This window comes from Schistosoma mansoni, chromosome 1 (assembly GCF_000237925.1).
Source record: "Schistosoma mansoni strain Puerto Rico chromosome 1, complete genome".
Taxonomy (NCBI): domain Eukaryota; kingdom Metazoa; phylum Platyhelminthes; class Trematoda; order Strigeidida; family Schistosomatidae; genus Schistosoma; species Schistosoma mansoni.
Window position 1 is genome coordinate 27,369,278 of NC_031495.1, and position 72,089 is coordinate 27,441,366.

At 35.4% G+C, this 72,089-nt stretch overlaps 2 protein-coding genes across 2 annotated transcripts; one reads left to right on the plus strand and one right to left on the minus strand.

Annotated features, from left to right (window-relative positions):
- The first annotated feature begins 4,959 nt into the window (after positions 1 to 4,959).
- Smp_052640 (hypothetical protein) lies at positions 4,960 to 16,493 on the plus strand. Its single transcript, XM_018793899.1, has 7 exons — positions 4,960 to 4,989; positions 8,378 to 8,581; positions 8,617 to 8,712; positions 8,746 to 8,886; positions 8,921 to 9,361; positions 11,018 to 11,121; positions 16,435 to 16,493. Exons 2-7 carry the CDS (start codon positions 8,446 to 8,448, stop codon positions 16,468 to 16,470), a joined length of 954 nt encoding a protein of 317 aa, XP_018648365.1. The 5' UTR covers positions 4,960 to 4,989; positions 8,378 to 8,445; the 3' UTR covers positions 16,471 to 16,493.
- Positions 16,494 to 17,615: 1,122 nt separating this feature from the next.
- Smp_150360 (putative ubiquitin--protein ligase edd) lies at positions 17,616 to 50,843 on the minus strand (the record flags this gene model as incomplete). Its single annotated transcript, XM_018793900.1, has 37 exons — positions 17,616 to 17,828; positions 18,149 to 18,412; positions 19,417 to 19,577; positions 19,789 to 19,988; positions 20,071 to 20,376; positions 20,592 to 20,928; positions 22,167 to 22,742; positions 22,847 to 23,044; positions 23,279 to 23,345; positions 23,941 to 24,164; positions 24,296 to 24,477; positions 24,583 to 24,886; positions 26,476 to 26,821; positions 27,312 to 27,346; positions 27,484 to 28,075; positions 28,189 to 28,614; positions 32,057 to 32,221; positions 32,367 to 32,699; positions 32,903 to 33,064; positions 33,137 to 33,505; positions 33,847 to 33,953; positions 35,597 to 36,033; positions 37,141 to 37,424; positions 38,738 to 39,043; positions 39,557 to 39,937; positions 40,512 to 40,667; positions 40,884 to 41,239; positions 41,963 to 42,347; positions 43,460 to 43,775; positions 44,030 to 44,373; positions 44,870 to 45,115; positions 45,807 to 45,970; positions 46,766 to 47,078; positions 47,366 to 47,621; positions 47,653 to 47,720; positions 47,756 to 47,882; positions 50,761 to 50,843. 37 exons carry the CDS (start codon positions 50,841 to 50,843, stop codon positions 17,616 to 17,618), a joined length of 9,789 nt encoding a protein of 3,262 aa, XP_018648366.1.
- Positions 50,844 to 72,089: the final 21,246 nt, after the last annotated feature.

Below are 72,089 nucleotides of genomic sequence, written 5' to 3' on the forward strand. Positions count from 1 at the left end.
ATTACCTTTGAAGTAGACTCTTTTTTACTTTTTACTTGAGGGCGGCTCAAGAGGCAGGTGAGTAAACACCTGATAGCCGGTCTGAGCATGGAAAAATCGTACCTCACCAACATGGTGTTGGGTAGCCCGCTCGCGGCACTTCCTCAGATATTCTTATTCCACATTCTCACACTTTCTCTTGAAAGCACGCAGCAAACCGTCAGCGATAGTTGTAGAAAAGATCACATGCTACAAAGATGACAAGCTGGTAAATGAAGAGACATCCATGGACTATCATTGAAAGCGTTAGTCGTAACTGATTGTAAGTCAAATAGTGAGCGAGTTGATAATTTCGCCTTGGGATGAGAAATAGAACGAAGGTGTTATCGATAGATAGGTTAATCGAACCGACGTTCCTACGGAAGTCGATTCTAAGGGGAAGCTAATGTAACAGCTCAGGTTGGTTGGTTAAGAGTTGACCCCAAACAACCAAGCATATGCTAAAACAGTATTGTTCAAGTATTCATTCACTTCCTTACTTTTTGTAAGCGTTATATTCCCTACTATCTTATATGGAATGCTGAGAGCCTTTGTTTGTCTGAACAGATAATCCCACGCTCCACTGTGACTGCGCGAAGATCGAAATAAAGACCTATTCACTACTTCTCTGGTTTCTATCAATAGCACGAGGGTTACCTATAGGCACGAAAAGTACATAAGTATAGTCGCAAAAAAAGAAGTCTTGATTTCGTCGAACGAAGCTAATTATCACTTTGTAGTCAGAGTTTGAAAAACTGATGAATGTTGTTACAATCAATAAGAGTCGTAGACTACAAATCGAGAGTGAAGTTGGCACGAAGTTGTCTCTATAGGATAACAAATGGCGTGTTGTATATAAGTACCATAACCGAACGGAAAAATATAGAAGAAAACGTAAGAAACAAAGAGTGTTACTTCGAACTCTTGTCAATGATGATGGTACAAAACCCTGTCAGTGTTGGGATAGAGGCGATATTGTTGTTTCCAGTTTTCAGGATATTCGTTCAACTATGTAAGTTGATTATTCGCACAAATGACTGTGTCGTGATACCATCAATTGAACTGGACATGTTGTAAGTTCTTGAGTATTTGAACAGCTTATTTACCCGTCCAAAGCATCTAGTATATAAAAACCACGAGGAAACAATACTTCATAAAATACGGAAAGTGAGACGTAGAAGTTGAATAACTACCATGTCTGGATGTTTCATAACATCACAGCGAAATATCATCTCTCCTACGTATACTGACAGTTGCGCTGAACATTTGCTATGACATTAACAGTGTAACAGTTGCATACGTAACTACAAATACATAAGAGGACGATGGGGGGGGGGTTGTGGGCAATTCTAAGGGTCATTCAGAAATTTTTCAAGCCCGTCATGCATGCAAATAAACCGTTAACTGGGTTTGACGACTCTGAGGATACCACGGATGTTCTAGTTTTACAACCAGCTACCAGTAGCACCTTCTATATTCGATCGTTCCCAGTCAGATAGAAATCAGAAGTCAGACGAGAAGAGGCAGGAAAGATATATTTGATTCGTTACCAATATATCGAGGACTTTTTCTATAAGCTGGCTAATGAAACGTAGGAGCTGTGTCCCACGCCGTGTTGCAACGTGATCTGGTACGGATGCATGACCGAAAGCCTTCAGTTAAACAAGTCCACTTAAACAACATGGTCAGCATCCAATGTCGAACACTTAATGAGCTATTGATTTTGGGGAATGATTTACAGCTACAGATCACTCCCCCCCTAGTGAGGTAGTGATGCCCCTAAGACGTGACCAGCCAGAAGTTTAAACCCAACGAGTTTGTCGTTGGTAAACACTCTTCTGATAGCTTGCTATGTGTAGCAGCGTCTGGTCGTCTTTCCTTAAACTATGGGACCAAAATGTACAACATAGCAATAAAGAAATATAGTACAATGAATATTTCGGTTCCTTGCGAAACTTCGTCATTCCTTTCCAGCCGTCCTGGAAAAGAGGAAAAATAAAACGTGTGAGTGCATGTCGAAAATACACTCGTACTTGCGTAAGGACACAAGATGAGCGGGAAAAGATGAATAAACTAATACACTTGCAAACAGCGTAAAAGCGATCGGGAAAAAATGGTTTTCTTTTGGTTTTTTTTATATAAAAAAAATATATATACGCTCAAAAAAATGTTTTGTTTTTTTTTGTTTTTTTTATAAATAAAAAAATGAGCATATTGAAAAAATTTATAATAAACAATGAAAGGGTAATTCAAGATAAAGCTTATGTCCTACGTGCAATATTCGTTGAGATGTTCTGGAAATCTCACTCGTCTTCCAAAACGCGTTGTTTTAGGTTTATCTATCGACGTTGACGAAGTATCAAGTTGTGTGTCGGCTGTCGTGTAGGGTACTACGAGTGTAGTAGCTGTGTCGTTTGCTTGTACCGAAGGAAAATCGACGTAGCTAGGGTTTCCTTCTAAGTACGCTGCTTTGAGTCGGTCGATACTGATGCTATCGTTCGTACCGTTCTTATCGACTACATAGTACTTAGGTTCGCGTTGAAGAACTTTGAAGGGTCCTTCGTATGCTGATCCGAGGGGTCGTCGATGTGAGTCTCGACGAACGAAGACGTGTGTACTATGTCGTAATTCAGGTTGAACGAAAACATCAGTTGATTGAGGTCGAGTGTGAGCAGGTTTAACTGAACGCATAGCGTTTGAAAGCCTACTCGTGTAAGAGTTTAGATCCATGTTCAATGAAGAAGCTGAAGGATCCACGAATTCTTCTGGGAGTCGGAGTGTCGTTCCGTAAACGAGTTGAGGTGCCGTGTATCCAATGTCAGCTTTCACTGCATTGCGGATACCTAGCAAGACGAGTGGAAGAGCGTCTGTCCACTGTGAAACGTTTGAAGCTGATAATGAAGCTTTTAGTTGTCGATGAAAACGTTCTACCAACCCGTTTGCTTGTGGGTGGTAGGCGGTCGTTCGGAAGCGCGTGATTCCTAATAGTGTGGTCAGACAACGGAAAAGTCCAGATTCGAACTGGCGTCCGCGGTCTGTAGTGATGGTTGAAGGGCAGCCGAAATTTGCTACCCATCGTTCGACGAAAGCGCGGGCCACGGCTTCAGCAGTAATGTCCTTAATCGGTACTGCTTCTGGCCATCAAGTAAAACGGTCTACGCATGTTAGGAGATATGAGAAACCGTTTGAATCGGGTAAGGGTCCTACTAAATCTAGATGGACGTGGTCGAAACGAGCGTCAGGGGTCTTGAAAGAGCCTAAGGGATATTTGTTGTGTCTTACGACCTTAGATTTCTGACAGCTTACACAGGAGCGTGCCCACTCCCACACGTCTTTATTCATACCAGGCCAACAAAAGCGTTCGGCTATAAGTTTGACAGTTGCACGAGCACCTGGATGAGAAAGATTGTGCAACGTATTGAAGACGTTGCGTCGATAATGTTTTGGTACAATTGGACGATCCCTACCTGTAGATGTGTCACAGAGTAAGGTTTCCTTACCCGTTCCCATCTGCCTAATACTTAGTTTAAGAGTTGTCGAGGATAACTCATGCTGAAGATCAATGTCTTCTTTTTGAAGCTGAGCGAGTTTAAGAAGGTCGATTCCTTGGAAACTGTTCAAGGAGCTAATTCGAGACAAGGCGTCTGCGACTAAATTGTTTGCTCCAGAAATATGTTGTACGTCTGAAGTAAACTGCGAAATGTAGTCGAGTTGTCGAGACTCTCGCGGTGAGTACTTGTCTGAAGATGAACTTAAAGAGAAGGTAAGAGGTTTGTGATCGGTAAAAAGCGTGAATTCTCTTCCTTCGATGGAATGTTGAAAATGCCGTACAGCACAATACATAGCTAGGAGTTCCCTACCGAACGTGCTATACCTAGATTCCGCGTCTAACAACCGTCTCGAGAAAAATCCTAAAGGTTGCCACGAGTTGTTAACCCATTGTTGTAAGACTCCTCCGATTGCTGAGTCGGATGCGTCTACGGCGACACTAATGGGCGCTTGAGTGTCCTGGTGAGCAAGCAGGGTTGCTTTAGCGATGTGTTCCCTAACTGTGGAGAATGCTTTTCGAGCGGTGTCGTCTAAACTAATTGATTTTGCATTTCCACGGAGCTGATCGGTTAACGGTTTCATAAGGGATGCGCATTTGGGTATGAACCGTCTATAGAAACTTACGAGTCCGTTAAAAGTTCGTAAGTACTTGATCGTGGTCGCTTCTGGGTAATCCAGAATGGCCGCCACTTTGCTCCTAAGGGGTCGGATGCCTTGGGCATCAATAGTGTGTCCTAAGAAGTCTAAGGAGTTAGTCCCGATTTGGCATTTCTGAATGTTGACAGTAATGCCATGCCTTTGGAGTCGATCAAAAACAATGTCCAGATGCTTGAGATGCGATTCTCTGTCCGGACTTGCTATTAGACAGTCGTCAACATACGCATGTACGAAGTTGAGACCTCGGAAGACGTCGTCTATAAACCTTTGGAAGGTTTGAGCCGCATTTCTTAAACCAAAAGGCATTCGTAGAAATTCGTAAAGACCGAAGGGAGTGGTGATGGCGGTTTTAGGAATGTCGAAGGAACCAGTAACACCTTAATATTCGGTATATGCCAACTCAGTCAAATCAAAAGTCAGGAATGGAGAGGTTTGAAGAAATTTTTGGAAGGCTATCAATATATCTAGAAGTGATTAGTGTAGGCTGGTTAACGGTTTCAACAGATTTTCAGCACGACATTTGCACTCGTGATATGGTGCGGATGCGTGACCGAATACCTTCTATTAGAGTGTGTTCAGTAAAACTAATGAGGTCAGCGCCAAATGTCGAAGACTCACAGAACTATTTATCTCGCGGATTCATTTACCACTATAGGTTTCCTGTGTACCGCCTACAGAAAAGAAACATGTTCCAAGAATCTATACAGATTGTTTGTTGAAACTGCGCGTAAGTGCGCAAGATATAAAGTGAAGGTTGAGTTGGAGGTTAGGTTGACAGAAGTGTCATGATGGATGTACTCTATATCAGTGTAGCAGTTATTTTTGTCGGGCAGTATCACCTTTAAAATCTCTGTGTATTCTTAGTCTACAGTCTCTTCTTAAAAACATTTATGTGGGACCAGTGTTTCTCAGTGAGATTTGTGAATACTGTCATATGAGTTTAATTATTCATTGTTTTCCACAGGAAGGTCAAGGAAATAAGGTGTATTTTAAATCAAACCTTCATCTTTCCTATTCGTTAGTTTCTTGTAAGTCATTCAAGGTTGGTCCAAATATTACATAAAACTTGGAGCCTTCTGCTTGAGAAATTTCGTGCGTGTGTAATATTTAGCTCCATTTACTTCATTGGTTATTTGTGTTTCCTTCAACAAATAGCCTTAAAAATAACCTGAGCTTAGTGAAAGGGTTTTTGCTACAGAACGCAAACGGTCGCAATTATTAGTGTCCCGTACGTTCCATTCTTAATAACTGTCACATGGGATGTCAAGTAGACTTATGTAAAGTAGGTGATTTATTAACGTTATAGTCATGTGATCGCGACCTAGTCTTCTTTATGGTACAGGTCCATGACTTATGGTGTTCTGCTTTTCCGTTGACCGGCTACTAGACAGCTGTAATTTTTATAGGCACAAAAGTGTATGTTGTCTACGATAAAACGTTGGAAACAATAATATGCTTCATTCAGTTTCCGTTCTACCTATGCAGTTTACGTGTAGGACTTATATAAGTCCCTTATTTTTGATTTCGAGTCCATAGTACGTGATACATTCTGTTGTAAATTCTTTTACACGGTTTATTTCCCGTATTTACAATAATTCTACTACTAAATAAAATGCGGCGAGACTATTATACATGGACAACCTTTGAACGAATCTGAGGTGACCTTGAAAAATATCAGTCAATCAGGAAACAGTTAGTATGCAATAAAAATATATTATAAAAAACCAAAGAATTAAAGTGGATACACCTTTTACATAATCCAAAAAATTGTCAAGGTTAGAAAGAGGTTTAAAGGCTTTAAAATCGCAATGCTTAAGGGAGAGGAACTCTTCCATATGGCTCCGTAATACTCGGTCTCTGGGGAAATGATAAGGTCTCAAAAACTCAGCCTCGACTACATAGATTCAATATTGTTCGTGTATACTCCGGTTATGTAAGTTTGTCATTTTTATTACCTTTATATCCCCACAACAGTAATACCACTGAACAGCTGGAGCTTCAGTATCATCTGCGAATATTGCAGCCAATGTTACTGGTGCTTTTACCGTACCGTTCGCAGCAATTATTATAATTTGCCTTAGTCTCAATCTCGATCGAGCGAAAATAGTTCCTGTTCTAGCGGACATCTTCCTCCAACATATATTACATCGAAGGACAACATCACGGTAGTGTGCACAAAGTCTACGAGTCACTTGATTACCACAATTACAAATGAAGTAAATTCTTAGTAGTCCCATTTACTGTAGCGCCTTATTTGTCACGTCTCTAAAATCCCCTGTGAACCGGTTGTACATTAGCATCAGGTACTGAAATTGGCGCCGCGACCTTTAAATCCCTTGAACGTGTCTGATTGGCTCGTCCATAAATTGTAGTCTCGCCGATCACGAAACACCAGCGAAGTAGTCCAGTTTTTTACCACTGATAATATTCACTCCTTAAACTGGTTTGTGCTTATCCCTGGAATCTTACTAGACTGAAGTAGTGAATGCATATTATCGCCTTGACTTTATGTGTGTAGGTTTACCGTAACAGTAACCATTATGAACAAAATTACTTCTGATACTAGTATATTATTGGCCTTTTCAAAGTTTTTCGGTAGAATTTAGATTTGTATTTATAGTCATTCTCGTTGAACCAAGTTAATATAAGGTTGTGACTTTTGCTAGTTATTTAGCTCTACAAAACCTGTTTGCGGATGCAACCATCATGAAGATAGACTTCAATAAGTAAAAAGATCCAATCAGTCAGATAGGTTTGACCGTCCTGGAATACCTTACTTGCTATTGCCAAGTCGTACTCATATTTACTGACCTAAAGTCTCCATATAAATTTATAACTCAACGGGTCTTATCACGATCTTTCATTGGAAGGTGTATCAGTGTTCCAAAGGTCTCCAAATTATACATTATTTGTCCCTCCAAAGTTCAATTTAATTTGTCATTTAAACTGGTTACATCAGATATTCTTCTGGGTTCAGCTTTAATACAGACATTTTGAAGATTAGCCTCCTGCCTAGAAACGTATGAGTTTAAAGTGAGAATATTTCTTACACTGACAAAATATAGGGTTACCTAAATAACAGTACATGAATGTTTGGGATGTTTTCTTTTCTTCATGAATCCAAGACATCGCCTCAGAGCCGGTCTGCATTAGTAGCGAGTCAGAATACAAGAGGGTATTTGATCATCCTGACCACTTCACTTACTTCTGAAGTGCCATAGGTTTTGATGGGTCACTGGCGAGATAACGACATGGATACAAGAGTATTGTTAAGTGAAGGGAGGATGTATGTCTGCTAACCACAAAACAGATACATTGTGCATCATTTTGATTGTGAAGCGGCCTTCGGAGATGATTGTCACGGATATGTTCCAGGTATTAATCGTATATCCCTTCCAAGTGTTGCCCATCTGTAGTTGAACCACGAGATAAATAGTTTTCAGGTTCAGTATGGGGTTCAAGGTAGTTTGTTTTACTTAAAGAACAGATTCGTGTACTTAACTTTGAGTCACACTGTGTATGAAGAGTAGTGGTAGTAAAAGGCTGTTGATGACAAAGTAACGGGCGGGGTTTGAACCGGCGATCTATTGGTTGAGGGCCGAGTAACACTACTGCATCATGAATTCCAAGTAAGGGCATCAAATTGACTGATAGTTGTAAAGTTTAATATATATCCCTAGTAGTTGGCATGCTGACTAGCGTGATAGTTCAAAAAAGAAACTGTGGATGACGGAATTCAGACTACACACCAGTCGATGAAGTTAATGACTGCCTATCCTAGCCACTTCAAAGGTGTAGGCTTTCTAGTTGGGGCCCGTCCAATCCCTTTAGTTGGTAGACCTTAAATGCTCTTTATCATTTCTTTATATATTTCAGTCATCTAGTATCATAGATGTTTTGTTACATGAGCTTACTTATTTAAACTTGGGATATCATTGCTCTTCATCTAGTTTCCTAAATCAACTACATTTGCGATAAACAAGTTATTTTAGTGAGCATGATATAATAACGAAGTACTTTTTGTGTCTGAAATATCGTTCTATCGTTGGGGCTCTTGTTTTAAAGCAGTGTAAAAATGTTCAAATTTTAAAATATAAATAATATCAGTTAGTCATAAACTTCATCACATCTGTCGATTTATTTTACCTTATAGTTGTTGTTAATATATTTTATGTTGGATGATAAAAGAGCATATGTAGATGTCTTTTCCCTGCACGTCATATGGCTAATCCATTTGACGAAACAATATTAGAAGGATTTATATGTCCAAAATGTATGGTTACGTTCGGAACTCCTGATTTACTGAGCCAACATTTCAAAGTAGAACATCGAAGTATCAATATCCCAGAAAATGGAGGTTTGATTTATTCTAACCTTGATAGCTGTTGGTAGAATGTTTATCTGTAACTAATCCTGTACTCAAGACACAAGCAGATCTAATTACCTCATCTGCATTTTATGATCGAAAGAATGAAATTCAATCAATTGGTAAGCTTTTTAAATATTCATTTTAGGATACAGGCGTTTATCAGTCTCTGACGCCAAAATTTATGCAGTTGCGAAAAAACCATATTAATCGCAGTTCATTAGAAACAAACCGTTTGTTAATACGTTTGGAAAAATTAATTGACGTAGCGGAAACACACGAAAGCGATCGAAAAGGTAAACACTTCACGATGAATTTGTTTATTTTCAGTATTTGAACAAACCATTGTACCGTGGATTGATGCTAAGGTAGACCTTTGTCCATGCTGTGGTAAGGGATTTGGTTTAGGCGCTGAAATGGCTTTCCCAGATGAAGATGACATGTACTTGAATTCATCGGAAAACAATGCGAGCATTTCTAGGTTTTGGCCTAACAAAACTAATGTCACTCGTTTGACAAATGCTATTCTAGACTATAATCCTGTATACCGCAGGCGACATCATTGCCGTTTATGTGGTTATGTTTTGTGCGCCGACTGCAGTTATTTTATTTCTATACATAATGCTCGTGGTCTTCTACATGCTCTTAACGGACAAGATTTAGATCTTTTTCCGGTTCCTTCGAATGCATCCGATGCTAATGATCATCCAAGTTATTTATTTGAATCAGAAGTTATTTTTCGGAAAGGAAATATTTCTGCTTCCCAAAACGGTAAGTGATTTCGATTTGACTTTAGTTATCAGTTAACTAGTTTTCTCCATAGCAAGTTCTTAGTTCTTGTTAGATAGGAATCATTTCCAGGAAGATATTGTTTTGATCGCTTCCCAGTTCTTCAGGTCCAAAATATAACCAAGCATGTATATAATAAATTCAACGTTTGGAATAAGTGACTGAAAGCTTCAGTACGAGTGTATTTTAGTGAGATACTTTCACTTAAAACAAGTGAGATACAATTGTGTTGTAAATATTTTCTAAATCTAAATATTTAGTGGATATTTTATTCTGATACTTTGTTGAACATATTTATAGGACCATAAACGTTAACTTGGGATAAAGATTAAACTTCACTGGAGTCGTTTGTGTGGTCTTCGTGAAAATTGCCAAGGTCATTTCTATTGATTCTTTCAAGACTATTGACCATGAATTTGTGAATTTGAAGGCTCAGAATCCTGTTAGTTTTACTTGCTCAGCCAGATGTTGCGTGTATACATTGGCTTGGTTTCCGTAATCATCCCCAGAATTAAACTCATTTATTTCAACAAAAAATGTGGATTAAGATGTGCTGTTTTTGAAGTTATTTCATATTTGATGATTGTGTAGATAATCAGGGAAATAAGTATGCATACGTCAAAAGCAAGTTTTCAACTTATAGGATTCTATGATTCTGTGAAAGAGTTTTCTATTATTAAAATAAATCCAAAGAATGCTGATCGATAGACAAAAATTCTATTATACGATGCGGCAAAGTGATGGTTACTCACGAGATTGAATTATTGACGTAAACCATCGAACGATCAATAATGGGATCAAAAAATGAGACTACTTGTGTTGTGTATGCTACTTATGTTAGCAGATGTAAGTAGTATGTAGCACCAGTAGAAAGTGGAATGTCTGCGAGCAGAAGGTTGAGGAGATTGAAATGAAGAGAAGAGAGAACGGAACCGAAGGCAATCAATACAACATCAGGAATGAAGGAACAATAAAGCTTCTAAGAGATAATTCGAAGAAGATGTGCAAATGACGTATTTGATGGATGATTTTCACATTTTTCTAAACTACTGTGTGATTGTTCATTAGTCATAAACTGGGCTTCCGCACTTGAGTCCATCGTTCAATACACTGGCCAGAAATATGGATTCCCATCTAACAAAATATCATACTTGTATACAAACTGTTGACACAAAATAAATATGACAAGACATCCTAAACATTTGTAGGATATCAGTTTTAAAGATCCTTCGCTCTTTAATAAATTGAAACGTACTTTTTATCAGCGTCAGTTTTTAGTCTGAAAGATAAGGTTTTCAGTCAAATTTTTTGTATATTGCAGAGTGAAAAATCAAAATGGATCTATTAGAATATTTTTAATTATAATCTCTGTCCCAAAACACCACCTGTAATGCCTCCTGAGAATATAAAGTCAGGTAACGTAATATGTCGATCGTTTTCGTCGTATCATGTAAAATCGGTAACGATTAGAGTAAATTGTCAAGTTTTTCCATCATCTAGGATAAATGTTCTGAATTTGTTTCTTACTAGTTGCGGATTGCTCATCGATTATTGACAGCTCTTATAAATAACTTCTTAATTTCCTTTTTATTCTGGAATCACAAGTAATTATCATCTCTTTACCATTCTATTGTTTAGGTTATGAGTTGCGTATATGTCCTATTTGTGTAAACATTTTGAAGAGGAAAGTTAGTAGTTTGAAAACGTTACCGACCAATACCCCAATTATCCAAATGCATATAGTGAGTAACTGTTTTATGTTTTTCATCATGCATTGTTTATACCTGGAATAACGGATATGATTAGATAAAGTAATATCCCTATCAAGGTATTCCATTATTTGAATTCAGCCGAAACCATACCTTTTTGTCTCAATTAAAAACAGGCTGTTATTATTATTATTACTAACAAACTCAATGCATTCAAGATAAATCTCAACAACAGGTTCCAAGCCTTACGCGACCTACTGAAAGAAAAAGAAACTTCTACTGAGGGCAACTGGAATGGGATCAAAGAAGCACAGACTTCAGCGCGCTAAGAGGTGCTGGGCCTCAAGCAGCATCATCATAAAGGATGGGTCTCTATGGGAACCATAGACAAGATTCAAGAAAGGAAGAACTAGAAGACAGTAATGAATAACAGCCGTATAAGAACAGAGAAAGTCAAGGCAAAAGCTGAATACACAGAAGCAAATAAGCAAGTGAAGAAAAACATTAGAGCCGACAAGCAGAAATATATGGAAGAGCTTGTGGAAAAAGCTTGAAGAGGATAAAATATGAAACAACTATATGATACGATGAAGAAAGTAGCAGGGAACTATAGCAAACCAGAGAGATAGGTCAAGGATAAACAGGAAAAGTCAATCACAGAAATTCGAGAACGAAGAAACAGATGGGTGGAACACTTCGAGGCACTTTTGAATAGACCAGCTCCACTGAATCCACCGGAAATCGAAGCAGCATACACAGACCTTCCTATTGATGTCACTCGACCAACGATCGAAGAAATCAGGATGACCACCAGACAAATCAAGAGTGGGAAAGCAGTAATCATTTCTTTTTCTCTATGGCATTACTTATATCAGTCTGTATTGGTTGATCGATGCATTCTAGGTTAGGGAAATGCGTTGTTATGGTCTACAGCCAGCTGAGACTGTTTCTGTATATGCCACAAATTCACTCTCTGTACTTACATTGTATAGCATAGATTTATTCAGTTCAGAAAAAAGGTATAACAGTAGATTATGAATCTCTGAATTATATTATAAACCATGAAGTTTAGCAATTATTCAGAGTCTCGTTGTACTGAGAACAAAATGTGTTCACTATCAAGTAAGATTGGTGAATTTTTAAAGCACACCTGAAATTTATGAAGTTTGCTAAGTTGAGAAATTTTGCAGATAAAGTTTCTCTTAAACAGAAATTGTTGAGGCATTGGATCTTAGCCGTTTGCTTTCAAATAAACTAAATTATCAATGCAGTGCTCTGTTTTTATTACTATACTATAAACTTTTATTACTGAATCTCTTCACTGACCATGCTCTAAGAAAGGTCTGGTTCACGGACATTTAATGATGGCATAATATGAGATCAGTATTTCTATGACATTCAATATAATAAAGACTAAATATAGTTTGCTGTGGTGTAGTTTTTTGCTGTCATTCGTTCTGTACCTAGTCTGTCTATTTCATTTAAAGTTTACTAATCGTATTAGTACATTTGACTGTGGACCGTTTCCAGCTAATAAAATGTATCCACCTTATTCTACAAGAGTTTAGTATTTTCTTCTTTTCCTTGTTAGAGATTAGTTAGTTACACATAGTCTCGTGGATATTTTTTGTTGATATTTGTTTGACTCTACATCCAGGAATTCAAAGAATTAATGAAAAAAGTTTGTGAATGGCTACCTTCCTACACCATTATTGCTGCGAGTCTAAAGTGAGATAAAAGTTTTATTTTCGATCTTAAGTGACATTGAAGCGTAATATTTGTTGCTTGACCTGTTACAAAAGTTTGTGTTTCTGTTTTATTTTGGTGGATTTCCCAGAACACTATGACATAATTGCGTAACAAATTGGGGATATTTGTGTTAGGGTGTGGTGTGTGCTACTTATGTCGACAGATATAAGTAGTATGTAACACCAATCGAAAATGAAATGCCTGACAGCAGAAGTTTGAAAAGATCGAATAGAATAAAACGGGAACACAGAGTGATTGGTGTGGAAAGGAAGGGACAATAAAGTCTGAGATACTTGATGGACATTTTGCAAATAAAGTCCTGAACGTATAGTGTTCATATTTTACCAAATAACTGATCCTTCCGGCCTGTGTTCTCGTTCGTAGCAAGAATATCAGTTTAACATTCGATGAGCACCTAATCTTTGCTGCTGAGTTATTGGATACAGTTGAGAAGTTAATTTATGTGGATAAGTGTATGAGCTTGTGATGGAGTAGAATCTGAGACCCATTTATGTATACTAAAAACCAAAGGGGTTTTTACTAACTTGGTGTGCGACGCTTTAGTAGTGTAATGATCGAGAACATAGGTGGGGACAACCGATGTATTTTAATACAAAATTACAGAGTATCTTGGCAAAATATAAGAACTATACACTGAATACCTCACTTGCAAATTTCCATCATTTGTCTTTCACATTCTATACGATCCCTCAACTTCACAATTCCTTTCTATTTTCTCTTTTATCCACTTAAACTCTATCTTCTTAGCCTTCTGCTGTCAGGGTCTCCATTTCCGATCGGTGTTACTTATTACTTATGTTTGTCGACATAAGTAGTGTACACCACAGTGAGTTTTTCTTTATGATTTTGGAACTTAACGTCTGAGCTGGGTAACCTCGGCAACTGTGTTTGATTATCATTATCTCCAAATTATTGCTGGTAGTCTGTGGCAACATACTATCAGTAATGTTCAATCATAGTAAAAATGATGATTAAATGTGTCCTAATATTTTGGACCACGTACTATGATAACTCGGTTACGTTTTACTCTTGTTATAGCGCCCTCCGTACAACGCATTACTTGCCAAAGCTTGTAGTACTTGATTGGAAACGGGAAAGTGGTTAGTTTATGACATAATGCTATGGAATGAATGATATTCACATCGAATTAGCATCCGTTAGTTTGTCACAATTACCTGGATAGGGTCTTAGAACCATACAACTGTGGTTTGTTACTTTGCCAAATATAGATCATAGTAAAAGCTTGTATCAGATTCGCTTTAATTCGTTATTCTTCACAGACAGTATGGGGATTTGTGGAGATTGTAATATTTTCAAAGTTGAATTCACCAGTCGCTCTTAGCTAGACCAGCATTGAAAACATGAAAGCACTGAACGGCCAATGGAGTTCAATCGGTGTCGGGTGTGAGACAGTTATCCACCTCAGACAATGGATGAAGGGTTGTGCAAGATCATGGATCAATTGGAGTTAGACATTAATACCGTTGGGTGCTGGCTCAGTGGTCTAGAGGCTAAGCGTTCGCGCGTGAGATCGTGGATGCGCACTGCTGAGGAGTCCCATACTAAGACGAAACGGCCGTTCAGTGCTTCCAAGTCTTCATAAACAGTTAAACGGCTCTTTCCATTGACTTAAATGTCTTGGTTATACCGTGACATAGATTATATCGTTTAATGTATACTATTCTTGTTTTATTTATTGTATGACTTTTCTAAATGTTTACAGCAGTTATTTCGTTTTGTATTCTGTGTATTTCTTAGCGCCCTATTGTACCAACGTTTTTTGTCATCGTAACAAATTTAATACCTGCACAACTCTCAGACGATTTCTAGAATAGGAAGAATAGTATCTACGATGAAAATGAAGTGTTAAGTCACCAACTGGATAACCAAGCTCAAAGTTTCTATCATTAGTGGTTACTTTTCCTATTATTCAAGTTGCTTTAACGGATCAAGAAACAATCGAGTTAATAATTTTACTTCCTCTATACTTTCACAATTCTTTCTGTCCTGAATCAGGATAGTCGCTTTGAAAAGATATAAATGTAATTAAATGAAAAGGTAGTTTACATAGTGAAGTACGACCAGCTCGAAGGTGGATAACGTTTCTTTTTCTGTCATCGGCATACACTCTGCAAGTAAAATAATGGATTAGCAAAGGCATAATGAAAACTAATTGTGATTGTTAGAGTATGACAAAAATGTAAAATAAAGCACCTCACTGATTTAGCGAGGTCAGATGCTTGGCTGTTTCCTTTTCCGACCTCGTGTATCTCTTCGATTATGAGAAGGCGTTAGATAACATGAATAGGCGAATATTATGGAACCTTCTTCGACACTATGGTGTACCCGAGAAAATTGTCAACATCATCCGGAATTCATATGACGGACTACACTGCAAAGTGGTTCATGGAGGACAGCTGACAGACGCATTCTAAGTGAGGACCGGAGTCAGACAAGACTGCTTAGTTTCACTCTGTCCTTTTCTTCTGTAGTCGACTGGATTATGAAAACTACCTCGACATCTGAAGGGAAGCACAAAATACAATTGATAGCTCGGATGCGACTAGACAGTTTGAACTTCGCAGATGACATGACCCTTCTATCCCATACACATCGACAAATGCAGGTCGAGATAAACAGTGTGACAGAAGCCTCTGGATCAGTAGGCCTCAACATACATAAAGGAAAAAGCAAGATCCTCGAATGCAACACGGAGAACACCAACACAATCACACTTGATAGAGAAGTCCTGGAAGGGGTAGAATCTTTCACGTACCTAGGCAGCATCAAGAAGGATCTGATGCAGATGTAAAGGCGGGATTGGCAAAGCAAGAGCAACATTCCCCACAAGTGAAGATTATATGGAACTCAAAACAACTGTCAACTAATATCAAAGTCAGAATCTTCAATATGAACGTCAAGACAGTTCTACTATACGGACTGAAGCTTGGAAAACTACCACAACCATCATCAGAAAGTATAAGTATCTATAAACAATTATGTACACAAGATACTCAATGTCCGTTGGTCGGATACCATCAGCAACAGCCTACTGTGAGAGAAGACAAACCAGCTTCCAGCCGAGGAGGAAATTAGGAAAATACGTTAGAAGTGGATGGGACATACATTGCAAAAACCATCAATCTACATCATGAGACACGTCATAACTTGGGATCTTAAAAGTAAAAGGTAAAGAGGAATGCCGAATAACAGACTGCACTGAGAATTTGAATCAGACATGAAAAGGATGAATAGCAACTAGAAGGGATCGCCCAAGACAGGGTTAGATGGAGTGTTGGTGGGCGGCATATGTCTTTGTTCTTGTTTGTAGTCACAAACTACAATGTCTTCACTGGCATAAATATGAAACATCAAATTAGTGAAGGTTGTATTAAGATTGCATACTTCTTTTTACTAATTATTTGTATGAATTTAATTACCATAATAGACTCAATTTTTATTATTCATAGTGAATATCTTATCCGAATTCTGGAAATGATTTGTTATTTGCACCCACATATATTGGAATGAATATCATGTGAAGAATTCTTTTCAATGTTTTCTTTCATTAACTAGCTCCGGGGAACAGAAATATACGCTAGAATCTGCTAGATCTATGCACTCCGATTTGTTGCAAGCATTACAAAAAATTGAGACACTCGGGTAAGCGTAGCGTTACAGTATTTTCGTACGTTAAAACGTATCCTCCATTCTTGATATGACTAATAATAAGAACCTTATATATATATATATATTTCCTGTCCGTAATAAAAGTTGATACACTATCTGATTTCAGAAGACAGTTTGCAAAATACAGTGAACCAGATTCAGAACTTTATATCAACAGAGTAGTGGCGCGCTTGACATTAGCAGTTTATCGGAGGGCGAGACATTTTGTCCAAAATTATCTTCCACCTTTGCAAACTCTTCCTACACTCAGACAATATGATAACCTCACTTCACAACGCAAGGTTGAATTGGCAGTTAGATGGTCTGAGGAAGATAAAGCTCTTGCAGAAGTAAGTTGTACTGTATCACATTAAAGGTGTAACTAATTTCGATAAGCTTGAAACAATTAACTTCTAAACCCCCTCTTTTGTATCAGACGATTATTTTCATTAGGTTCAAACATTTTGATCGTAATTCTGCAATCTTTTACTTTCGCGCAACCTTCCAAAAAGTCGAATAATTAACTACATGAGTTTATCTGAAACAACGCTTGGAATTTCTTAAAAATTTTACTTGATTATCAGCAATGTACCCCCTCTATCTATTATTTATTTTTACTTTTCAGCTGACGGAGCGAGTATCAGGTAAACAGAACTTTGCAAACATGGATCCAGCCATTAATCCTACTGCCAAAATATGCCAAAGGTTTCCCCAGCAACCTATATCGACGTCCAACACTTATAAGAAATACCAAGGAAAGAAAACTACAATCGAGTACTTAAGTGATATAGCGAATAATATGGATCACATTGCTGGACAACTGATGATTGCACGCAAAGAAGGTCGACTGCGAACAGCAGAAGAGCTGGCGCAAAAACTCAACCAACTGGAACAAGAATTTCAGAATATCAGTTCTAGTCTTAACGACAGTGAACTCCCAACATAGCTATACATGTTTACGAAGCATTCAAAATGGCACAATAAAACAAACATTTGAAAATCTGATTGATTTATTGTACTTCAAAAATTCAAATGTTTTCTCATTTACAATAATAGGGAAGACTTTTTTAATTGGGATATACAGGAAATTATACAAAGCCAAAACTTTTTGTTCCAATCGCCTGTAACAGTTTGTCACGCAATATGTGCCTTGATGAATATAGTGGTAAGTAGAGACGTGAAATACAAGTGTTAGCAGATGGAAGATGATGGTCGTCGGGTGGCTTAATTGTGATTGAAGGCATAGGCTGAAATCCTTGAGCACTGGCAGGGAGAGTTGGACTTGATGTCCAGAAGTACAACTAAAAACATAGATCACAAAAAGGAAGATCATTAATATTTACTGAGATAGTAGTAGAAATATCAGTGTTATAATGTTCAGCTCAAGCTTGCTCACAAAGGCACTAATAGGATGGAAACACCGATTTTCGGAGTATTTATCCTACCCACACGTGTAAGCTTCCGTGTAACATCGAGAGTTTGGCCTATCGCTCATGCTTTCCAATATTCGTGTAGTTTTGAATAAATTCAACACGGTAATAATGTTATAAAGGATAAGTAGTAGGATACAGAGACTAGCATAAAAGTAATTAGAAAGATAGTTCACAAAATTTGTTCTTACTAAATCTTGACGTTGCTTCATATCCATACTGCGAACGGTACACCAAAACCACTTTTTCAAGCGATTTACCAAATTCGTGTTATCACAGCTTTTGGTCACATCTATATTTGATCCTGTACCTGTTTCGTCTACGAAAGTTGTATATCCAGATAGCACATCAACATCTATATCTCCAGTTCCGTTTAAAAGTAAACGCAAATCTTCAGCAGTTAGCCCATCCAAAGCATTTCGAGGTAGAACATCAAACACACCTTGTCGGAGTTGCTGCACAAAGTCAGAAATTAATAACCAAATTTATTTAATGAGAGGTGACACAAATACATGGAAACAACTTATGGAACTCAAAATTATCTATCGCACATTTGGCACGAGCATCGTGCTCAAATAATTAGTTTTTTCATGTGCAATATCACTCGTACAATTACCTGGCCACTACCAACAATAGTTTCAAACACAGCTGATATCACTATTGGAGATCCCGGCGTCTTAAAATAATATCAACCAGATCATCTAATGCATTCCCGGTGTTGCGATCTCTAGTTTCGACACCACACAACTCATCAGACACCGGACCATGTCACACCACTTAACTATGATTCTTGACACACCATACCCGCCGTTATGCTGGCTTTATAGAGCATGGAACTTTTCAGGATCTGCTCCTACAAACATCTGTCAGCAACCGATACAGTTATTGCAACAATCATCAGTCCAGCAGATCCCGATTCCCTCTATAGGTAAAAACAGGTCTACCTTTAAACGTACCGGTAGTTCTTCAAACCTCTTAGCCACATGGCAAATTCAGACTCCGAAGGAGATAAAGTTTTCGCATCGCGAATATTAACGGGTACCCGGCTTGAATGCAGCTAGGTACAGATTCAGGTTACGAAAGCCTTAGAAAATGTCGGGTAACCTCCGAGTCGAGACGGCTAAATATGACCTAAGAAGTAAATCTGAACAAGCTAAACGACCCGCACGTTGGTGGTCGTGAGATGTTCATCCGCTGACGTATCCACGAATACAAGTATACTTCGAACGTTTTAAGAGGCCTAAGGTTGCTTGCAGTTTTATGTTAAAACAATTAGCGCCCAATCTTATTAAAAGTTAAGGCGGCATGTGATCTAGGATACTACTAGAAACAACAACCATTGTTAATATTAATATCACAGGACAGCCTAATTAACTTAAGAGAAAACTATGACAAATCCTTTTTCTGCAGTTTCATTAAACATTTGGGACAAAATGTGAAACACTGGTAGAAATCTCACCTCCAGTGGTTCCTGAACTGCTATTTTCATTTTGAATTCTGTGTACTTTTTGACAAATTCAAATACATTACTTTCATTAACCTCAACTTCATCTCCACCGGGGACCAAAGCATACAAATAGTCATTTGGTTGACGAACCGCATCTGTGGTTGACAGACCGCCTTCTTCCAGGGCAGGAATAAGTGAGAAGGTTAGGTTGTAATCTTCTATGCTTCCCTGAGACTGGAATTTGAAGGATAAATATGCGAATACAAAGTTATACAACAGTGAGATACATAGAACACAGAAAAGGTATAAATGGGCTAGTAATTTTAATGAAGATTAAAGTTATTAAATTAAAATATATATTTAGTGATATGCAATAGTGAACACGAATTGAAATCACCTTTGAAAAGTCTTCAGATGTATGCAAAAGTAACTGACGCAACCCCTCAAAAGTAGTGGGGTCGTAAAAAGCAAAATCGTGCCAGTGAACCACGCGACCTAAGATGTATTTAAGTATAGGTCGACTGAAGTGCAAGGGACATGTCTCATTTGTCAGCAAACACAAACCAATTACACGGCCGATACCTCTACAAATAAAGAAAAAAAATTGAGTCAGATAATACGTATGTGTGAGATAAAGAGCGAAAGAATAATAAGAGCATAACCCACCTGTAAATAGAGTAGCGTGCAGCTAATTTAACTGAGTCACATGTTTGATTTGAAGGTAAGTTTATTCCGGGAACGGCTCGTGGGAAATAGTAACCCTGTAAACCAGGTTGCCAGAAAAGAGGGACACGCTCAACATCCTCTGTAATTATTAACTCTGCAATTGTATTTAGTGATGAAGAGATATGTGATTGTTGGTTGACAGACGTAGAACCTGCAACAGTTAAAGCCACACCTTGCCAATTAACCAAGCGTTCAAGAACAGGATGATTTAAACCAACTGAAGGTGTCCGCGGACGCTCGACTCGGCTGAAAATTGGCAAAATTCAAACAAGTCATTGATTCCTAACATAAATGTTTCTTTCATATAGTTACAGAAAACAAAATAAAATTCACAAATTAAGATGTGCTGTAAATCTGCAGAAAACTTCGTCAATGTTGAAATTTGTATTTGGGGCAAGTGGAAACGTATTTAACTAACTGAAAACGCAACATCATTTAAGTAGAAAACACAAACAACTCACTTCTGCTCATTTGTATCCGACATTGTTATTAAGGCTCTTGCTTCATCAACACGATTACATAAAGCTTCTTCATTTGTTAATAAAACTGAGTGTTCTGATGATGGTAATTCAAGAAGCATTCCAGTGATTCGTGCAGTTAAGTGTTCATTCCTTACTAGGGATTGAATACGTGTAAACAGTCTACTTCCCACAGATCTTCCATTCGTTAGATCATGCCTGGCACAGACAGGGTTATTACTTTCAGAAGACTGAATCGAGTTAGATGGTTCGTAATTGACTAGTAAAATATTTCTGTTGACATTATCAGATGGATCTTGAATATTATTTGGACTCGAACCTACATTAAAAAGAAGAGTTATATAACTGTAATATAGATGTTTTGAAAATAATAATGATAAGCAACTTTAACACGTTAAAAACAATAACAGGAAACGGAAACTAATGTGTCGCATCTATTACTGAGGTACTAAGAGCTTGATAGATGTATAATTAAAGAATGAAATATCAGTAAAATATAGTATCAAGGAATATGATCTTGATAATAAGCCGTTCGAGGTAAATAAGTTCACAAAATAATAAAAATTGACGATGGGTGAGGTAGTGGGGCGATGATTGATGTTAATTTATAACTGATATTTCACATATTTAAAATGATTAACTATCTGATAATTGGAGTGGTATTTGGATTTCAACGTTGGTTTACGAGATTCGAGAACAAATCTGCAACAAGAGGATAGTTTCTGTTGTTAAATTTTACTTTGCATGTATTCACAATTTATATTTATAAGCGTATTTTTTTCAGGACTTCCTAAAAAGGTTATCAAGTTTCGTGAAGACTGATGAAACTTTCTCGTTTTATTGCCTTTCCATTTACTACTTATGTACAAACAGTCTCCGAAAGACTAATCTGCTTTTAGTACGAACTAGAGCAGCTTACACCAATCTAGGCCATATTTGGCTCCATCGTGATGTTAGTCTGGTTGTAAAAGGTTAGAATTTGTCTTGATTGTATTTTTGGCTGAAATGGAACGCTCATGGAACATTATTCTAGTTCAGTTACTGATTACTAATACGCCCCTTTCCTCTTCTGTTTCTGTATAACCTTATTATTCATCTGTATACCCCACCTCTAGTGCTCTGTTGAATAAGAATTTGTATGATCATATAGATTAAACAACATGAAGTGTGAGATCGAATTAGTAAACACAAATTATTAACAGATATGTTAGCTATTGGTTGCAGACAGTGTGTGAGGTCAGACGATAGTTTTGACAGTGTGACAGGATATCACAGTCAATATTTTTATGTTGTTGACTTGTAGCATAAATTTATCTTCATGTCAGTAATGAAAAACTGGGTGTGATTATTGATTCGTTTATGCTATTGTTTAAAACAGGTCTAGTGGAAAGTGACGTTCTATTCGCCATTTCAGGAAAAGTACAAAAACCCAGCTCGATTAAAAATTAAGTTCCACTACGAGAGTTTTAAAATCGAAATCTCGTGAAGTGATCTGTTTGATCATTGCAAGGCTTTACCGATGTTCATAATCATTGAGATTATTGTACGCCAACTAACCTGATGAAATATTTGTATTCGAGTTTAAAAGTTGTAATGAAGCACAAGAATCCAGGACTCTAGATGAGAGAACTTCTGTACCAGAAACATTTCCATCTGGAATATGAGAAATATTAGAAGTATCAGAATGCCTAGCTGGTGATGGATTATGAGAGCTTGTTTGAGAATTAAAATCAGCTGAGGAGAATGCTGCCTGAGCTGCAGACGGATAAAACGGAGGAGCATTTGTAGATAATCCTCCAGATCGTCGCCAAGCACTTGATCTCCCACGTGACCCAATTGTAAACGTATGCAGTCGAGGTTGAATTTGATATGGACAAAAGGAAATGGACGACTGAATGGTTGTTGGTGTAGATAAAGGTACTGGTTGATGTCCACTCAACCCACTGTTAAGTGAGCTAGACAGTACCGTCGGAGAATGAGTGTTGCTAGAGCTACTTGTTATAGACTGAGTAGACAGAAATATACTGGAAGTTGTTGATTGAACTAAGACTGCAGTTGGCCTATTTGCAGGATTGTTCGACTGAGAACGACTCAACACAGTATAATGACGATGGAAATTTGGTTGTTGATTACCTAGATAAGTCGAAATGAAATTAAACATCAGCATTGAACCTTAAGAGATACTTTTCTAAAAAAATGTTTAGGCAAAGTTTTCAAGTGGAAAATAACCGACTCACCCAAAGAATTTGATGAATTATTTTGAAGAAGTAAATTCAAGTTAGGCAATGGTTCTTGAGATAAGACTGCTTCTGAAAAAGCCGTAAAGAATGACCTAGCGACACCACTACCTTCACCGGGTTCATCTTTAAAAGTAACTTTAATGCGTCGACATGACAGTATTGGTTGTTGTCCAGAAACGATTGAATTTGAGGTGACTGAAGTCGGAGTTACTGGACTAGCACCAAATAATGTCCCTAGTAACGGAGAATCCGTAGTAGTGCCCAGAAGAAGGGCAATAGCAACTTGGTTGGTATTTGCATTTTGACGCGTTGATGGTGAATCTCGTTGATGACTGCTCGAACTAGTATACTGCAGGGGAAAATTATTTGCACTATACATTGATCCATTTGATGTATTACTCAAGTTAGGTGATGGTGTCTGAGATTGACGTTTAGCGTACTCCATGTTCAGTAGTTTGATAGTGTTTAAAATCAATGGACCACGTTCCCGTTCAACCTGTCATTAATGAAGAAAATGAACATAAAATCAACTAAATATTAGCTAAATGTTGAATTATGCTAAATAAGGAAAAAAAATGTTTGATGGCTGAATGTAATATGGATGAACTTGAAGGAACTGTAGTTCTGAAAGAAATATTGTGGGGTGGGGCTGACGATATTGAAGAAAACAAGGACGGAAAGTTGTAGAATATAATAAGGTTATGATTTGTAGCTTTAATTTCTAATTATAAACCTCATGTAGACCAAACTATTTATTAGATACAGTCTCTTGATAGTGATAATCCAAGAACGTAAAATACCTACCTTACCAAAATATATTCCGGTGGTTGATCTAGATAGGCATAGATACCCAAGTTTAGTTTTATAAAGAAAAACGTAGCAAACACTACATTCTATAATCTGAGCTGCACAACTCGTGGTCGCATAACAAACAAATGCCAACAGTAGTTTCTTAGTTTGGATAAAAAATTAAGATTTGAAGTAAAATGTAATCATCAGTGGAATTAGAATGGTTGTCAATTCTGTGACATAGTAGATAAACTAAAAAATAGCAAAATGCTAAGAAAGTTAAACTAAATGAGTGAGATTACCTCCAAAACCAGATCCCTGCGAGAAACATTACGCAAACGTTCCATTTGTTTCCTAAATCTACCTTCTTTTGCTGAAAATCCACCAAGTTCAAAGATGTAACTTCCGTTTTCAGCTCCTACATCAGGAGTGAAGTGACGCCCGAAAAATTCCAAAGCTGAGCACCACCGTGAGAGTAGTGTAGCAGAATGTCCAACAGAATCCAGGAACTTAGCCCCTGTCAACACTAAATGAAGAGTTGAAAAAATGAAGAGTTGAAAAAGTTTGATTGTTAGCAAAAGAATATATATATATATATATATATAATTAAATTATTTATGGTGGTAGGCACAAAAATGTAACTACGAAAGCACTCACGCTGTTGTGTATCAGGGTTCAGATACTCCGAATTATGGCTTTGATTGATGAACGGAATTTCCGTGACATTTATACCACACATCCGTTCCCCCCAAGTACTTGACATTGCATTCATGTGTATTGGAATATGATCATTCTTTCGGGTGCTGGAAACATGAGTTGCAGACATCATGGGTAAAAATCTGGAGAAAACAGAGAGATCATTATTAACGATAAACGAATGTATAGCACGATATTAGGACACTAAGTTTCAGTAAATTAGCTCAAGAACAAAACTAATCGCCTACCGATCACATCCAAATAGTTCAGCTCTTCCAGAGGTGGGTTGTAATAATTGTGGTTGCAACGCCAAAGGTAAAGACTCTGATAACGGTGCATCTAGTAAATCAGGACCAAGACCTGATAAAGACAAAATGCTTTCTGAACGACGGAAAAATGGATCATTGCGTTGAGTAACCTGGTCAGCTGTAAAAACTAGGGTAGATTGGAGTTGAAAAAGAAATTTTGATGTGGAACTAATAACATTTAAATATGAATCATAATTTATATCGAAACACTGAATATTTGTGGTCAAGTTACCAACGACCATAACTTTCACATTACACAATGTCGTTATTGTATGCATGTCATAAAATCTCGAAAATCTGAACAGATAAAACCATAAAACTGGATTTTATTCAGTTCAATGTATGCAATGCTTATTCTCACAAGCATTTCAGTATACGCCAGCTTGTCGCTGTAAATATTATTACTATTTATTAATTGATCGCTACAAAAATCAAGGATATAGTTTGAACGACGCACAAACCGAAATATGAACTATAAGGTTGTCCAAAACTTAAATGTAATAAAGAGTGACTATACACAATTTCATCGTTCGGCGACACAAACATCATACAGTGAAATCAAGAAGGAACCTATAGCTGTCAATATGTTATGTTCTTATTGCCTAAGTGTGAACATAGAGGAAAACACATGATTCATTTATTTCAGTTCATATGAACTGCAGTCAATTAAAGTATCGATTACAGCACAGAGATCGCCTCCCATTCACAACCTTGTGGATCCCGTGAGGTAAATGGGGGATTTACTTGATTCGAGAACTGAGGCCCACACACTGCTACATGCGTGATTAATCAGTGTTAGCAATAGTCGACATAAGAATACTGTAGAAAAGAAATTAATTTGTCGACAATAACTAGCACACTGACGTAAGTGCTTCCACCGACAACCTAATCTAGATAAATTTAAAGGGAAATGTGACTCTTCAGTCCACTTTATTCAAAAAAATATTTCTCATGAAAAATTATTAAATAATTATATAAATAAGGAGGTAAATAAAAATAGAAGAGAGGGAAAATAGGGAAATATTGCATACCATTTTTGACATCTGAAGTTCTTTCATAAGACAATTGAGTGGTGCGAAGAATAGATGAAGTTGATGACTAAATGATGAAGAATCAAGAGAACAAGTATAATACACTGAACATTTTAAAAACAAGACTAAGAAATTTAACTTAAGCAAGAACTAACGTAGCAGAATAACATAAATTCATTAAATTTCATGGTTTTTCATCAGCTGCATATAGCCTAAACATAATGATATTAATTACTAAAATCAGTTTGATATCATAATATCGGAAAAGTTGACATCAGTGCAGATTAATGCAGAACAAAAAAGACAAGTATTAAAGAATTATAAGTGATATTTATATGCTAAATAATATGAACATTTATAGGTTGAATATAAGAACGTGCCAGAATAAAACTAAGAACATAGAGAACATAGGAATGAGATAATGTTAGAAGTTACGTAAATCCTTAGAGCAAATCTGACCAACTGAGTACAGATAAGATAAGAAGTGGGAAATAACCAATAATGTCATAAAAACAATTGTGTACGTACGCTGATTTTTAGTGATTAATACTGTTGTATTTAGGTTGTAAGCAGCTGATGAAAAACAGCAAAATATAATGATTCCATGTTATTCTGCTTCGTCAGTTGTTCTTGCTAGAATCAAATTAATCAGTAGGAAAAATCATATGATCACAGTAAAAGATTTAATATTAAAACAAAATGCACACCTCTCCGATTTCTTCAGTACACTCTTGATGTACATCACTTAATTTGAAACGAACGATCGGATCAGGTAATGTTGAATTTAACTGTCTTGTAATACCAGATGGCCAGGAAGATTCAAAAACACGGAAGAAGTATAACAATGCATCTAAAATATAGGCAAGATGTTTGTTCACTTGAGGATCAATAAAAGGTACACTATCACCATGATCACCACCTGAGGTACGCATTATAGAAAATAAATAGGCCAAGAAGTCTTGTCGCTGCCCAAGAACCACTGCAACACTATCTATAAAACTATTAGCAGTTATGGGATCATTTGAGGATAATCGTGTATTAGTTGTTGTGGACGACGATGAAGTGTTTGCAACAGCAGAAGGTCTTCTAGAGTAAAAAGTTGAAGCATGTCCACGTCTGTTATTTGTTTCATTATTGACTTGTGAGGACTACATTAGACATTAATAAAGAGCAAACAAAATAATATTTAGAAAACTGAATTTACTAGTTCAAAAATCTAATAGAATAAGGAATTATAAACGTTTTAATCAGACATTACACAAACTCAACAAAAAGCAATTGTATTAAATAAATAGAAATAACTTAACAATTATCAAACATTCCCCTACATATGGATTCACTATAGAAAACTCTGTGCGAGAGGTAATAAAAATTAACATGATTGTCACTAATCTTGTTTTCATTCGCTTCATTTTGAACTATATATCTTGATTTCAGTTTAAAACTACTATTGATACTTATTATTTCTACTTCTTTGTTCTTTTAGTCTATCTATTTTCTCTTGTTTTGCCGATATGAAGTTGCTAATTTGATGAGCCTTTCGTTCGGTCTGTTGTTTAAATTACGAGTTATATCATCACGTACAAAACAAAAGTGAAAATACAATATTATCATTAACATAAAATGAAAAAAACTCACCAATGAAATTGGGATATCACGAACTGAGCTAGCACCTGAAAACAAACAAAACAGAACGCATTCAGAATAGCTTTTGACGGCAAAGAATAATGGATCTACAAAGTACGATTATATCAATCAATAGCTAGGTTTCAGAAACGAAAAAACTTGAGAATAAAATTGAGAAAGTTACCATCTTGATTTTCAGTAATTTTCGACTGACTTTTTGAAGCATTTTTATTGGGGAAGTATGCATTCCAAGAAGCCGAAAAGCGCAACTGAGCTTCAAGATTATCCATAGCCATGGTTATCCATTGCCAAACTGGAATTAAAGCTGCACCAACAGATGCTACAAGTTGAACACAGTGCAAATCTGAACCCACTTTTATTGTATTAGCTCGACCACTTGCCAATGAAACGGCTGTTGTACACGACCTTATCAAACGACCTCGAATACCTGATGACTGGTCTGTAGAGCTTGAGCTCGGACGAGAAATAGAAGACAAGGTGTTACTCGGAGTTAATACAACAGTATGAGGTTGATTGTTAGCTGACGTTGTAGAAGTAGCCACCATACTAGAAGAGCAATATATGGGCAAACGGCGTTGCTGGTCATAAACAGTTAACGGAAGACCGATACTAGAGGGGACTGATGTACAACGCCGCAGTGAACCTGAAAAAGGACCAAATTCCCCTTGAATTTCAGAGAGAAGATCAGCAGTTACTCGCAAAAGACAAGCGAATGTACGACACAAGTATACCTGTGTTGTCATGATACATCCCACCTATAAAACAAAATAGAATAGGTGGTTAACACTTTAATATATTATTTAAGAGAATTATTATGTAAAGATATAACAGTAATAAAAACTAAGAACTAATTAGTATGATAACTTACATTTGTAGAAACAGTTGGAGTAGTGACAGAGCTGGTGGCGTTTGTAACAACAGTTTCACTAGGGGCAGGTGTGTTGCTTACATTTCCCGTACTTGAAATGACTAAAGTCGGTGTCGCAGATGTTGATGTATTCAGTAAACTAATAACTGACTGAACAGAGCGACGACCTGACAGTAAACTCGAGGTGTTGCGCCCTTGGACAGTGACGGAAGTTAGATTGGTCAAACTTTGACCTGTTGTAACAGTATTTAGCTCGTTGGTGTTGTCCCGATTGCTGTTTAAGGCATCTGTGGTATTTGAAGTAGTAGATATGGATTCAGAACTCTGTGAGACCGCTCGCGAACTTAAGCGAGAAAATATAGATGTCCTTGGCCATGAAACCCAAGTGGGAGAGGTTGATCGACTTCCAGCGTCTGCACTTGATTCCTGCAAATATAGAAATTAAGAATGCATGGGATGAAAATATAGGTAACCCGAAAATTCTCTAGACTATACTTGCCAAACAGAACGGGTTTAGAACATTTTTTACCCTAGACATTGACACAGACAGACAAAGAAGTACATTTTGCTCTTAAATGATGAGCTATTTCAAACCAGGTTAAAATGTAAACCCGCTTACATCACTGTGATGAGAAGAATCATCTTCATCATCCTCATCGTCTTCATCATCTTCCCCTTCTATAAGCTGGTCACCACCGTAAACATCTTGGTCACCATCTTCATCTTCCGTTTCATTTTCATCATCGTCTTCCTCATGATCTTCACCATCATCACCATCATCTTGTTCATCATACTCATCATAATCTGAAGCTTGACCATCAGAGACATCTTCGGCCTGGAAAGCATTAGACTGTTCGGAAACAGAAAACTGTATATTATTTTGCGGTCCATTAGCTGCATCACCAGTTCGCCCGGATGAAGGTCCTTCTTGAATAGACAATGATGACTGATAGAGATCAACGTCAGAATTGAGCAGTCTACTAAATCCGATTTCCTCTCGTTGATGATTAGATACTTCAGAAGCACACTGATGATAAGTAAGTGAAAATATGAGATATAAAACATGAGTGAGTAACGGGAAAATAACTAGTTTCTCAATTATTTAGCACAAACATACAGCATCCTATTATTCACCCTTATTAATATAAGAAAGTTTGCATAAACACATTAAAATGAAGAAATACGAATGTATTTCCTTTTGGCTTAGCTATACGTCTCAAATTAGTGCTGAGATAATTATACATCTATTTGTGAGGTAGGAAACATGATACATTCATCACAACAACAAAACGCAACAACTAACCAATTCAGAAGGTACCACATTTGTCGAATAACTAGATGTTGGGTGAAGTTCAACATTCAGATTAGATGATAATTCCGATCTAATATCCAAATCTGTAGTACTTCCTATTGTGACGGCTGTACTGCTTGTTTGGCTAACGGTTGCATCTGTCTCGAGAAGAGACAAAGGAAGTTCATCTTGAGCTGATGGTGACAGTGGGTAACTTATGTGAGAATCGATTTGAATGGTATCATCCTTTGGCTCAGGAGAAGAAATTTCTGGTTCGATGGTTCGTCGGCGTTTACAAAAACTACTGCTATTGGATTCGGTTACACGACGTCTAGAGCAACTAGGAAATGTTATCTCGCTATCGCATGAGTCATTCACTGCACTATCATCAGGCACCAGGGGGAATATATGCGAATGATATCCTGGTTCTTCACGTCGTGGATAAGACCAAGTTCCAGAATCAACAGCTTCACTACGAGTCACTTTTGCATCTGCAATTCTTCTTGCAGTAGCCTCTTCATCAACAACATTGTCATCAAGGGATTCATAAGTGGGAGAAGTATGAGATTCTCCAGAAGATTGAATCTGGAAAATGGAGTCTGAACAGCTACTGGCAGAAAAATTTGGAGTAAAGACAAAATTTAAAGAGCAGCTATCTGAAACATTTGAAACAGCTGGAGGAAAATGACCGGACGAGTCATTTGGTTCTAATCTAGTTGAAACACCAGATGCATCGGCAGTTGAACTCATTACCTGGTGAGTTTAGTATGATACAAAATTAATACAAAAATGTTTAGAATTATGAAAAATGTATACAATAACAGAAAATTGTGACCCTGAACTTAAAAGCGAAATACACCTAAATCTTGACGTTAAACAAGTTAACTAGTGTTTGGTCAAAAGTTAAGACCAATTATCATAACCACAGAAACGATAAAATAAATTCAGTATAAAAATATGTCAGTTGTACATGTTACGTCATATCATTACGATTTAAAAATTCCCCGTAAAAATTTGATTAGCAATAATATTTTGATATGTGCTAGTGAAAACAAAATATGGTTGGTCGTTAAGAGTGGACGAACAGGCACTAGCCTATTGACTAATAAATATTTGATTTTCTTTCCGCTCACTGATCTCTAATTCGGACTCACTGAGAGTGATTGCCTGTAACTAAATGCTGGATAAAGTATTATTTAGTGTTAATCTGGTCCTATATTCTAGGGTGTGAATCCTGATATAACGTGACTAGTCTCATTATTATATTATACCTGAGAGAGAAAATATTTCAAAACATCCGTTACATCACATTTAAGTGTAATCTGCTTGGTAAACTATAGTAAAGCTTTAAAGATAATGGAACTAACCGTTAGGGCGTGTTCAGCAGCACTAGTTTCTATATCAGTGATAGTAGATTGCATTTGAAGAGTAAGTAATGAAGGATCATGTATTGAAGGTGTGACTGTGGTGGGAGATGCAACTTCTATGTTTGACTCTGCATGAGTATACTTAGTAGTATCAGGTTCCAAAGTATCCGAAGTAGGAACATGTGACGAAGATAACTCAACATTTAATGTGGATATAACATTGTGGTGACGCATAGAAGGAACTGTAACAGATTCTGATGCGCTACGATAAGATGGTTGTATATTGAAGCTCGAGTGATGATGCTAAAATAAAATTTTTTTAACTTAGTACATAAACATAAATGATAAAAAAGACAAAATCAACGTTACTATAAGAAAAAGGAGTTTTGCATGTAGGAAACTAGATAAATCTACCAGTGTTATTAATGTAACCAGGTTTTCATCTTACAGGAAGTACAACAATAAACAATGAGAGCAATCGTTTAAAATCTCATTTCTAATAACAAATCAAATGGTTGACAAAACCTATTACCCTTGAAACCATCATACAGAAACTACGCATTTAATGAATCATCTAGTGTTAAGCCATTTAACGTACATTGACAATTATAAACTAAAAACTAAAACTACAACCATTATCTAAACAAAAATATATGTGGATTTTCAAATTTTCACTATCCTATGAAGATTTTAGACAGTCTTAACAACCGTAAAACGTGTCATAACAAGCACTGCAATATTATAACGACATTAAGAGAAAAGAAACAAATTATGTCTGATAAAGAGTATTAGCGTCCAAAATAGCTAGTCCGAATTGAAGAGGTGGTTTTCATGAGAGAGAAGTAACAAAATCTTAAATCAAACGATTAAACGATATCGATTACCCTATATCCATCATCGATGCTCATGGATCTTTGTATTCCTTTGTTGGGTAGATCATCGGTTTTCGTTGCTTCACTAGAAGAAAGCAATTGCTGGCGCGTAAAGTTATTTCTTTCAGCATTAATTAACAATTCAAGTCCCTTAGAAATAAAGAAAATGACTTTATTATTTTACATAAAAAAGAGAATGAAAATGTTGAACACCTAACTGTGAGGTAAGAATTGAAATAAGTAAATAGTAACTATATATACATATATATTGTATCACTTTAAATAAACATAAGCTGACAGATTCTCGTAAACAACTAAATTAATTTAAAATAAATTACCGAGGCAACTTCGCTCGACTGAGACGTGAATGAAAAGGGTGCACATGGGCGTACAGTGCCCGTACGGATAGGTACAAGAAGACTAGCTGCGAGTACAGGCAATTCATTAATAGCAATTGGAGCCAAACTGCTGAATACATGTCGACAAAGATCCAAAAGCGTTGGCTGAGCCAAACCCAAACGGCTAAAATTAAAAAAAGTTAGACGATATACGAAATCTGGAGTGTATACAATGAGCTCAAAATGTGAAACAAAACTAAATTAGGAAGTAATATACTGAGTTTGAACTAAAATACTAAAAACATTTTACTCGCCTCTTCTTTTTCTGGTCAGGAGCCAATTCCAAAGACAAACTAGCGTATATTCGAGCTACAGAGCGAATAAACCGAGCGGCCGCTAATGTCATTTCTACTGAGTTAGGATAATCACACTGCTTCAAAAATGAAGAATTATTTGGTGTATCCGCCGGCAAAGTATCATCTGAAAATTTTCTTTTCTTTTCTTCAATGCTTGAAGGAAAACTAATGATACATCGATTTAAAGTAGACAGTAAAATGTCAGTTATTTCGGGGGGACACTTGCAAATAAGTGTGAATACAAAATCATCCAACTGATTTGTACCACCTTGAGATGACAGAAAAACCTAAAAAAAAATATAATGCAATTATGTATTTTAAGTATATCTCGAATTCAAAAAATTGAACGTCGAAATAGAAAAATAATATACAGTTGCTCAAGGAGAAAATTTCAATATTTATGTGATAACTAAGAGAAATACAATAATCCAATGATTACGGACTAAACGGCAACTAGTATTAAACACAAAAGAAATTTAAAATATCCTACTTGGTCTTCATTAACGAAGCCATTCTTTTGATGAAGTGGATCAGTATCCAGAACATCTGAATTGCTATCTAATGTCAGCATGCTATGGACAGCTGCAGGGCAATCAAGAGCCAATTCAAATGCATCACGTGCAAATCGAGGAGGTTCTAGATCATGGTCAGGCTCTTCTGGTCCCAAATTTTGAGCTCCGTTATTCGGTTCCCAATTAGATGTTGTACTTGACGCAGAAGTAACTGGAGGGTTGCAGTTAGAGTTAGTTCGAGTTGTTGCAGAAGTTAGGCGACGCCTAGATGGACGGTGTTGCCGTTGCTCCCGTGTTTGGCGCTCCATACATTTAGCCAAGTAAAGTAACAGATGTTCCCCACGAGCGTTTCGATTATGTATAAGCTTTGTTCCCGATAACAACTTATAAAATAATTCATGCCGCGGAGCCTGAAATCCAGATATAAGACTTTGGCAACAACACTTTTCCCAACAATCACAATAGGCTGTTGGAGAAGTTCTTTTTAGGCGGCAATCATGGCCTTTGTGACAGACACGTGCACACTCCGTACAGCAACACAAAGAGTCCATTAAACCGCAAGTGCGACATTCGAAGATATCCTAATAAAAATCAAGTGACAAAAAAGTTAAGAACCAATCCCATTAAAAGTAAAAATAAACAAATTATTGTTACTGTCCCCAGTAAAATAAATACGCTCATACAAGTCAACAACGACGTGCATAAAATTGTCTAAAGTAGGTTTAAATAAACAATGACAAGCATAATTCGCAAACTTTTAAAACGATCGCGAAAATAAACTTCGATCTAAATTAGCTTCAAAGCAGCTAAAAAACTTGACAGCGAATATTTTTAGTATTCTAATAAAGTAATAAGATAATTATACGGTAGCGAGTCTCTCTGGAATATAAAAAATCAATAATGATCAAACGAAATCACATACTTGTCTAATATGATCAGGACCGGTCCATGTGAAACTGCAAGTATCGTTATAACAAAGCTGAAAAAGTGGAGAATCATCAAGTTTGTGACTGGCCGGAGAGAAGAAATCTAATGAGGATGGGTCAGAGACATAATCCACAGTGGAATTCTCAGGCGATTCGGAAATACACTAAGATAGGAAATGAAACAATTCAAAAAATATATATAAGAAGCTTAAAATATGATTTAAGACAACTAAAATATTCATGTGGGAACAACTGAATTCCTTTCTGTGTATCACTTCGATGTGAGGTAAAGCAATATTGACCCCGATAACAATCTGGTCTAGTCGGTCATTCTTGAACGTAGAAATCCAACTCCGTAAAATCAGACACAGACATTTGGAAACTTGCCTGCTACTAACTGTTCGTCTACGCATCAAAACAAAATTTTACCACACAAGTTATATTATTTCCTTTTAGAAATAATCTCAATTACTTATGCCAGTAATCTATCGTGGAAGCATAGGTCATCGACCATGATTCGCCAAGTAACTCTGTTTTGGATTGCCTCCTCCATTTATTGACAAGCTTAATTAATTCAATTGATATCTGACTCTGATTTTCGGAGCAATGTGTTCTTTGGTATTCCTCTTTACCTTTTACTTTTAAGATCCCAAGTTATGACGTGTCTCGTGATGTAGATTGATGGTTTTTGCAATGTATGTCCCATCCACTTCTAACGTATTTTCCTAATTTCCTCCTCGGCTGGAAGCTGGTTTGTCTTCTCTCACAGTAGGCTGTTGCTGATGGTATCCGACCAACGGACATTGAGTATCTTGTGTACATAATTGTTTATAGATACTTATACTTTCTGATGATGGTTGTGGTAGTTTTCCAAGCTTCAGTCCGTATAGTAGAACTGTCTTGACGTTCATATTGAAGATTCTGACTTTGATATTAGTTGACAGTTGTTTTGAGTTCCATATAATCTTCACTTGTGGGGAATGTTGCTCTTGCTTTGCCAATCCCGCCTTTACATCTGCATCAGATCCTTCTTGATGCTGCCTAGGTACGTGGAAGATTCTACCCTTTCCAGGACTTCTCTATCAAGTGTGATTGTGTTGGTGTTCTCCGTGTTGCATTCGAGGATCTTGCTTTTTCCTTTATGTATGTTGAGGCCTACTGATCCAGCGGCTTCTGTCACACTGTTTATCTCGACCTGCATTTGTCGATGTGTATGGGATAGAAGGGTCATGTCATCTGCGAAGTTCAAACCGTCTAGTCGCATCCGAGCTATCAATTGTATTTTGTGCTTCCCTTCAGATGTCGAGGTAGTCTTCATAACCCAGTCGACCATCAGAAGAAATGGGAAGAGTGAAAGTACGTTACTATCACGGTGCTAAAGGACAAATGACATAAAGACACATGGACAAAATTTTCAAGTCCCAATGTTTTTATTTGAAGAGAGAAGGAACCATTCAAAACCTGACTAAATTCATTCAAGATGTTAAATTTGTACATTGTTTATGACTTCACTGTTTTTATTTTACAAACTATCCGTTTACAACTGTTTTCTGACTAGCTAAAATACAAGCTAAAATCCCTCAAGAATAGTCCAAGTTTGCCTTTACAGTCCAGTTACACTACCTTACGGAAGTCGAACTGTAATAACAGCACGTGCATGAGCAATATCAGTAAATAATTTAAACATTTAACTGAAACCACTGCTTCTTTAGATAATAAAAAAACAACATTAAATATCAAATCGACCCAAAAAATGTTCAAAATACATTAAAGATAAATTCGTAATCACCCGAATGGTATCATATAAAAACCGAGCAACACTGTAAGCTCGAATTTTAATCGCCAACATAAATGGTGTTAGGTCTTCAGTATTGCGAGCAGTTAGAAGCGGGATCAAACTAGGTATTAAATGTCGACTCTCTACTAAAAGACGAAGGATGCGATATGAAGAAATTCTCCGAGTAAGTTCATCTTTTCGTACTGGAGGAAGATGCCAAAAATTTATACCATTTCCAGATGAAGGAGCAGTGTTAGAGGTGGTGCGCACATCCGAGTCACCACGTGAAGTAGAGCTAGATAATGCTGCTGCCGCCGCAACAGTAGCAGCTTCAATAGAAGATCGAATAAACAGTTCATGCATGCTTAAGCAACCAGAGGCGGCAGAAGAGCGAGCTACGGATGACCTGTAAGATTAAGTATGCATGGATGAAAAAATAATAAATCGGTTACAGAAAATAACTATATGATCGTATCAAGAGTGGGTTGAAATGTGCGACTGTAATTGTAATTCTAATGCTAAAAAGTATTAAGTTATTCGCATCAGTCTAATACCAATGATAGTTTGTGAGCATCCATTAGAATTACTTAAAACCAACAGATACCAAACGGATGTAACACGATAAATGGTTGAAATCCAATAAACAGTATTTACAGATAACAAATAACACACAGAATATTAGCTGGAATCAAATGAAATACTTTCCACCAGTAATGTAAAAACGCACCTACGTAATATATACTAGTTAACTATTTGACTAGGAAGTTTCACACTGATATAATAGAAAGGACAACTATAAAGTTTAAAGAAGTAATATGATTAAGAAAACTTTTCAAGACAGCATTCGAAACCTCGTGAAACGTAAGAAAATGCAGCTGACTTGATAATATATACAATCTGAAGACTCAATACATGTTGATCAGTAGTCAACTAATCATAAACAAGGAAGAGCCAGGTAGATATATTCATAGGTCTAAGTTGCCGTATTCCCTATCAACACAAAGGAAAATTCACGTGATAAAAAGGGAAGTAAATATCAGCTAAATAAAAGAGATATAAGTAAAAAAAGTAGTGAATGAGATGTAGGAGCGAATACTAAGCTAAGAATTACGATGAATATAATGCATGTGTACCACTGAGATTGATTATGACCCTCATCAACTAATATCTCCAACTATTGAGACTATAATTAATCCATGAACCACACAAAGGAATTCTGCACATTCCCAAACTCTAACAATGAGTTTATGAACCGACTTCACATCTCAGTTTGGTCTCATATGTTGGCTAGAATAACGGCGGAAGTCTCATGAGTAAACCATTTGGCTCAGAGAAACCAGAATCAGAACAAATCATAGTTTCGTCATGGAGTAACTATTAAGCGAAGACATCTTAAGTGGAAAGATATTTCAGTTCTCCATCTAAAACTTCAAGTAGAAGTAAAGAAATTACTAAAACATGCATAGAACCATAATAAATGATATAGTCCACTGTAATTTAAAGTATCACTAACCAAAATGAGGGTTGACGGCTGGAAGTATTTGGATTAACTACTTTCATCACAGAAGCATCAGAAGATTCATTGGCCTCCTTAATTGGTTTGGTCTTATCCTCAAAAGTAGGACGAAATATAGGGCTAGTAAGGACAGGTTCAAGTTTTGACAGCCATTCAGGACTTGTTTCTTTGTTAGATTGTGGTGCACACATCGACACAGCCATGTGAAGTAAATTGCGCCGTCCGTCCGCCAGTTCGCAAGCAACTTTAAGACTTTCAACTGAAGACAAGTCAGCAGCCAACTGGTTAAATGTAAAACCATATTACAGGTTGAGGTATAACAATTGGATTGAAATTAATTAGTCAGGAAATGCTTGTTTGATTTTTATGTTTCATAAGGTACCTTAAAAGTGTAACTTATATACCAAGTAAAAGTTTATATGTCGATTATGAAGTACGCTGTTTGAATGCACTTCGGACGAAAGTCTAAATGGGCGCCCTGTTTTTTAACCAATGAGCTATTACTTCACCAAATGTAAAATCATGTATAAAACTATATTAAGCAAACTTGAGCTATAATTCCTAACACAAGGTACAAAAAGATAGATCATCAGATAAACCATAGAACAAGTCATAACATCTAACACACCACTCGCTTTGTTCCTTCGGAGCGGATTTCGGAAGTTCTGAGAAATACCTCGTTTTACCAATAGATTGGCGCAAATCTAAAATATCTACTACTGATAGTGATAATTTATTCCAAAGTCGCACCAAATCGATTGTCTTGTTAAATGAGTCTACTTAAAGGGTCTAGGTTGATAAACATACACAATAGATTAACTGGTGGGTAATCTGAAGTTTGACAATCATTAGACGCTATTTAAAATGATCCTAGAGATACGTAGGAAACATTTAACAAACAGCTTACATTAATTATAGGACAAAAAGCGCATAATATATCTGCTTCAACCATCCATTCTACTAACTGACATAACAAAGTACGTACATCTACTCATTTTGATTACATTTTAAAGCAGTATAGTATGTACTAATTTAATTACTGATTACAAAAGTGGTGTGTATCGATACAAGCAAAATTATACGAATTCAAGTTAGATAACGGGAAGTAAGATTATCGCTTTACTTTCCAAAATTATGAAATGAGAGAATCAGGAAAATCAGTTTTAATTAGAAATTTCAAATGTCAGGCAATCAATCTTCAAGTTTTTGACACATTTGTCTAGATATCTTTTAAGACAGCTGTAGGAAAAACGGACCACGCCATCTTTACAGGACAAGATGATCGGTTTCCCACACAAAAAACTATGAATACAGCCGGTAAGAGTGACTAAAATGACAAGAATTGTGTTAAGATAATCTTCATCTACCCTACTAAACTAGAAAAGGATGAAATTTACACCTAATAAAAGTAGCTGCCGTAAATTAGTTATTACCGGCCGAGAAAAGCTATAGCTAACTCATTTAAATCAACAGTCTGTACTGAAATCTAATAATTCTGTATTGGGTAAAAAGCGAAATGTTAAAAAGTTCCATAGTATTTTAAATACGAAAGGAAAACTAAGAAATGATAAAGGACAATGATAGAAAAACATACCAATTTCTCAACTTGGACGTCATTAGCTCTAAGAATATGTGGCATTAAAGTAAGGTCTTGTACAACCACTAGACCAAACAGACAACGTGGTTGTTGTTCACTTTGTGACTTTGAAGACTGTCGTCCATTCGTACATCCCGAAATTCCAGATGCTGGTAAATTATTTCGAATCCAAGCAAAAGACGCACATTGGACAGGAGGAAGATCAAGTGACATCAAATTAGTCCAGATTTCATGGCTGGCTGTTCTTGAAGGCGGAATAAACGACAAAACTAAACCACTAGGATCCCGTAACAGTAACGGATGCTATCATAGGAAAACAATTCACAAATTGTTGAAAAAATTATATTGAAAAAAAATTGATTATTGACTACAAATATAAAAACACAGGCATGATACATATTTGGTAAACAAACCCCAGGATTACTATAAAAATGTATTACGTGAAAACTAAAAGCACACTACATACATTTGAGGATATCAAACTAGTGACTTTCTTGAATGAGTAGACACCTATCCTTTCGTAGATTCAGTATGTTTGTATCACAGGACTAAATGTAGTGTGTTGAGTGCTGTTCACAAAGTGAATTAACTGGATAACATAATAAAGAAATATTATTCCGCTAAAATTCTGGTCAATAAGGTGATTCAAAATTTTGAAAAGTCTAATTGTACGAGGCTTATAACGAAAACTTTGTAGACAATTCAACAATCGAAATTACAATTCAGACGATAAGATTTTTTGTGATGACAGAGCTAGTGTGGTTACATTAATTATACCAAGTATACAGTAACCAAATAATGTCAGAAAAAACTCACTTCAGATGGACAAGTGATCGTGGCTGATCCATCCTTTAATTCTGCAACAGGTTTCAGTGCAGAAGCACTTACTGGCATTTTTTGGTTGATGATTAATTTTCCTGATAAATTGTAAACCTGATACAAAGCGGATTGATGGGGTCCACCATCTATTTGTTCTGCAATGACATGAATACGACTGTTTTCAGTCGCAAGTGCTAGAATTTTGGGAGCATGGGAAGGTAAACCTTTCGAAACCTTTAAATCACCTGGATTCCGACTGTTACTGCTACTCGGAGCAGCAAACACACGTCTGGGTGTACGTTGTACCACATCAGGGACTCGTACCAACCCAGCATTACGAACAATCGTTAAGTCTTCTTTGCGTAGTAATCGGCAATCCTAGGTACAAAACAGGAAAAAACAAAAAGATTATGGGCAGCTCTCACATTTATAGTCGATATACGCTCTTTGAAACAAAACTCATTATTAGAGTTATCGCACTAAAGGACCAAACTAGTGGAGGAAATTATTAGATCAGAATTTACTTTTTAGTACCCAGAAAGCCACAACGCATCAGACTATCAGGTACAAGCCCCCTTTCTATCTATTCAGTTAAAAATATGCGACTAATAATTAGTCCAATAAAGTTTGATATAATGATCATTTTAATGAAAAGAATTTCATCAAGACTTTAGAATGAGGAAAAAAAATCCCCAACACAATATAGATATTTCATTTTATCTACTAAGACTATCACAATATTGTCCCTAAATAAATATTCTATGCCTTAAAATCTGAACACACAATTAATCAATTTGCAATTTAAAAATGAGCTAAACACGGGATTACGAAAAATTCTACGTTATGAAGAAATGAGAATACTTATGTACGTAAACAAGTGACTTAAATACTATATCTAACCTGACGAATGTTATTGAAAATATTTAAACAACCTTATAGTTATTAAACTTACGTTAAGCCAACTCATTGGGTCAGCGGATGTAAGGGGAATCTGGGAAAAAGTTGATGTTGTGGCGGTTAATGAAGAACTGACTCCCAAAATGCTATTAATGAGAACACATACAGGGGAATATGGACAATTGGCAGCCACACATGATCGTTCTTGTTCCTACAATTAAAGGATTCATATTATTTTTTATTCAGGTAATGACTTTTGTGAGACAATTAACTAACAACGAAAAGAACTCATTGATTCATCAACAGGCATGAAGACATTTCAGTGGAGAGAATTCCTTTTTCGACATCATTTTCTTAGGCTGTACATTTATATTTATAGGTAATCTTTACAAGCAATATTAATAAACAAAGATATATTGCAACAAACCTTTAGGAATTTAACAGCGGCAATATTCCCATCCACTTTAAGTACAATACCCACTGGTTGAGTTCGCCCATCCTCGACAAATACAACATCGCTCAAACACCAATCTTCTTCTAAAAAAGTAGGGTTATTAGATGCTCGACTACATCCTATATCTGATCTAGTCGTTACATCAATAACATCATGGTTTAAATCGACGGAGCCGCGTTTGTTAGCAGGATTGACTGGAACACCAATTGAAGGATCTCGATCAGCGGAGCGACCACGTGCACCGCGACCGTTATTTTGATTACCGATGTCCCAATCTCCGACGATACGTTCACTACGATCGCCAGAGATGCTAGGAACTTTTTTCCTTTCTGTAAGCATAAAATGATAACAGAGTGAAAACGCGATTGTCAGAAACGGATAAGGAAAATACTTAACAGATAATTAGTCAATATATCTTCAAACTCATTTGCACAACTCTTTATCCTAAAAAAATCTCTTCAGGGGAAAATAATAGAAATATCAATCTATTTACTGTAAAGGTAGGCTTCAGAAACAAAACCTGACACGAGTTGTTCCATTGTTCAAGCTATAAAACTACATTTGACTATAGTGAGCCAGTAGAAAATATGTACAGAAAGGACAGTAAATACTGAAAGCTAAATCAGTTAGCCATGATAAAAAACATTACACAGGATCGACGATAAATTTCTATGGGGCATACGGTGTATTAGTGGAGTAGAAGTCCACATATCGACAATTAAAAAATTCGTTATAATCCAGTAAATACATTCATCTTTGTGCTATGGAACGTAACTTACATCTACTACGAGGAATATTAATTCATTACAATTTTATACTCCTATACCATAGATAAGTATATAGATAATTTGGTCACATTTTCAGTCAATCAAGATGGATTGCACAAGAAAGGTATTACACTTATAATGACAGTGAAAACTTCGAAAACTACGTGATATATATTTTGATAATAGAGATCTCTTATCAAATTAAAAAAATCACCTAAAAAGTACAAAATTGACATGTTTCTTTGACAGTGATTGTTAATTGAAACACTTCAAAAATGAACTCACTAAATGTTCCTGGGCTAACTCTTACAGGACCTGACTGGTCACTACATGTAGAAGAAGCTGGAGATGGTGGAGGTGGCATTTCCTGAAACGTTAGGGTAGAATTGCTTCCACCTGACGAAACGGCTACCTGGTCACTAGGGAACTGAACTCCTGAAACACTGTTACCCAAAGATGCTGAGCATTGTGAAGAGTTATGCTGATTGTGAACTGTTAGACCCAAGGCATAAGGGCAAGTCAGTATATGTTGTGATGAATCAGATGATAAAGCAGGAGGATGAAGTGGGCTTTCATTGATTCCTGATGTACAGGAAGTGGAGTTCATAACGTTAACACGAAAGCGACATATATCCGTTGTTTTCCAGGCATCTTCGAGTAGCGTTCCCACCTAGGCAAATACAAGTCAGGTACAAAATCAGAAGAGCGTAAAGCAAATAACAAGATTATCTGCTTCAGACATATAGAATCTACATGAGAGAGTATGAAAAACAAACCGGAACAATTTAGACAACATTCCCAAAACATTTTGAGACCATTTTTAGAACAGTCTAAAAAAGGATTTCAGAAAAGTCTTGAACTGATGCTAGTGTACCACGCTATTATTGTATGTTGTGTGTATTCTGAAAAGTCTATTTTAAATACTGAAGTGGCTCAAGTAAACTTGTGATAGAACAATCTTATCCCTAAATACCTCTTTAAAAATGATGAATGATATGTCACAAACTTTCTGGCATGAACACTAACAGAATATTTCTGTAACAGATCAATTACGAAGATTATATATTGACGTAGGTTTATTGTTCATTTAGACCTACATAATTTCATAATCTATTGTCGCGTCAAGTTTTAATTGTCAGGAACCGAAAACCATCGAAGCAAAAACACAACATAGAACAGATTTGGCACTAACCGTTTTAAAACTGGAAGAGACTTCGGTTAGATCATGGTATTGTAAAAAATGATATTTAAACTAATGTTGATAAAGACCATTTTTAGTTGATCGTTCCGATTTCAGCTCATGATTACCAGGGAACACTAAGAGCATTGGACACTTTAGATTTAAAATTTTTGCCCTTTGAATACAAGTATATTTACTTCCAGTAATATAAGGGCTCAATACGGTAAGTTGCTGTTCCACGTGTGACTGATGAATACACTTTTTCTTAAGAGCAATATCAGCATCCCAAAGCAATTGTAATATGATTGCATCTCATGACAATGTTATAAGCAATCCACAACATTCGAAGCATTGAGATATCTCTTAGACATCAACTGATGTAACTCAAAAAATAATAATGAACATTAATGTATAAGGCTATAAGAGATGCTTATCGTATGAATAGTACCAAAAATGTGTTCGAGGAGAAATTCGAATCTATAACTCAATGAATGAAAATTGATTATTTGAACCATGGTTCTCACGTAAATTATTTTACTTGATGTGTAAATATATAAAATATCAAACACAATGATAAAGAATGGGAACTTCAATAAACACACCTTCGGTACTCCACCAACTACAGTAAAACCAATCGCTCCAGCATGGAATATTGGAGCACTACGTATGCAAACAAAGGAACCAGGTACAATCCCAGTACTTGAACTTGATATATCTGTCACGTTTTGTGCATGAATTTCTCCTGTACTGGTATTTGACGACTCTGAAGTGGAGTTGCTGCTGGACTGCTGAGACAAACAATATCGGCGACTGCCAGAATTTTTGGATGACACATTAGTTCTCTTAGAAACTGATGAGACACGATTTTGACGCATTTTTTCGATCGCTCGCTGCCTCATGTAGGAAGGATAAATTCCCCTGTAGATAATTAAATAGAAATACTTCACATATTCGATAACCAGTAGCGATTGAAACTATTTAATTACACTTGTTTCATGCCATTTTTAAGAACAGAAGCATAGAAACTACTACTTCAAATACAGATAAACACTAGAAAACTAAGATGAAAGTTTAACTTTTGAGAAAAGGAAATACAAAACACAGTACAAGTACAAAACTGCCAGACCAAAAATAAGTTGAAAATATGGGAAATTTAATCGATTGTAACATACCACCAATAGACTGAACCAGATAAACAGCGGATAACAGTCACCAGTGGAGCAGTATGAATTTGGATAACGCTTTCATCACGTAGTTCAGGAAACAAAACAGCCTGATGCTCTATTCCTAAGGAACCAGATGATGAACCCAATGGGTAGGAGGCAGGTAACGAATGGATAAGACTTTCGTCCATCCATGTAGCAAACTTTCCCGTAGCTGTTAACACAGTTGCTCGAGTAGCACAGCCAGAAAGTTTGATTATTTTCTCATCGGCCAAACCAAGGTCCAAAACTCGTGGATGGTACACTGCAGGGAAGCCGTGTTCTGCATGTCCTGTTGATTCCGAGTCTATAATCTTCAGAAACAATAACAAAATCAACTGAAGATTGATCTAATAGAAACAATAGTAAGTAAGTAATAAAAATCTATTCGTTTTGACAAATATTTACTATTAGAAACAATGCAGATATTAGCTGGCTTATTTTAATAGATATTGTGGTGTGGGTTGCTTATATCCACATAAATAGTATATAACGATGGTCCGGCATTGAATGTATTTCAGTAGAAGATCGATAACGAAGGGACGGGAACGAAACGCAATCGGTATTAAAATGCATGAACAATAATAATCGGAGACTATGGACTGATATTTGCAGGAGGAACGGTCTAGATTACGAAAATTGATTAATAGTTTGCAAATTAACTATTTACTATATGGTTCTTATATTTTAGTGAGATATTCTGTAATTTTGTGCCTAAATACGTTCGATTGTCCCTACTCATGTTCTTGTTCACCACAATATCACTTAAAAAAAATCTAAAACTAAACAATTTGGAAAATTTTAACTTACTTTCTTATCGTTATCTTCCTTTAAATTTGTCGTATTGCGCATAAAAAAAGGAGTAGAATCTCCCCACCTCCATTGGTGAAGTTCTCCCCAAGTTGTTAAAGCAACTAATTCAGAATGAAGTGCTGTGATATGCGCAAAGTGCAAATTTAATCCTGAATTTTCAGGATCTGGCCAGAATTCGAGTACATCACACAACTGTACATAGTAACGGGTAGAACTGCCAGACTGTTTGACGTTATCACTTGCCTGAGTATGAGGAAATAACATGACAATAATCCTGATAGAAGGTAGTAGTCTCATAAATTAAATATCACAAAACACCAAACTGATGTATAAATGTATTTATAAATACATTCACAGAAATCATGGATTTAGTTAGCGAGATTCTGAAGTCTTATCTCTTTCAATAAACCTGCGTTAGATATTCACTGAGTATGAACGTCGTTAGGTCGGCTGCGGCAGCATGATATGTTGCATAATTCACATCACTTTCGACAACTCTCTTTATTGTAATTCTAGACAAAAGCTAAACGTCGTTGATTTATTTACCCCATAATGAGTAAATACGATCGATTCTTAACAGTTTTGTCTTTCGGCTTCATAATCAAAGTCTACAGCTTTGTTTATTATGATAACTAATGTTATACTGCTTTTCCTTCCATGTTCATGTTTGTACACAAGGAAACGAGTATTTACGTCACATTATCGAATTAACAGAGATCTTTAGTAGCTAAGAAAATACTATTGATAGGTTTGCAGATACGGACATGATATTGCATCATTCAGAAAAAGTAAATGTAAAACAATACGTAAATGTCAGAAACTTAAAAATAAAAGTTGATGCTTAGTACAATTTTTTGAAATAAACTGATTGAAAATAGTAACACCAGAAAGGATTTGAATATAAAGACTAGAAAACTCTAGCAAATCTACTCACAGAATCCGAAGCAGTTGAGTTTCTAAGTGAATCTGCGACAGATCTATTGTACGTCGTGTCGCTTACGACAGAAGCATTGCGTCCAGAATAAAGTTCGTTACCTCTACTGTATAAATGGGATTCCATACGCCGACGTTTGCGACGATCACTAAGAAAACCATATTCTAAACAGGTAACAATAATGATTACATTAACAAATATCAGGACGAAAACTTACTTTTATACACAGAGTATCAACCAAATTATAATGGCAGTACGAAATCTTAAGAACCTTAAATGTATGCATTCAAGATTATAATGAGTCCACCTGAAGGAACATAAACAACTTTAAGATTGAATCAAAACACAAATGGTTTCCAAAAAATCAAAAGGTCAACCTTTGTTCGTGTATTTCATTCCAACTATATCAACAGACTGGCACTAATACATTTTTTCATTTGGCTATTAGTATGAACTTATCCGGAATCCCCTACAGTAAACAAAGATATTTCCTTGAGAATTGGTTGAAAGTTTATGGCTAAATATGATACAATACCTGTGCGTATGACGTGCCACTAGCAAAATATGCTAGAAATTAAAAATGACTAATAAGCCCTTTACACATAACCAAAATCCTGATTAGCTTGTCCAAAACGTCTTTTAGTCGAAAAGGCTGCCCGTGAACGGAATATACCCATTGAGACATAAAATAAGATTGGTTCAGCGAAGAATTATCTTTTCGGTGAATTCATTTTCAAAGCTCTACAATGACAAATATATATACTTATTTCTCAGGATGATAAGAATTACAATAATAGTGATGATAAAATTCTGTTAAACATAGTAACAGTGAAGTAGAATAAACAAAGGTACCTTAACGCTTTATTGCTGAGACCCAATGATAGAGAAATAAACTCTAAAATTAATTCACCACTTGTATCGAATAGCGAGAGATTAATACATCAAAATGTTACACTAACCATAATCGGATGTCAAATCACCGCGGAAACGCGGGGACGTGGGGGGCCCAGCCATTTCATCAGCTATTAGTCCATCAGCATCAAAAAGTCCATGACTATCTGGGTACTCAAAGAATGACAATAGCTCCACTGCTTCATCGTCCCAGTCGTCCGAGTTTCCGCCTGCCCCAGCTCCAGGCGCATTTCCATCACTAGAACCTCCGCCGTTACCCTGTTCCGCCTCATCATCACGAGAAAGCAAATTATTCACCGCCATATTAACGTCCAAATTCGTATTCTGTAGTTCACGGACGATTACTTGCCGTGACTTTCCCTAAAATTTAACAATACCATCAACAATTCCCACAGTTAGAAAAATTAAAAACCCAGCTAGTTGAAAAGCCGACCATGTGACTATTAGCAATTACGACAAAACCCATAAGCTATCCAAAATTGCGTAGGATCCAAACAAAACACACATACATATACAAGTAATTGCAGTGGGTCATGTTGATCATTATGATTTTAAATATATAGTAAATACAATTGCCAGAAATAGAATATCGCTACGTAAGCAAAAACGACATACGAACAAAGATGTACTCAAAAACCGATACTTACTTGCAAAACAGTTTGGCATTCTTCAATCAATACTTCTGGAATTTCACTTTCAGGAATTTGGTGTGTAACTGGCCTCGCCAGGTAAATCCCCTGACGTTGCATTTCGCGCAAAAAGCTAATGCCTCTGGAGGTTCTACCAAGAACATTTAAAGGCGACCTATACGAACGACTTCCATGCTGCGTACTTCCAGTACGAGCTACAACTCCCTCTCTAACAGTACTGGATGAGTCGCTGCACGACATCCCTTGCTTTCGTCTTTTGGAGTAAATTAAAGTGAAAAACTTACTTCCTATCAGGCTTCTGCGATAAACGATCAGAATTTATGGTGTAAGCCACGCGACATACTTGACCATCCTAAAGTGGTGAATAATACTGACAGATAACTTTACCTCTAAACGGAAGGCTATGTGTGAAGGACTAATTACACATTGTGCTATTGACTCCCGGGTTAATGGACGCAAAACATCAGGTATGGATACCCCATCTCGCTTGATTTGTTCTGAAATTTCCTTTAACCTTAATAATGAACGAAAGTGTTAAAACAGGGATATAAATGCCTTGTCAAAATAAAATGTAAAGTGAAATCCTACTTTAACACGTTGAAAGTTTATTTAAAATGTATCCAGTATCAGAGCATGTGCTAACATAACTCATATATTGTGAAATATATATATATATATTCAGGTTTTTATCGTATTTCTTAAATTTCAGGGATCAATAGAAGTCTTTCGGTACTAAAGCCCCCAAATGCCCTGGTACGGCCTAGAGTGGGGAGAGTCCGCTCTCCCCCTCGAAATGCTCTCACATGGCCACGCGAATATATAGCCTATGCCAGATAAGTCCTACTCACTGCCTTCTCGTGGCGGGGGTGTTGTTCACAAAAGTGAGAGGACGAAAAGCGAATGTCCGGCGCTTTAACCGGGTTGGTGGACAAGGCGAGTCCACCTAGGGGAGTTGGAAAACCCTGATTCCAAATCAATGGTGCACATGGGCTCCAGTATCCTGAGGGAACAAATGGCGTACGAATCAATCGTTGATCACCGGCTACCATGGGACCGCATCTCCTCACGATGCTCCACTGCCCTGTGGATCAGATCTTTCGGTCAAAGGCTCCGGGTGTGGGCCCCTAAGAAAACCACTTGCTTCAGTCTGGGCACCTGGGCAGTATCACAGCCCTCACACAAATCAAATGAGATTTGTGAGGCGCATATGTATCTGGTGCTTCCTTGTACCAATATTTATGTGTTTAAATAATAATAAATAATAATAAAAACATGGTAAATTTATGACGCTGACCTTCATCTGTGAGAGACTAGATAATGATGCTAATAATGATACTAACTTGCCATTGGTAACAACCAATTAAAGAATACTATGAATACGAAGTTGACTACGACACCAAGTTTCTACAACTGTCAAGTACCTTGATGCAGTTTGCATTAATCAAATTTTGTAGCTTGGTATAAAATAACTGGAAGATTTAAAAGGACTTTCGTTTATTATTTTACCCATAAATTGATCAAACTATCTTTGGAACCAAACTTAAACACGAACGTGATACTAAAGCCAACAAAGACGTGGCACAAATTCATGAAATCACTGACAATCGGAGTGAATCGTGTTAGCAAGTCCAAACTAGCTGGTTCGGGTCTAGGCAATTGTAACTAGTGATTGAAACCGTAAGGCAACATTGTTCAGAATAGGTCACAATGGCACGAATCTACTCACTTACACCTTCCCTTAGTTCTAGTTTTTAAATTATCATATACTTTTTATATCTTGTGAATTCACTTTTCTTTTTCGAACCATATCTATAATCTTCCCTACTACAACTGATAACCATTATTGATTCAACTACTCAATGATTCTTTATAATCTCACCCAGCTGTGCCGATATGATGTCAGTTAAAGCCGATATACATGTGCCTGGTTCTGAATTGAGTATAACTGGCCAACATTGCTCTTAGCAACCGATGAATGATGGATTTAGATAGTCTTCTGCAGAATGTATTCATGGGTTCTGATTGTTTTTTTCTTCTTTAAACTCGACCTGAACCACAATAAATGCTATGGTTTTAGTGAATTATTTATTTATTTATTTAAACACATAAATATTGGTACAAGGAAGCACCAGATACATATGCGCCTCACAAATCTCATTTGATTTGTGTGAGGGCTGTGATACTGCCCAGGTGCCCAGACTGAAGCAAGTGGTTTTCTTAGGGGCCCACACCCGGAGCCTTTGACCGAAAGATCTGATCCACAGGGCAGTGGAGCATCGTGAGGAGATGCGGTCCCATGGTAGCCGGTGATCAACGATTGATTCGTACGCCATTTGTTCCCTCAGGATACTGGAGCCCATGTGCACCATTGATTTGGAATCAGGGTTTTCCAACTCCCCTAGGTGGACTCGCCTTGTCCACCAACCCGGTTAAAGCGCCGGACATTCGCTTTTCGTCCTCTCACTTTTGTGAACAACACCCCCGCCACGAGAAGGCAGTGAGTAGGACTTCCTTGGTAGTTTTAGTGAAAATATTTAGTGGTTGTTTTTGCCTACTAGCGTGATTTGGTTGTTCACAAGATACAGAAGCGGGATGTTATTTTCTATCTTACTAGTTAAAATCAGAGGTCAGATAGCACCCGAGTTCTTACATAGTTACGATAAGTTGCCAAGTATCATATAATCCGTCCATGACATACTTTTGCGAAGAGAAGTTAACTAGGATATTTTTCATCGGTATTCCCAATGTTTACACGTTGGAACTATTCGCATGTATTTTGGTGCTTCACAAGCACTCATGGGTCAGTATATCAAAGCATCCGGTTAGTTATGTAATATTCCAACTTTGCCACAGAAATCGACATAAGTTATCTTAACTGTGGAAAACGCTGGAATTTCATCTCAAAACGCAAGACGAAAAGCTTGATTCCCTGTTCATACGACACTCTTACTAACAGACAGTTTAAAGCATCCACACTACAGCTCATACAATGATTAGTGTCTATATTTGGTCTATTTCTCGCAAGAACAATTTCAGTCACGATCGCTGAGTTTGCTACGCTCGCGACTCTAAAATCATAAACCCTAAGGATATACCTGATAACCAGCTAGATTAGGGAAGATAAGGTTATAACGCAATAAAATCGTTGCGACGTATTCAAATCTACTTTATATGGCTTCAGTTGGTTATGTGGTAATTTGAGTAATCCCTGGTGAAAATTTGGTTAAGCTGATGGGTATGTACATACAGTAAAATATCTGAGACATTGTAGGGTCACAAGTTTCGGAAGAATACTTTAAGGTAGCCATAAGTAGATTCACTAATAAGACATTGAGACGTATGTTGCGATTTAAACCAGTGCATGTAGAAAAATTCGTGCGCTATAAACTCACTTTTCATGCAGGTCATTCTGCAATTGGCAATGAGAACTTTCACCTTTCCCATGATCCTGAGCGAACAAGAAGATACTCGACATGATATTACACAGCCACAAACACGAAGGTCATCGAAGTAACTGAACGAACATAAGAACAAACCAGAGTCCGCCCAATTCGAAAAAAAGATTCATTTTGTTTTTATCGTTCTTAATAGGGTCTAGTGAATTATCAATCACACGATTACTATAGATTAATATCAAAGTCATAAGTTTCAGGACTCCGCCCGAGGGCCTTCCAGGGTTACTACCGGTCCTAACCCCGGATTAATGAGGAAGGTTGGGCATAGGGTCGGCAATTCAATCCCTTGAAAAATAGCACCACAGAAAAGCGCTTACCAGAAAAACTAGTTGAAAAATTTACACTCTACTCTGGGTCTTCATTCAGCAGAGCTATGACGCCTTATGGTGACTGCCAAGATTCTTCTGAAGTCTTGAGGTCGATGCCCATGCTAACAACCAGAGCAACAATTTTTCGAGATACTTGGAACGTTCGAACAATGTAAAAGACCGGGAAGACCAGTCAAATGGTAACGGAAATGAGGAGATACAACTTTGTGGTTCTCGGAATCAGCGAAACCCATATGAAGATATAATGGGACGACATGGACTGGCAGATAAACGAAACTAGTGGGAGACTTGCAAATATATTTTCATTCAGCAGATTGATTGCAGGCGGCACAATATTTCCTCACAAACGCACACACAAAGCCACATGGATATCACTGGATCACAACACACAGAACCAGATCGACCATATTCGCATCAGTAAAAAATTCACAAGGTCAATGGAAGAGGTGAGAATCAGGAGAGGAGATGACATAGATTCAGACCACCACTAGCTGGTGGTTGTCAAGATGAAATTGAAGCTAAGGAACCATTGAAAGGCTGGGGAAACGGCATTACGAAGGTTCAACACAGCATTCCTTCGACATGCTGACAAACTCAACCAATTCAAGATAACTCTCAATAACAGGTTCCATGCTTTATGCGATCTACTGAAAGAAAAAGAAACTCCTACTGAGGGCAACTGGAATGGGATCAAAGAAGCACAGACTGCAGCGCGCTAGGAGGTGCTTGGCCTCAAGAAGCATCATCATAAAGAATGGGTCTCTATGGGAACCATAGACAAGATTCAAGAAAAGAAGAACTAGAAGACAGTAATGAATAACAGCCGTATAAGAACAGAGAAAGTCAAGGCAAAAGCTGAATACACAGAAGCAAACGAGCAAGTGAGTAAGTGCTAGAACTGACTGGATGGTGAGGATCGACAACAATTGATATGAGGTCAGAGTTTGATTCTTGGAGTAAGTTGAATGTTGATACTGAAGATGAAACCATTATTCAGAAGAGGATGCAAGATGCAATGGTATGTGGGGCTGGTGTTGTTAACGTTCACATGGAAGTCGTTGTTCACGCTCATAGAATATCATGAGTGACTTGTGTACTAAATTACACCCCTTTAACTAGCCAAGTTCATTGAAACCCATCAAGTGCACCTGAGTCTTTAATCCTCATTCGGTAATGAATTTTAAAGAGTTATGTACTCTCCATGTGATAAACCTTTCTGTTAACACACCATTCACTTAGACTAAATGATCGACTAGGTGTTTCGGCAGCCACACCCACAGACCAGAAGGGATTGATTTTCACATAATGTAAGCTATTGATCACTTTTCAAATGATTGGTTTCTACTGGATGGTAAAGCCATTGAGTGATGGGTGTCATGTCAAACCTTAGCACAAGTAAGATAATAATTGTTGATCACCGTGAGCTACAGCATATTAATGTACGGCAGAATTCTCGATTCGCGTATATGAATTATTCTTCGGCTGTCTTGTCTTTGAAAGTCTAACGACTTCTACACCATTTAAGCAAGAATGCTAGTTTGTTGCCACTCTGAAACTCCTAGGTCGTCGTCGACAAGCGCTTAGAGGATCTGGGCATTCTGTGATTGGGTTTTGATTCGCGCTAGTGTGTGCCTGAAACGGTGATCTAGCATTTATTCCGACAATAATCCCGCTACCCACATGCTAATGATGATAATTATTCACTAATATTGAGTTTTGCATCAATACAGTACAAACTATAGTTTGAATAAGATTCACTGTAAATCGGTGCCTAACGTTTTGTCCAAGATCACCCTCTGGTGAGAATGCTGTTTTAACAGGGACATGCGCATAGTAGCCATTGAGACACCAAGTTCTGTGGAAAATCATTGAAAAAGCTTACATAAACATATTTTTAACAGATTCGTCTTTTTCAAAGTGACTCAAAGAAATTCCTCACTGCGTTTCAAAAAGTATGACAAGTAAAGCACATATTGGCCGAACTAAAAGAGTGATGTAGTAGTTTAACTCCAGGATAATCTGGTTATCAGAGAGAACTTATTTATGCTAATGGGGAAATGTTCGTCATTTCCGTCATCACTGAGACAAACATGGATGCCGTATTTTGTTCTTCTTTATGTTTCTTTTAGTTCAGTTGCTGTCCTTTGAACTTATTTAAACTTTATTCTTTTTATTCCATTTGGATTACTAATGTTATCTTTTATGGGGTGGATTAAACTACTCTTGGTTCATCATCATAGAGGAGTAGTAAAGAATCGATTGTGTGGTAGATTTTAATGTTCTGTATATCACAAAGATCTACTTCATCATTTCATAAATTAGGTGCTAGTTTTTTATAATTTTACATTAAATTACTGTTCCAACTGTCTCTAGTTCCAGCACTTGACCTCTGTTCTGCAGATTAGGATATTTCCCCACTTCGTTCGCTTGCCACTTTTGCTTGTGCTTTTTCTCAGTTCTTCATAGCCACCAATGTTGTAAGCTAGCCTTTTGAGAACCACTATTCACCGTATTATTATTGTGTGCAAACCGAATTTCGTGACCTGCAGAGCTTCTTGACTTATATGAGTGAGTTACAAGGATGTAACTTAAGCTACTAAAGAGATGTACTCTGTCTTGTAAAATGTTTTCTACACATTCGCTTCAAATTTTTTCGGTAAGTTTATGAGATAATTTACACGATGTTTTAGAGGCCTTAGTTCAAGGAGTTGTCGAAACTGATTCATAGACACAAGTTACGTAAGCTAAACAGGGAGTTTCATAGAAACATAATAGGTTGTATAGATATGAAACCATTTGAGAACTCAGCGGAATTTCAGTAACTTGTAATAAGCAACATAGTGTTAAAGAATGCTTGACCTATCATGATTTATCCGTTGGAGGTGAATTGTAAGGTTACCTGACAAATTAGCGGTCATCTAAAGTGGTCTTTGGTAGAGCAATTACAGGAGTCCTAATTCAGACTACTCTATATTCAAGGTGACTTTAAATACGATCAATTAATCGTGACTGAAGGCATATCCAGGTGGCGTGTCACCACGTTGTAGTGTTTGTGTGAACCAATGACTTCTTTGTACTCAATGACTGCCTGATTTGGAAATCGAAATACAATACGCCCGTTCGTGCTCATCTAGTTCTCTTTGGTCTAAATTGCGTTATCTCCGGGATTCCTAGTTCATATAATAATTCAAATACTTGTACTCATCACGCAAGTTCACCGGTTTATCTTCACGCTACATAGCTCTAAGATTCATTTAATTACTGCTAGCTGAACTGTATGGTGATGACCAGAGTTTCAGGTGATCATTACTCATATTACTTGTGGACTTCTAAACTAGTTAATTTTTCGCTTCGTACATTTCAGGGCACCGAACTCAGAATAATATGTGTCAAGTGATTATAAATCGGCTGACTTCCGAGCCCAGTTGTTATTGATTAGGACAAACATACTGCAAATTTTCCAATGTACATTTGAAAAATAAAGTCTTGTTGACAGATAGATCTTATTCGAAAACGATAACGGTTACTGCTGATGAATGTGGAAAATTTAATTATCCAATTATATTAAGTTCACTGATCTTCGTCAATATAAATATTTAAAAATACAGTACAATGAATGTCCTCAACTTGTTTTGATTGTTCAATATGTGTGCGACTTTAAACATTCTCGGGCATTTTTCTATTCATTTGGTGTTTGAGTGCAGTATAACAGGGCATATTCTAAATAAGGATTCCATCTCGTTCTCTCTCGTAACTTTAGTGCCTACGATGACATTGAGAAAAAATACAGTACAACTAACTATTTCTAACTGCCCAACCAGAACGAACTGGAATTAGTTTATTCAGTAAACAAAAGTTCCAATAACTGCCACAACGAAAGTTGCTTAACAGTATTGTTAACTACGATTGTCTTAAACAGAAATAATAAGAACAGACACTATTCTTACTTTCGTTAGATATTCTCACTGACTTGATTTCAACTGCTAATTAAAAAACGCCAGACAATGCACTAGCTGGCTCTTAATTTCACTTTGACTGCTTTGCCGTCTGGAAGAATGAGATGTGCTACAACAGCGTGTTTACAGAATACACAAAAGACATGTAGGTAGCTTTGGATGATTGAAATTAAATCTGCGATCAATGTCGTACTATAGAATTTTGTACTCACTAAATAAATGAACGAGAAAATTCTCAGAAAAGCTACATATTTCAACCCTGTTGTACAGAGGATGGTCAACCCCATACCTATACTGTCATTAATCGTGTTACTTTAAGTGGGTCTGAAACTGTTTGAGCATAACTCAAACTATTGAATATACGTACGTAGTATAGAGTGTCACAAAAAAGAATATGAAATGGAGAAATGAAAATATTGATCTAACACAGCTATGTGTGAGACTTAATTCCTACATTTACTTTTTTTGAAAAAAAAATGAGCATATAATTCAAACATTATGTATATCATGGCTTGTATTTTAACCTTTTGCTAGTATAATGAAGACGTTAAGTGAATAAATAAGTTGCGACTAATGCTTAACAAATTGTTGGTAATATCAAATGAAATCTCTCACAGGAAAGAGCATCATACTATATTCTCAGGTTAAACTTCAATAAAATTGGACTGAGTTTTTAGAAAGCAGAAAGTAGTGTTGTCTTATTGGATTAATTGATCTCTGGTAAAATGTGAGTAGTGATACTGGTACACATTTGTTTTCAAAATCATATGTGTGCCTGATGTGTCTGATTTGTTTTCCTACATTTTGTTGTTATATGCTTTATCTTTATTCTTGTGAGTTGGGTCTATTACCCACATAGCAATCAGTAATTTTCATTTTAACATCTGATTCAGTTGTTTCATACGAATGAGTAAGTTACTTTAGAACCATGGTGCTAGAATTTAAGAGTAGAAAAAGTTTCCAATGGCAGTGACAACATACCTTATGGTCAAAGAAGAGTAGAGTAAAGATTAAATGACTTTGGTACTGCCAATTAACTTGAAGACTCTGGACAAACTGCGTTAAGGAAAGTTTTTAATTTGTTAAGATTTACTTAAAATTCGAATAATTCTGATATGCAATGTAACTCGGTCTCTTAGATGTGTTTATAGCTTGTAATTTTAGTGCAGTATTACCACCCTAAACAAGAAAATTAAAATCTTGTTCTGGACTGAATTTTTCCATCTCCTGAAAGATTGAATTTATTGATTAACGGACAGATTGACTCCCTATTAATCGCCCGGATTGCATCCAATATATTACACTCTTCATTTATTTTTGGTCTTTAAACAAACATATGGTTGTTGTAAACTTAATAATATACCTGTAACTTATCGTTTAGACTCCGTAAATAATTTTAGACTGCTATATTAATTATGCTACTTATCCAATTGTTAGTAGTTAAAATTGAAGAAGTTTAGTTTGTCTACTACTTAAATCAGCTCCCGTATTTTGTTACAAATATTATTAAAACGCTATACACATACGAAAAAATATTTTGATAAGAATGAGGCATTTTACAAATCTTTTTCATTTGAGAATTGAATGTAGCTTATTTTTTCCATGAGGTACATGGATAATGAGGCGCATTAAAATCTTTAAGGCTAATAATAATAATAATCTAAAACATGCAGAAAGTTGTGTAAGTCATTAAAGACTGCATTTGAAGCATATTCCTCCAGCGTCCTAAATAGGTTTTGCTATCAAGTGTTTCATAGGTTCTGGTTACTCAGTAATCATTAATTCTGAATTTACATGCTTCATATCATAGTATTTCCTTAATTTTAAATACTAATCATATTTGTCCCATTTTTTCCTCATTTTTATTTAAAGATGTACCAAAACAGCTGGATTACTTCAATACTTTCTAGAAATTGTCTTAAATTATTGAAAGTTTGGCAGGCAATTATGACAGATTCCTTGCCCAAATAACTTGTGGACCACATCATTTAACACAGTTTAACGTTATATGTGTATCCTTTACCTTTACTATTTTCTGTATCAAACTGATCACGCCTGTAAACTGTCCTGGATTTCATACATGCATCCAGTATATACTCGTTATTCCAAATTAAAATAAAGCTGTGAAACAACTCTTTTTCTACTTTAAGATGGCTAAATAGTGTGCTTTTATGATCTCAAACAAATTGAGATCATGACCTGTGAGTCTAACAATGAGCATAATATTTTTAGGAGACTGACACAGATTTCTAACGTAAGCCTCCTTGTAGTATGGCTCAGCTTTCATACACTTTCGTTGGTGAGTTACTATCTCAATATAAAACTGATTGGATCCATGGGTTATGACTTTACACACTGCAGTTAGTAATCTTTATCATTTGAATAAGGTTATCAAAGTCTTAAAACAGCTTCACAACAATAATACGGGATATAGGTATACGTAATGTATACATGTTTGTATGTAAATAATAAATTATCCGATTGTTTTCATCAAACATTAAATCATTTTAATTTCACCATATTTTACCAGGTATTTTTCCTAAACTTTCAGTTAGTTAAAGGGAAACTAAACTGAATGTATTATTTACAAGCGAATTATCCATAAATCTTTCAAGTTGGAATAAAATGTTAATTATTCAAAATTGCTTACTAATAATTGGCTTTGGTTCGAAATTTGTTCTCCGCCCTTGGACCCATTCCCATGAATTGAAATAGCGAAGTAATTTGATAAAAACTGTTTAAAACACCCAATATCTTTATTGCGAAGAGTAGGTCTTCAGTTTAAGACTTTCAATGATAGAAAAAAAGGTTTTAATTTTAAAAAAGGTTGTCTTATTATAGATGTAAAATATTTTGTAGTGTGTCAGCAGTAGCTAGTGTTGATTATTCAATAACTGTTTGATATATGAGTTGATCCTACAAAAAACTAGATGATTAAGTGCAAGCAAATTGAACAAAATTAAAATAAATTCAAGATATATGTTATTCATTAGGTCTCATTTTCTTCAGAAAATGACTTTTCTGAATTTACTTGTGATGAATGAAAGAAGGATATCTCGCAACCAGAAATTAATATTGTAGTAATTAGATTAAGGTCAAGAGTTTAAAACATTGTTTAAACCAAAGCTTCGTGGAAAATGGCTGAGCATCACCGTCTGATAGTCGGCATGTCACATCATTCACTAACATTTTCAAGTGATAATGAAATGAAAAAAATATCTGGAAAGTCAGTAAGAAGTAGTAACTTTAGTGAATGTAAGAAAAAGAAATGTTATACATAAGGGCAGCTGGAATTCAAAACGAACTAAACTATACACTCTCTTCTTAGTTATGGTACTCTTTATATGCTTTTCCGACGTAGCACTATTTTTCATCACATTTTAAGTGGGTTCTTATGGGAAAGAGGATAACCATAAGTTCAAAAAGTCTTTTCTTTTATCAGTTAATCCTTGTTCTCAGGAAATATCTCTTTTAAAAAGAATCAAACTGATGTAGAAACCAACAACGGATGCGATTGCATCCCATTTTACTCACAAATTACTATTCATTTTTAAATACAGCTTTTCTGTGCGTAGTAATTTAGTTTATAATGTGAACCAAGTTCTTTGACCGTGTTCGATTAGGTATAAATGAAATGCAGAGTTAAAATTTATTACTAACTTGATTTGAGAATCGCTTAAAAGCATTATTCTCTGTCATTCATTTCAATTATCACGTTTCAAATATACAATACAGGTTATTTTCATCTTGTCTGAGTGCCATATTTCCAAAAACTTCTTTGATATTTGTGAAATGTAAAATCAAGCGTTCTATAGTTTTTCTATCATCATAATGGTCCAATTTACGAATGTGTAATGAAATGTACCTACAGCCAGATTGTGTTAACTAATAGTCAACGGAATTGAATAAATTATTGATAATATTGGTCAATAAGGCTGATCGTCCAAAATATACTTATGAAATACAGAAATTTGCATAACTTACAATAAATTAATAACTGATTGTGGTAACTTTACTTGGCGCTTAAATAAACTACTCCGGTTATTTTTATTTTTCAGTTAAAATATTTCAGTTTAGTTCAATTTTCTCCCATTTTCTTGATTTCTTTTGTGTTAAATTAAGTTTCTATTAGCATGAATAATGTTCTTATATGTAGATAAGAAGGTTGGTACAAATAATTGAATACCATATATATATTTTTGTATTTTATAAATAGTTTTGGTTATATAGTTGAAATCATGAGTCAGTTGAAGCTAGACCACCATGGAAAACCTGGAAGCACTGGACGACCGTTTCATCCTATTGTGGGACTCCTCAGCAGTGCGCATCCACGATCCCGCCTCGCGAGATTCGAAACCAGGACCTATCAGTCTCGCTCGCGAGCGCTTAACCACTGGACGACTGAGCTGGCATCCAACAGTGTTAATGTTAAATGAATAAAAAATTAGAAAATTTGGAAAAGCATATTTGATCAGAATAGCTTCCTTTGTCTTTTTAAAATTAGATATTACTTAGATCTTGAGCGATCTCAATTTGTTCTCTTTTTTGAGTATTAAAGTACCAATGAATCAGGCGATTTATTTTCTGAACAATTTGAATTGGTCAGAATGTTTTTCTACCAAAACTCATTATCCCTTCGATTTAATTCAAAGTTGTGGAATAAGGATTATCTTTAATCCATAATATGATAAATTGTTAACATTTAGTTTATAATCAATTTATTGTTTTATCACAAACGAGGTCTAGTTATTTTGATCCTCTATCACTTTGGTTCCCTATCTTTACCAGTGGATTATAATTCAGGACCTAGTCAGTACAACGTCAATGTCTAGACAACGATGGTTTGCTATATAAAACTGTTCAGAACAGACAAAGTCATTTTCAACAGATTGTTGGACTGTCTCGTATGCTATAAAAAAGGATGAAACGAAACTTATTTATACTTGAGTTAGCAATTTACTTTATGTAAATTAACTGTATGATAAGTGAATATACGTTATCCAATTAGATTTTACTTGAGAATGTTTTATATTAAAAAGGAAATCTGTTTTATGATACATTATGGTTAGATAACCAACTGGTTTTGATAACATTCACATGATCAACTTTCAAATAAAGTCTGAACGAGACAGGAAATCCTCTCTGAATTGTTGCCTTTTGTAAACATAAATATGATAAAATGTCTATGTATGTACCCGTCCAGACCAATTTCTGCCTATATTACATAGAATGTTCAACAATAATAAATAATAACAATTCTAATTTTTTTTGGTTGGTATTTAAACTATTTGAGTAGACCGGAAACATTTGGAGAAAGTTAATGTACAACAATTATAGAGGATATATACGCATATATATGTAAGTAATTGCTACAAATCAATACTACTTAGTAACTTTTCAGAAACAGAGTGTAAAATTTAGTCCTAATAAGGTTGTGTTAAACATAGAATTCTGATGTTATGGTTTTAAAGTTATAACATTTTATCTAATGGGATTCTTTAGGAATTACACATGTCCTGAGAAATTGTTTGGTTATTTCTATTAAACATATCTAGAAGTTTAATGGGGTAGGGAAAAATGAGTCAGTTGTATTTGTTAAAAAGAAAGCTTACAAAAACTCGTTTAGTTTACTAGATTTTGTGAAAAGATTTCGAAGTCAAATTAATAATATAAAGTAGTGATTGGATAAGAAAGAACATAGAAATTAGTAATAGAAAACAATAGAATTCTTTTCTCAACATTCGGTTTCCTACAATAGCATAAATGCATAGAAAAAGTTACAGTTTTGGAAAACGAATTACTTAGCTAATGAGAAAGATAACAGAACTGGGTACATCAAACGTGATCTTAGAAAATAAAATAAGAAGCTTAAACGTCCTGAAGGGATTCAAAAAGACACATTTAAAAAGCTTATTCATTATTGAACTCTTGACTTTTTTAAATCATGTGCACTCAAGATTAAAAGAATTATCTAATGCAGTCTACAGTACAGCACTAGAATCGTAAGTTCTGATGAAGTTCATTCCGCTATAAAATGCAATTTTCTTGCCAGTGTGGTTCATACAGCATTGTAGTATACTCTGGTTCGTATATAACTCTTAGTTCAAGTTTACTTACAGTTGTAGATGCACACCGTTGAGGAGTCTCAAAGTGTAAAAGAATAACGATAAAAACTCGGTCTCAAAGGCCTTAAACGCAATACGCCTTCATATGTATAATATCGGCAGTAACAGTTTTTCAAACCCAATAGATAAGTAGAGGAGACTGATCAATTGCAGTCCAATATTACAGTGGCAGGATACAAGTGAAACAACAACAACAACTGAATATAACTTCATCCCATCGCACAAGCAGGTGGCTATTAGGACTCTGTAGCTGAGTGGATAACATGATGGTGTTTGAACCGAAAGGCACTAAGTTCGAGTCCAAGAGTGAACATCAACTCTGAGATGCAGGTACATTCAGCTGACGAGTCCCAAATAGAACGGAACGCGCGTCCTGGATTCCACTGCTAGTCACTATCCATCTTTGCTTATAAACACAATATCGTTGTTAAATAGATTCTTTTTTGAATATAAAAAAGAAAAAATCTTTTTAAATTCAAATGAACAATTGAATTCAAGATCTCATGTTTTTTGGAAAGATAAAATTGTAGTTTACTTTAAGTAAACTTTAATAGAACCTTCAAACTTAGCAAGTAATAGGATAAAACGGCCGTCCAGTACTTCCAGGTTTTTCATGGTGGTCTAGCTTCAATTGACTTATGATCTAAACTATTGAAATAACTATAATATCCACAAAACCCCTTCTGATACAAAATAATCATTATAATTAGGTCTTATGATTTACCTTCTAAGTAATTTCAAATTATGTTTATATTTACTCTTGAGTTATTTTCTTTAATATTTGTATTAATGAAGAGTTATAAATTAGTAAGGTAACCCTTTAACTAACAAATAAATTTTGTAGTTGTAATACAGTGAAGTGTAGAAATGATGTATACAATAATTAAAATTTAAACAAGTTTAGTTTTCTACAGTTGAAGAGTTCTTAAGTGATTCAACAGTGTTATAAGTTGTTATATCCAGAAGTGAATTATGAATGGTTACTTTTGAGGAGTATTTATGGAACAATATGATACGCATATTTCTTATTGTATAAATGTTAACTAATTAAACTATTCATATTCATGTTCCTTTCATAATAAGCTTTATTTTGGCCCGTAGACTATTATTATACGATTCACGATTATTGAGTTATCCCCAGTTTATTGATTACTGTTTCCCTTATTCACAGTCACATTCGGCTCAATCTTGTACAAATGTTATTTTCTATTTTATGTTACGATGTAGTCTGTTTGTTTGGCATATAAATACAGTATGTTTGAGAATAGTGATTCATATTGCAGAGGCTGTTATTGGTGTTTTGGACTCAAGTGGCTGGGCTAGGCAGAAAGCAGAACCGAAAAGTGCTCTAGACTGCTCGAACGGGTATTATGTGCCAATGGTCTGGTAGATAAATCACTGCCCTCTAACTGGCGGTATTATCACGTTATACATTAAAAGGGCATCCAGGCAGGCCGCAAGATATGACAATTAGCGTTCTCAAGAGATAACATAAGTATTTTTATGAAATTATTTTTAAATCATTTGAAAATTTAATTCAATGGTTTTCTTTAAGCAGTTTTGTTTTTTACCATGGACTGAAATCAGTTGAAAAACCATGAAATGTTAGAATATTATAATGTTTTTGTTTATGACCTTGCGTCGTTACTCACTCGATACTTTCATATAAGATATAGCCAATGATCTTTAGATGTAACAATGGACACAATACATATAAATTACTGAGTCAAACTCCATTTCATAATAATACGCAGTTAACAAGAAAGATGGTTTGTAAATAATTTATACAATTTACTGTAACCTGTTTCATGCAAGTTTTCTAGAGATTCTCAAATGACCCTATACAATCCTATTTCTCAGGTTGAATTTTGTTTACAGATGATTGAAACATATTTTACAATTTTAATGTAATTTAAACTTATTTAACAGAACCTATGAAATGGTATTACTAGCTTTTGACTAATCATTTTGTTAGATAGTGTAAAAGGTAGTTTTACAAATTACTCTCATTAGAACAAATACCACATGGTGAAGCGATTAAATTTTTTAAAATATGATCACTGAATTCCGACTGAGTGGTTATATGGTGATACTCTCAGTGCAAGTCCTTTACATCTTGTGTTTGACTGAAGTCAAAGTAGTAAACGTAGGTCAAATGAGCGACCATAAACTAGAAAAACAACACGATTTATTACTTTCTACTTCTCAATCTTTTCTGAATGCATGATATTCCATGCAGTAAAAAGTCTTCAACAATAATTTCAAACAATTTTTGAAAACTTTCACTTAAACAATAATAAAAAGCATGCTTGTGTATACTGTGAAATAAACCTAAGTATTTTCTTAAAATGAGTGTTTAAAAATGCCCTATTTGTTGTTTCTTTATAATGGTCGTCTCATCTACGGCAATAAAAACGTGCTAAATACAACACACCGCAATATATGGACTAGTTGATATCTAACACCCTATTTCCCAGTACTTAGGGTAAATAACCCTTTGAAATACCTCCAGCTTTCAATGATGAGCGTATCTTATCTCTGTTTCCATTATTCAAAATATCCAGTGAACTCGATAGTCTTTGCCTACCTCGTTGTATTATGTCTTTTGTAGACCTAAATGAAATACACCTACCTGAATAGTGGATAAGAAAGCGAGACAGCACAATACTAATCCGTTTTTCAGTATAGGAAAATAATGGTGTACTGGTCGTACATAATAATATCAGTGTTCATAACCTTCACTAAAACTCTTGAACTGTGGGAATAGAGTTCCCTTTTAAATGATATGTCTTAATAATCTTTTATGAATTTATAGCATTTTTTTCCCTCAGTTTCACTAACCATTTAGTAGCTCAGCTTGGGCATTTATTGAACTATTCGTATTTTCTATTTGATCTACAAGAACAAACAAATTGCAAAATCCTTTTTATTAAGTTTATCAAAATCTAAGTTTCAAATTACGTTTTAGAGAACATATTATTGTGCCTTCATTTATCAGATCGTATTTTACTTTTGCTGTTATTAGTATTAAACAGTATATATATTACGTGGTTTACTGTTACATAGACGAGTATAACTAGAAAATATCATGTTTTTACAACCTTAACAAGAAAAAGTGTTACAACATACAGAATTCGAGTATAAATTTCTTCTTTACAGATCAGTGAGTAATTTGTTCACTAAAATAGTTCATCTAGGTTTTTAAAAACTAAGTTGTTCCATAGGATATGAATTACTTTTTAGCACTATTTCTTTATAAACGTCAATAAATTCCTTTTTAAGCAAAGATGGAGAGTGGTTAGTAGTGGAATCCAGGACGCGCGTTTCGTTCTATTTGCGACTCGTCAGCGGGATGTATCTGCATCTCAGAGTTGATGTTCACTCTGGGACTCCAACCCAGTACTGTTCGTTTCAAATGCCATTGCTTTATCCACTCAGCTACAGAGTCCTAATAGCCAATTGCTTGCGCAATGGGTTGAAGTTATATTCACTTTTTGTTATTTTACTTGTATCTTCCCATTGTTATATTGGACTGCAATCGGATCGCAGTCACTATCCATCTTTGCTAATAAAGCTTGTGACTTCGGGCAATATCCAGGAAGTCCGCACAGAATGCACCTATGCCAACAAGAGACTGATCAATTGTAGTCCAATATAACAATGGAAAGATACAAGTAAAACAACAACAAATTCAAGAAATTCCACTGAAAAGAAATATAATTCACTGTTCAATAATCAGTATTCCGATTACATTGTTTTATTTGATCCATATAACGAATTGTATAGAATCACCTTTATTGATTATGGTTATTTTAATTTATAAATTATATTATCTTTTAAATTCTTTAACATTATCCTAATTCATTTAAAGTTCAAATGAATAATCTTTGATACAATATAACAAATAAATCTTGAATGATCTAATAGAAGATGAATTGATGTCATTTTATTAAGATGAGCAAATTAATGTATTTTTTTTATAAATGTTCGTTATTATCTAAATTAAGGACAAATTTAAAGCTCATTATCTTTTATTTTTAAAAATGTAATCTCTGATATTACTTATATACTTGTAACAATTAAAAAACAGAAGAGAGAAAATTTGGTTTTACTTGTTATAAGTCAAAAATCATTTAGATTGTTTGAGGTTAAAAGGTCACTAACTTTCTGAAAAAAGATATCAGTATGACTCAAAACAAACCCTTCAAATATGTTTTTAAATATACCACTTTTGTGATAAAGAAAAGATTGATTCTAATAAAACAGCTGAAAATAGTGGGAAATAAACCGGATTAAGGCACGTTGTGTGCATGATCGTGATGGCGCACGCTGATTGGCTAATTCTAAACCAATCAGCTCTGGCAAATTATTGGAGAAACATCTAGAAGCTTCTTATGCATATACTATAAATATATGTACGTTTTTCTAACCATTGATTACTGTTCACCTACCCTTGTTATTTTGAATACAATTTCGTTCCTGTTCAACGTGTTCTGATTTCGGGATCTTGTCGAGGGTCATTGTTTAAGAATACTAAGCAATAGGAGTAGCTGGGTCGTTTATTAGCAAAGCAATTATAACAATAATAGATGTAAATTTGTATATCATCAGTAGTTATAGACTAAACACAAGGACAACAATGTCCTATCGCTTTTGTTTCGTCAGTTGAATGTTTCAAATAAGTGGATAATTATTCGGCAGCTAATGAAAGTCTTTAACTTCTGTTGCTCACCATTGATTGACGTGAGTTGGTTTTTTTTATCAGTAACTATAATTAGGCCTGGAACAAGGAGTGAACGATTGTTAATTTGAGTTTCACCACACTGACTTATGAAGTATTTTCGCATTGACTTGAATGGGTAATAACTATGTTATGAAGAAAGCTGATTAATTATCATTTAAAATTTATAAAACAGTTCGTCTCTTTGATAAATTTAGATAATATAATACAACGACGAAGTTTATCAAAGCTATCTGATATATACTAGCTCAATACATTTTGGAAAATCAGATCGAATCCTGTTAATATTAATATTGTTCCCTTCTATTAACTTTTTTTATTTCTTAGCTTACAGCTTGTCGGATTGTCTCCTATTTTGTCCTATATGGATGCGTGATTGTTCGAAATGTATTGAGTATGTATAACATAATTCTGATAATTTTTGTCTTTGCATTGGAATATTTCACTTTAAAATAACTGCAACAGTCTGTGCCTCACGATCTCCCATCAACAGTGATAGTAATCCATGAAAACCTTGAAACCATTTGTCTAGTTTCTCACTGTAAGGGTAATATCAGACTGAGTTATAATGATAACCTTTCAACTATTTATTATATTGAGATTCAAATATGGTGCTTGAAAGTAGGTAGGTGAAGCCCATGCAAATTTTCCCTGATATCGAATGAAAGCCATAAAATCCTAGTACGTTATGCTACTGAAGTACTTGTTATAAAAAATGAAGACTACAAGTGCTGTGTAAGAATCTGAAAATAATATACATGTAGGCATAATGAAAGATTAAGAAACGATGGTAGTTCCATGTAAATGAACTTTTAGATGACTGGTTATTATTTTACTTTCTACAACTTGTAACTCATCATAAGTAAAGATTTTCCATGGCAATATGTGAATAATTTTGTTGAAACTAAGTTTATTCCAGGTTTTGTCTGTCACACCTTTATTTCCTGACGTACTGGGATTATTTTTAAGAAACTCAAAATCAGTTTTTTTTAATAAGACACATAACTACTTAGTTATCATTATCTTTCAGTAATCTGATTAATTTCAAGTGACTGTTAATCAGTACAGATGAGATTTCTATCTTAAGGACTTGAAAAAAGAATTTTCAGACAATAAATTTCCAAAAGGACGCTTTATTTTTTTTAATTATTAAATCAAATTGCGTAATTTGTCGCTGGTTCTGTACCTACTTCCTGTTTTAGTTTAAACACTGTTTTAATTTTGTAATCCTTACTAATTAGCTACTCAATTAATAATCATTACTCAAATTCCTAAACACCATTTTTTTCAATTTCCTAGTGAATAAAAATGTAAGTGCAAACATTGAGACCAAAATCAGTTCACTGAATAAAGTCACTTATTTGACATTCAAATTTACTAAATTTGTACATTAGTAATTTTCATTACTACATACTAACGGTAATTAGTTTCAAGACTAGAATTACGTCAGTAATAAAATATTCAAGAACTGAGTGTATAATTATTTCACAGAATACCAGAAGTTTATACCATCATCTATAGGGTGATGAAAAACTAAAGTGTATATGGAATACAATCACTATGATAAAGTAATAAAAATTCTAATATATTTTCAACTATTAAATTAATTCAAGTCAACTAAAAGACTTTGAGGCATTTTAGAACGAAATCCCTTTCTTATTATACACAGTTGTATGAAACAATGAATTTTAATTAATTCATTACATTTTTGTTTAACATATTAATTTTCCGGTAATTTAAAACCTATGTATGCATGTGTTTATAGAAAGAAAGATTCCTGCTGTACTCTATGAACTACCCTTTCTACAAGGTATAATGAATAATACTAAAGTGTTGAAGTTAGACATTGGCATTGTTGGATCCCGGCTCACTAGTCGAGAGGTTAAGCATTCTCACACGAGACCAAAGGCCCTGGGTTCAAATGCAGCGTGTGGAATCGTGGATGTACGCTGATGAGGAGTCCCACACTGGGGCGAAACAGCCGTCCAGTGCTTCGAGGTTTTTAGTGGTGGTCTAACACTGAATGATTCATGATCTCAATCAAAACTCAGCAATCTCTACAACTCTATATTGACAATAAATTGTAAAACAAATCTCTCTAAGATTGATACTAGAATAGGAGTTATCTAATAGAAAAAGCATAACAAAACCAACCCGGATTTCGAGTCATGATGAAAGTAGGTGAGAAAAATTAATAACTTGGATAACAGTAAGAAAAGGTATTGTTTCTATATTGACTTCATTAATGATTAGTTACAAACGTTTGATAAGAAGATTTGCGTTGGTAAAACTCTTACAATATAAATAACTTAATTAAAGGTTATCACAGTAATTTTCATTGCGAAAATCTAAGCATCAGTATCAAACTAATAACTTGAAAATTCTTGAAGTTTCTTACCAAAGAACATGTGTATCAAGTAATGATAATTAAGAAAGGTAGCTGAACTCAACGTTCCAACAATTTGAAATCAAGAAACTAGAAAAAAATGTTTTGAAAGAAAAAATAAACAATGAACCTTGTTAACAAGTTTTGATTGATTTTACCTTTCAAATTGATTTTCTTATGGACTCTCTAATAAAAGGGATTACATTCTTGTTTCTATTCAATAACTAAAAAATGAAGATTAAGTTGGTTGTTTTTAGATTGATTGTTTCAATCTTATTTAATTGGTTGGCATATAAATAAAGTTCCCATTTCAATTGATTAAAATATACATATCCATTTAACTACAAAAGATAAACCAAAATCAAATGACCTACCGGTTAAATAAGTAAATAATATGAATCGTATGAAACAGATAAATAGTTGAATTTATCTAAGCTTTATTTAACCGTTCCATTTCGAACCGCTGAATAAATGTAAACATTAAGTTTCACACTAAAGGCAAACTATGAATAAGAGGTTTAAGGGTAGGCTGGTGAAGCCTTTTTTAAGCTGATAATAAATTCTTATTTTGAATTATTTTGTGTATGTAGTAATAAACATCATGCAGAATTAGAGATTGTAGCTTCGAAAATGTTAGACAAAAAGAACATGATTAAAGCATAATATGTTTGCATGGTAAGAATACTAGTGGTAACAGTGGAAATAGCTGTCAACTACCACAGTTTGAGTACTATACAAGTTGTGGTAACATTAATAAGCATAAATCTGGAAAATCCGAGTTACATGTTTAATTTATTCTGGTGATACTGAAGAAGTGCTTAATGGAAATGATACATACATAAACGTTATTTTAAAGCCAATTTTTTCTTTAACAATGATAATAAGTTTCTATTTAGTTTTTCCTAAGTAGTTATAATCATACAAAAGAACAGTAATTAACTTAAATCAATACTTACTCCATAAACGTGAGCAACACTTAAGAGTGGATAAAAATGATACTAGTTAGAGCCTAATAATAAAGTAGATTAGGAACCATAACACTACACGATTCTATCCATAAATGAAATAGCTCTCGACTGATAAAATCGCTTAGGCTATAAATTATGATATAGTTTTACGTAAAATCACTATCATTATTACTAATTTAGTGCTTCTTTTTAAGTAGATAAAAGATAACATACCAGACGAAACTGCTATAACGTCATAGTGTTTTTAAACTATACTATCACAGTGATACCCCATTTTACATATAGTATTTTTACGTAAACGATGTTTATCAATAAGGAAAATTGAGGTGTAAAATATTTGACCTACTTACTAACGCTTGTTACCCCTCGTGGTGGAGCATAGGCCACCCACCAGCATTTTCCGTCGAGCTCTGTCCTGGTCAATTCTTTTCACTTGCTATTGATCTTTTTCATGTTTGCTTCCTATTTCCGACGCAGTGTTTCCTTTGGCCTTCTTCTTTTCCGTTTCCCTTTACGATTCCAAGCAAGTGCTTGCCTCGTGATGCAAAGATATTTTATATGAATTTTTAAACATGTTACAAAACAGGGGGCTTTTTAAAAACATACAATAAGTTTTTCAGTGTACTACCATACTATAATCAACAAGTATGTCATTCGACCTTACGATTTTGTGGACGAACAATTCCACTATTTCTCAACTATTATGTAACGTAAAATACTGAGAAAGTTGCGTTTCACATCTGTTTCACTAAATATTTCATTAAGTTCTTTGGCTGTTATAGAAGAGGTCGACAAAAAGGGACGAAACAAATCTAAATCATGAATTATCAAAACTGAGTTTAACCCGAAAAGTTAGGATATTAAATCAAAGAACATTGTACAACTGTAGATCAATGTAAGTGTACACAGTTTTTCAGGTAAAATAAAATAGTTGATTGATGAATAAATTCTCAGATTTTAACTCATGATCAGAGTACGGAGTAGTTGTTCAATCAGCATTTTTGGTAGTGGGCTATAAACTAATACGAATTGTTTGTTGAATATTTCATTATAAGCAAATTTATCTATATACCGACAAATTACTCAACATTATATAGTACTTCATAACGGATCATCTAATTCCTGATTTCACTTCTTAAACGCAATGACTATGCACAGTAAAAACACTGATGTTTGTCTCTAGCAATCAGTTGTAAATGCGAATGCAATAACAGTCACATCAACATCGATAAGACTTATATATTTTGGTTAGTTTAATCGATGCTCAATTGTCATAACGTTGTATGAAGTTATCGAGATTGATCTAGAGTTTATTTTCTTAAAGTAGAACAATATTGCTAGTGTTTTCCCAATTTAAGGTTATTCAAAATTCCATTACATTAATATAGGTTCCTTGTATCTTATATAAAACACTGCGTACTATTCGAGAATCCTTGTTGTGATAAAATTATTCAAGAACCCATTCTATCATATACTCTCATTGTTTTTAGGTAAATTTTCGCTTTTTCTATTTATAAAGCTAAATAACTAGCAGTGAAGTATTACAATGCTGTTATCGTAATTGAAATCATGCTAATCAAACATTCGTTTTATAACAAAGCTTCCGTATGTATATTTGGTTTGTCATATAAACTGATATATGTAACCAGAAGAATTGTTAACACAGGATTTAATAAATTTTCGATGAATAACATATGAAAAAAATAAAAAAAAACAACTGGCAAAGAGAGAATTAACCTAGTAAAATTTGTAGTAAACTAAATCACAGAAAATGGACGTGAATAAAATGTATTTAATATACTATGTACTTTAGAATACATGATTTGTTAGTCACTCATTAGTAAATGAAGTTACTACCTGACTCACAACCTAATTCTTCCTTAACTGTACTAAACCTATAGATTCCATTTGAATTTATCAATTTATTCATACTATTCTTCTTTTATACAATAGATGGATTGAGAACAGCCGATGAATCCAAGATTTGGATTTCGTTTTACACCTGGCTTATGAGTCCCAGGTAGGATAAGAGTTGTAGCTTGGATTCCACTACTAATCAACATCCTTCTCTTCTATGAACTTGTTACAGTATAACTATGTAAGAGTAATCTTTACATAATACACGTATCCCAATAAAGACAGATCAAAATCCAGTCCACAATATCAACGGCGAAATTATTCAAACTTTACTAATAATGATATATTCGCCTTTTATTTTAATTCAATCTGTATCAGTAAGTGTGACTTACTATAAAACACCGAAATAGATAGACTGTAGATAAATGTAGATAGACTTTTTCTTTCTTTTCTTTTTTTTCAAAAAAACGTATAACATTCACAAAATAAGTTATTCTCATCACTCATTCATTCATTGAACATTGTAAATCAAATTAAAACAAGTAGTTGACAAATAACTAATTAGTAAAACAAAATGATTAATTTCAAACACTGGAACAGAACTATTTTCTTTTGTTGTTGTTGCTGTTGCTGCTGCTGTTGTTGTTAGATTGAAATAATTCACATCGTGTGGTGAACTATGAGTGAAAAAAAATTTTTCCATTTTTTTATTTTCAATTCAAAATTTCATGTCAGTTTCTAACTAATTTATTATTATAAAGAAAATTATAAATGATTAATTCATATATATATATATATATATATAGTTATATTATCAATGTTGAGATAAGAAATATTCTTGTTATAAATCATTGTTTCATTGATTTGTAATCAATTTGATCAAGAAAATGTTCTTAGAGATTAG

Bases quoted from the DNA above. Each gene is read 5' to 3' on its own strand.
- Smp_052640 (XM_018793899.1), top strand. From the start codon at position 8,446: ATGGCTAATCCATTTGACGAAACAATATTAGAAGGATTTATATGTCCA. The intron at 8,582-8,616 runs GTTTGATTTATT...AGCTGTTGGTAG, and splicing joins CAATATCCCAGAAAATGGAG to AATGTTTATCTGTAACTAAT. The intron at 8,887-8,920 runs GTAAACACTTCA...GTTTATTTTCAG, and splicing joins ACACGAAAGCGATCGAAAAG to TATTTGAACAAACCATTGTA.